This window comes from Alosa alosa, chromosome 13 (assembly GCF_017589495.1).
Source record: "Alosa alosa isolate M-15738 ecotype Scorff River chromosome 13, AALO_Geno_1.1, whole genome shotgun sequence".
Taxonomy (NCBI): Eukaryota; Metazoa; Chordata; class Actinopteri; order Clupeiformes; family Clupeidae; genus Alosa; species Alosa alosa.
Genome location: NC_063201.1, coordinates 24178714 through 24250479, shown reverse-complemented (window position 1 = coordinate 24250479; position 71766 = coordinate 24178714). Strand labels below are relative to the sequence as shown.

The window sequence follows — 71766 nt, the reverse complement described above, 5'->3', positions numbered from 1 at the left end:
TGCAGGCAGCTTACTGCACCGGGATTAGTGTGTGCTTCACCTCACTGTGTGTTCACTGTGTGCTGAGTGTGTTTCACTAATTCACAGATTGGGATAAATGCAGAGACCAAATTTCCCTCACAGGATCAAAAGAGTATATAAACTATACTATACTATACTATACTAAAGGCGCTTCACCCCTTTTAGGGGAAAACAAGCCAGAAAGACAGCTAGTAGTCACATGTTACATCTAGTTATTAGTTCACAGGACATTCAATCATTTTACTAACACAACGGTTATGAAGAAATATGTATATGTAACTGACTGATGTCGAAACTATGTACTTTACCAACCTAATTTGTTTCCAATACCGAGGACAAATGTAGCTCGTACCCAACACTTACCATAATCTCCAATGTAAAACGGTTAGCTTGCTAGCTAGCTAACTGTGTAACTTCAGTATACCATAGCCAATTATTTCACCTAGTTGTAGGAAATTAAGGTGTGACTTATGCTTAGTTGATGCTATGACATGTAAAGTTAAGCTTGCCGTACTTATACAGTCAGCAACAGACAGCTTTACTGCGACTAGCCTACATTCGTGACACTCCAATATGGTCACCTAAATCCCATGAACACACAGATGACTCACACTAACCTTACTTTGTGCGTTTTATTCACGTTTGTGTAAAGATTTAGTAAGTATAAGCCCTTTTCACTCCCCACTTCGATGCAGCTCCATAGGTTTACATTATATCCAGTCATCTTTCCCCTAAAAGGGAGCATGTACGTGCAACACATAAGTTACAACATTCCATCCGCAACTATGTGTAGCACTAACTCAACTATGCACTAACTTAATCTAGATTCTGTCAGAATTTCTATGGGTGGTTACGAACCAATCAAGTGGGCAGGACCATGAATATGAGAGTTCTATGTATCAATGACCACATATCCAGATTGTCTCAATTGTTCTGCCTTATCCTTTCATTGGCTATTGCATACAGCAGACACTACATAGATTTCAAACTTTCGAAACTCATTTTGACCTATTATTTCAACAGGAAAAATGGGATTTTAATGGCATGGGATCTTTAAAGGCCTATTCACACCAAAGATTTGCGATGAGATGAGCTGCAGCATTCTATAAATCAGCAACTTGCTGCAACATTCTAAAACCTTGCAACTGCGACTAGATATGGTGAATGCTTCGCGGCGGCTTGCAACGACATGCAACATCCAATTCACACTGCTGCAACTCCTTTCTGCAACTGTTTTGTCTCATTGCAAATCTTTGGTGTGAAAAGGACTCATTCTGACTGGTGTTTCGAAGGTATCGTTGTGTGACTACTATATTTTTGAATATTTTCTGTTACTGTATTGTTGCGTACCTTGCTATTACCTATTATTGGATTAAAGGACTTAATTTGCAACATTTTGGAAACCATCCTCCGCATTTCTTACAGTGGGCAACCTTTATACTTTCATCTTGAACCCTAGCCCTCTCCCCAAAGTGAAACGGGATACTCCTCACTAACCTTTACATTGCAAAGACTGCTCAGTGTTATTAAGCTTATTAAGATCACAAATTTAGTTGTATTGTTTTTAGTATACAGAGTCTTACCTAGCGCTTTCTTGTACAATCATTTTGACTTAAAGTCAAGCCTTATTAAATAAAGATTTTAAGAAATGTGCATAATGCACTGGCAGCTAGCCAAATTTGATTAAAACAATCCAGTTTGGCTGCCAGTGTGTTAAACACATTTCATTGAGGCACTTTATTCCTAATAGCAACCTGAGGACAACATGATGAGATTCTTAGCCTGAACAGAAAAAATGAGTTAATTCAGTGCAGTGTAAGACTGTATCAGGCTAATTCTGTGCAGTATAAGACTGTATCAGGTTACGTTGCTCAACAAGGATGATGTCACCATAGAGGTCGTCAGTGATATCATGTCAGTGTAAAAAATATGAGCTGTTTGCGTTCTGTTTGCCAACGAGACGCGCTACGTCTGTTAGCAATTGGCTACCGTTAGCTGTTGTAACTAATGTGACACAAATCCAACAGAAGTGCTAATAAACAGAGCATATACAGCTCACATTTACTGTTAATGGGCGCAGCCATCTTGGAAATTCAAACTCGTAGTACTCTGGATTGACTGAGCTGACGAGTCACAGTAGAACTTCAGAGAGCGTTCCCTGGGCGTTCCTTTTGCAACTTTGAACTGGTGAAAACAGCTCGGAAAATGACAAAAAGAATGCGACATAATTGTTAGTTAAAGGAACCGTATGTAAGAAATGTATTTCAATTATTCATAAAATGGCCCTGATATGTCACTAGACATTAAGAAATCATGTTCATTTCAAATACTTATATCACTGACAACAGTAGTCCGGCCAGGATATTGCCATTTAAAAAGTGAAGTTGCAGCCCTCAACTGATGTTGATGCTGTGTTTAGTCATGTCATGTTGCGTTTTGGCCTGATGCGCCACCCTCTACCTATCTACTAATCACGATGTCAGTAGTGTTTCAGCATGTGGGTTGGCAACCTTGAGTCAGGGGCCAGGGGTAGGAGATACACCGCTCTACAGTAATTTGAAAATGATTGCAGTACCAGTTTTAGCCACAATCTTACAAATGTTTTCTTTAACACACAAACAGACACACACACACAAACACACCTACTCCTACAGACACACACTCAGTGACATAAATATGTGTTGTGTCCCTTAGGACCTTGGACTGGCCCAGAACACGGCGACGAACACTAGGACTCCCGTTCCCATGGGGGCGCTGGCGCACCAGGTGTACCGCATGATGTGCGCGCGCGGCTACGCCGGCAAGGACTTCTCCTCCGTCTTCCAGTTCCTGCGCGAGGAGGACAGCCAGTAGGGGGCAGCAGAGGCCTTCACCGCCACTCTGTGCCTCTCGGGACGCATGCCCGACACACCACCACGCTGTCCTGAGACCGATACAGACACACACACAAACACACTCATTCACATACTCTCTCTCTCACACACACACACACACACACACACACACACACACACACACACACACACACACTCTGATTCACATACTCTCACACACACACGCCACATCAGCGATGCAGGTGTGGTCTGACTCGTATGCGTCAGGAGTCTCCATGGGCAACCGAGTGTGAATGCGGAACGTGTGAATGGGTGAGTGTGTGTGAGGTGGAGGCAGGGTGTGTGTGTGGGTAGCAGGTTTATTTGTTCCGTATTGATTGTTTATTTGTTTGGTTATTTGTCTTGGGGAATCATGTTACTTGTGTGGTCATGCCCTGTTCGCAGCACTCCTGGATCTGTGAGTTGTTTTGCTCTAGATGCACTCGGCTCCACTGCACTTAGAACCAACCACACACACACGCACACGCACACACACACACACACACACACACACACACACACCACAAACAGTGCCATCCTGTTCACTCTCCCTCCCCGGGAGGAGGAAGAGGAGGAGGATTGTTATTGCACCATCAAAGCCTTGGGACTGACTGTGGAGATGGGTCTTATACTCACTACACTTACACACACACACACACACACACACTACTCAGCGCGCTGGTCTGTTCCACACAATCACACACACTCACACTACTCGGCGTGTTGGTCTGATCCACACACACTAACACACATCTTTAGTTTTGTGTTTTGTTTATTTTTCTTGTTTTTGATTTATTTGTTTTTTTTTGTTTATTTTTTATTTTTCGTTTGATTTGTTTTTTTTTCTTGTTAGCAGTTAGGCTGACAGTGGTTAGCTCGGTAATTAACTGTCGTATATCCCTAATGAAGGGACTATCTTGCATTAAAGAGAGCTGAGAAACTCCCTCTGCTTCCTGTGCTCCATTATTGTGTTTTCATTTGTGTTTGGCTGACACGTTTATCCAAAGAATTTACACTACAGTTAAAACTCAGTCCAGTTATACATTCAGACTACAGTTAAAACAGTTAGATTTTCATTGAATCAGGGGTAATGTATAGAGACATTTATGATCTCTATGGCAACCTCATGTTACTCATGGACAGTTCAGCTGACGGATATCATCAGAGTCAGCAGAGCGTGACTGTTAGCCATCTTTCTCATTGGAATCAACAATATGATGCTAGCATGCTTTCCCTGAAAGTGGGGCGTGGTGCAGAGAAATGTCTCTGTATGCCGGTTGTGCGTATCGGTGTAACCTCTTCGGCATCACCTGTCCTATAATCAAGAGCCTCAGTGTGAAGACCCAGAAACAGATGCTCAAACACACAACACTGGAGAAATGAACAGCCAGCCTGAGGTGTTTTATATGGCTGGTCAGTATTTGAACATCCTCTCTCTGTCCTCTCCTCTCTTCTCCCCTCTCCTCTCCTCTCTGTCCTCTTCTCTCTTCTCCCCTCTCCTCTCCTCTCTGTCCCTCTCTTCTCCCCTCTCCTCTCCTCTCTGTCCTCTTCTCCCCTCTCCTCTCCTCTCTGTCCCCTCCCCCTCCCCCTCTCCTCTCCCCTCTGTCCCTCTCCCCCTCCTCCCTCTCTGTCCCTCTCCCTCTCCCCCCTCTCCCCCTCTCCCTCTGTCCCTCTCCCCTCTCCCTCCTCTCCTCTGTCCTCTTCTCCCCTCCTTTCTCCTCTCCACTCTCTGTCCTCTTCTCCTCTCCTTTCTCCTCTCCACTCTCTGTCCTCTTCTCCTCTCCCCTCTCCTCTCTTCTCCCCTCTCTTCTCCTCTCCTTTCTCCTCTCCACTCTGTCCTCTCTCCTTTCTCCTCTCTTCTCCTCTCCCCTCCACTCCTTGTCCTCTCTCCTCATGTTTTTCCTCTGTTGGAACAGGCAGCTCAGTCACTCCTCTTTCAGGGCTGTTCTGAACTGGGAGTCACGGCCATAAAAACTCTTGAATTTCGCTGTGTTAAAAGCCCACACTGGACATGTCCTCAAATAGCACTTCTGGCAGTGTCTGGACGAGCAGTCTAAGGACGCGCCAGATGACCGGCTGCCAGGGATTACGACAGTGAAGTCAGTCTGACCCAATAGGGGCCAATGCAGCTAATGCTAGAGTACGGAATCTCAGTGCAGCTAAGGCTAGGGTACAGCATCTCACAGTACAGCTAATGCGAGAGTACTGCATCTCACAGTGCAGCTAAGGCTAGAGTACTACATCTCACAGTGCAGCTAAGGCTAGAGTACTACATCTCACAGTGCAGCTAAGGCTAGGGTACAGCATCTCACAGTGCAGCTAAGGCTAGAGTACAGCATCTCACAGTGCAGCCACTGGTATTTGTGTGCAGGATTTTACAATGAAACACGAAGGCAGCTGAGCAGTCTGGGTTCATGTGAAAGCGGTCAGCACTCTGGACAGGGCAGCCACGGGCCAACTCGAGGGCCAGCTGTGAACGGGGTATAATGGACGTCTGGACAGACGACTGAGGAACAGCCATAAATAGCCTGCTCAAGAGGACGGTCAGCTGGTACCTGGTATCTATGGGTATAGCTACCCTTCAACAGCCATTCATGTTTACATTGCCAAATCGGGTGCAAATGCATACACTACATTGCCAAAAGTATTGGGTCACCTGCCTTGACTCGCATATGAACTTAAGCAGAGACTTTCTAATGTGGAGACACAACACTCAAAAAATACTCCATAGAAATGCATGGGGGCTAGTGTGTCACGCCAATATGGCCGTTGTCTACACATATCCTACCCCTTCCTCGGCAAAACGTTGACATGTGAATACATTGAGCCAATCATATGGTGTGTTGTGAAGACATCGTGCCAATCATGTGTTGTGATCTTGCCGCTGGAGCAAGATTGGTGTCATGAAGCCTTGCGCACGCACAGTTCGACCCAAAGACTGTGCCCGATGAGTGCCCATAAAACGTTGGTATATGGCCGCCGAGTGGAGGGACTTGCCTAAAAGGACTTTGACTTAAGTGACATCCATAGGGTTTAATATGATGTTGGTCCGCCCTTTGCAACTATAGCAGCTTCAGATCTTCTGGGAAGGCTTTCCACAAGGTTTAGGAGTGTGTTTATGACCATTTTTGACCATTCTTCCAGAAGCGCATTTGTGAGGTCACACTGATGGCTCTCAGTCTCGGCTCTAATTCATCCCAAAGGTGTTCTATAGGGTGGAGGTCAGGACTCTATGCAGGCCAGTCAAGTTCAAAATGTATGTCTCTACAGGAAACGAACAAGTAAGTTATTAGAACTGCTTACTATGGTTGAGCAAGAAGGAGAATGTCTTGGGCGAATGCTTCTATTGGTAGTTTTCATTTAGTGATGAAATATTTATGCCTATTTGTAATGAGAGTGAGGTTCGCCGTTTGTTGCCATGGACGACCTACATGAGCTGTTTAATACTCATCACATCAGAACCACAGAGCCACCTGCTCGTGTTAAAAACACTCTGTCTGCGGTGGCCAGTACGGATTAGATCCACGCTGACTACAGGAGTCAAATTGCTCTGTGTTTAACCATATGAAGTTAACAAGTGTATGTGGTTGTGTGTTTGTCTATGTCTGTGATCTCAACTGTTTCAACAGAGATGGCAGTTTCAATTTCAGGAGTTTCAATATTAACAGAGATGGCAGGACGAGATTGGAGCATAATTCTGATAAGCGTGATTACAATTATATGCCATGATTATTATTATTATAAGCGTGATTATATGCCATGAGGCAACAGACAATCCTGAGCATGCTCACTACGACCTCACTGTACTGAGCATGCTCATTGGGACCTCAATGTACTGAGCACACTCACTAGGACCTCACTGCACTGAGCACGCTCACTAGGACCTCACTGTACTGAGCACGCTCAGTAGGACCTCACTAGTCACTACTCAGAGAAGTATTTGTTTTAAAGATATGTTGGAGCTGTTTGCCTTTGTTCAAATAGGACAGTACTCTACTTTAAGGTCAAGGTCATTTATTTAGAATAGCACAACAGATATTGAGCCAAGTGCTTTACAATTAGATAAGTGATTTACAACTCAAAATAGTAGGCTACATAAGAAAAGCAATATTATTTTTATCATGAAAATGTTCTGATAGTCAGAGGTGTTTCTCTAGTCAGTCTGAAGAAGGGATAGCCATCCAAACCAACTGCTGCTGGTCGGTCATCATGAGGAAGGGATAGCCATCCAAACCAACTGCTGCTGGTCGGTCTTCATGATGGACTGCTGGTCTGTCTGTCTGCAGGTCTGTCTGCCAGTCAGTCTTTTAAAGGAGCAAGTAACCATGTGGTTGAGTGAGTGGGTTGGTGTGACAGAGGGAGTGTATTGTGTGTGTGAGCACATTACTATGGAGCCCAGGAGGTGTCATTGCAAGATATTTTTGTGTAACAAGAGAATGGGCTCATTTCCTAAATTGTGGTCTCATTGGATTGTGGCTTAATTTAGTAAATCATGCACACATTTTACCAAATCGTATGTACAATTTACTAACACATGTGCATGCTTTACTACATTGTGCACACATTTTACAAAGATTATTATAATATGTAATATAATTGACAGATAAGTTGCTTTGGATAGAAGTGTCTGCTAAATGAATGAATGTAAATGTAAAATGAGAGCACGATTTAGTAAAAAGAGCGCTCGTTCACTGGATATACGCAAACAAATATCTTGCAATGACACCTCCGGGGTTCAAGTCACTCATCTTGCACTGGATCATCTTCCTGAATCTCAATATTCTGATCTCAAGTCTGGCCAAATGAACTCAGCACAAGTCTGAGGCTACATTCATTGTTTTGCACTTTTATGATGTTATCACATCACCAGAGATGTTGGTTTTACCAAAAATGATACAAAATACGCAGTCATTTTCTTCATCCCAATAAAATACCAATTACAAAATATTATTTTGTATTTAAAATATGTATTTTAAATAAATACAATAAATGCATCATAAATACTGCCCATCCCTGCTCCTCACCCTACTGGGCATGCTCAAAAGAATGGCACTGCTGGTCTCCTGGTCAGAGGCGTCTGTGTGTGTGTGTGTGTGTGTGTATGTGTGTCTATGTGTGTGTGTCTTGTGACCAGTGCTCTAAGGTCCATTCCAGTCCAGCAGGGTCCCCAGCTGTGTGTCGTCCAGGACAATACAGCCCCCTGGAACCCCACCACCACATACACACACACACACACAAACCCTTGCATGCAGAAATAAACATACATAAAACACACACACACACAAACACACACACTTACTTTTAGGAGGTTAGAGACAGTGCTTCTGCTGTGTGTGTGTTTGTGTGTGTGTGTGTGTGTGTGTGCATACGTTTGTGTGTCAGTGTGCAAGCATGTGTACCTGTATGTGTGTGTGCCGTGTGTGTTTGAAGAGAAGCGAGTGGAAGGCGCCGCAGACTGGCGGGCGGTATGTTTCTGATCTCGTGCGCTGAGAGCCACGGAGAGGCCGGGATGGCAGAGGTCACATGATTAAAAGACTCGGCCATAAAAAGTCCATTAAGCTGCAGGACTAAGTGCAGTGTTGTTATCTATTTGGCAGCTTTAACAAACACAGACCCTCTCTGGCCCCGGCGCTGCTGTCTTTGCCATGGGAGCGACCGCGCTGGAGAGCTTCAGTCTGGGAGTCCGCGATGCGATCACATAACAGTCCCCATGAGACACGCACTCGTGGCATCTCCCCGCCACCGATCATAACAAAGAGTCCACCACGGAGACGGGGACAGCCATCTCACCGTTGCTCTCGGTGTTGTCTCAAGAGGTAAATATTACCGGGCAACGGCGCACGCGAGGAGGGCTGTGTGTCTGACCGTGTTGCGCGCGTTCCTCAGTGGAATGTTCTAAAGAGACGCTGCGCTCTGATTGGTCAACGCGCCAGACGCCAGGCGGCAGCAGTGGCGACGAGCTGTAGCTCTCCGCGTCACCGGGGATTCGGGAGCCTGCGCAAACATGCATCATAATTCACTTCTGGGTCACACAATTTCGCCGTGGGCAGAAAAGCATCAACACGCTTGTTTACTTAAGAATAAAGAATAATATTCTAATCAAAATGTTCTTTATTGTATGGGTTGCCATTTTAGTATGCCCTTAGACCAGCAGCTGTTGACCACATAATTTGGAACAGGAAAGCTATCGGGGAATATGAAGAAATAATGCTGTGTATTATAACCAGTTCTGAGTCTACTATCCAATGCTTCAATACCCAGAGATTATTAGGACAATGGAATTATGGACGACGACATTATTATTATTATTATTAATAATATTATTATTAGTAGTAGTATTATTATTAATTAATTATTATCTACTGCGACATGATCTAATAAGTCGGATTATTATTATAAGTTTTCGCTTATTCAATTGGGTGACGCGCCCCTAATCAATAGTTTCTGTTTCTGTAAGGGTTCTGTTGGCCAATACCAGCGGTTCCCAAACTTTTTCCCCCGCGGACCACCTTCTACATTCTGACTCGGCTCGCGTACCCCCACCATCCAACACATAAAAAAGTAACACATTCTATTGACGCATTCCAGGCATCGTTGTTTAATTAGCCGCCCTACATGATAACATAAATGGTCTATGAGCTCTCACGTTAAAAAAAAAAACAGTGTGGAGAACCACATTAGAATGGTTAGGTAGCATCTCACTGCAGACCACGCACTGTGGCTTTGGGCAGTCTGTCTCCCAATCCACGTGAAGCCTGGGACTATACTGTATGCCTCATCATACTTTTGTTTTCTTCGCGCAGTCTTTGTCTCGTTCTTTCTTTTATCCCCTGCGCTCCATCTCCACCTTCATCATTCTGCCCCCCATCCCATTCTCTCGTTACCTGTCTCCTGCTCTGTTTCTCTCGCTTCTCTTCTTCCATCGCTTTAATTAGTTCTTTTGGACAGTGTCCCTATTTTTAGCCAGTTTTCCATGTTTACGCAGCCTTCTACCTAGCCTATACTTCAACGAAACTAACGCGCCAGATATTCTGGCTGCCCGTAGGAAATCACGTGTATTGTGTGTAGCTTTTTTTTTTTTTTTTTTTTTTTTTTTTTAATGAAAACATAGCCTATTATAGAGTTTACAAATTATTTCCTTTAATTTCACGTTTCCATATCATTATAACCCGATTCGAAATTATGTATGTTATTAATTAATTAGAGTATTAATTAATGAATCATTTTTAACTCCTTTCCGAGATTGCCCTTTTCATCTCGCGTACCCCCTAGTGGCAGCTCCTGTACCACCAGGGGTACGCGTACCACAGTTTGAGAATCCCTGGCCTATACAATATTACAGTTACAGAAGTTTTAATGTTTATAATATAGCCTACAGTATCAACACGCTCTATATTTTCACTGCACTGGATTTAAAACAAAATGTGGGAGTGAGTCATTCGCTATGTCATCAGTATTCCTACCTTTTAACGTTTTGAAGTGTTTCCCCGGGACGTCCTTATCTAGGTACACGTTCTCTGAATATATGCTTTCAAAGACCTGGACCATTTTTAGCAATACCTTAATAGTTTTTACAGCATAGGCCGACATAATTTTCAGACACAAACAAACGTTTTAGAGCCAGAGAAAATGTTGAACAGAAAGAAAGTTGTGCTTTCTGGACGCGTGCCCTGACTGCGACATAAGATCAATGTGAGTTGCATTACATTTTTTAGCTTCATGATACATAATAAATGATATAAATTAGTCAAATAGTCCATTGGTTTAACTTTAATCCCTTGCTAAGTGTATGAGTGAAATAAACTAGAGCCGTCCTTGAGAACATGTTTGCATAATTTTTAGTTGACCTTCTTTCTAATAATGATCATCTGCTCTCCAATCTGTGCCATGTAAGTCACACACACATGCTCAAATAATCAATTAATGAAACATGAATTTTGTATCTTACTGAAGCCTATACTAAAAAGGGGTTTATCTTTGTGGAACTAAATATGGTTTAAGAAACACTTGTAGAATAGAAAGTATCTTCAGTATGGTATCGAGTGCCTTTCACATAAACGAACAGACACTGACTAGGAAACTCCTATACTGCGTGTCTGCTCTGATGATTACGCAGATGGTTTGCATTGTGCCCAGGTCTACATGTATTAATTTTGCATATGATTTTAGTCCTGAAACGTTGGTATTTTTCTGTTTTGTCTGTTTATATTGAAATATGATATTCAATTTAGTTTGATGGTGAACTGCATTATAGCTAGGCTACGTGAAAGCTATTTTCTATTTGAATGTGCCATGTCCAGATCTAGATTATGCAGTCTGTTTTGAACTATGCACGGTAGTCTCAGTGACAATACTGTCCGCACTGCTCAGCCAGTCCATCCATATTTCATATGATCATGTGAGATGTTTTCGGCGGGTGGGGCCGAGTCCCCGTATATTCTGTACCTGTAGTAGGAGTGTTTGACATGTCTTTTCCTGGTTTGAGGTCAGCATATTGCTTCCGCGATACATGTAGTGAATGACTATGACCTTGAGGTAAGTTGAGCTGAGTGTGTGTGTGGGTGTGGCCGCCATAAGGCCTGCGCCGCCCGCTTTATTGCGACTGGAGGTCGCGCAGCCGTTGCGACACAGACAAGAGCGCACGGACTTGACCGACCGTCTCTCGAGAAGCAAATAAATCGCAAAACTCACCAGACTGTCAATGTCAGCCTCTTTGCACAGGGCCCTACTCCCCCCGTCACCTGTGGAGCCTTCGCCTGCTGTGCAGCCTCGCGCACACATCATGCCATCCCGTGAACGGGCCCAGATAAAGCCTGTTTGGGCTTCCTATTTGCCAACAGAATTATCTCCTGTCATTTTGGGGGCTTTTCTGTATATTGTCCATGTTATAGAATAAACAATCATATTATGCCTTCATGATAAACGATAAGATATCATTGTGTCATTAGTGCTATTATTTTTGGTTTTGTATTATATTTGCATGGTAGGGCCTATCGTAAACTAGGCCTACATGATAATATGACATCAGTGGAGTGTCTGTTGAAGAGGCATCGGTGTGATCCCCTTCTGACCAAGCGAGCACGAGCTTGTTATTGGACTTTGGCTGCAGCGGCTGTCTATAAAAACTACAATATGATTGTGGTTATGCACTCATACACTTTTTTCGCTTTTAACGCTTTTTTCCCTCACGACCGCCAACATAATCACAAATGTCCCGTTATGGTGTCTCTCTCTCTCTCTCTCTCTCTCTCTCTCTCTGTGTGTGTCTGTGTGTGTGTGTGTGTGTGTGTGTGTGTGTGTGGCTGTAAGAAAAGCTAAGGGAATATTAGCCGAGGAAGTAGGCCTATCAAAAAATGGTCGATTCCGTTCCAAGTCCAATCCAAACTGTCACCCGCAGAACACACCCATTACACGCATGAAAAAAAACGAATATTATTTCACTTGATTTGATTATAAAATATTACTTGTCTTACATCAACAACTATCAACAGTGGCAACCATATATGATAGTCCTATTAACATCGAATGAAACAGCAGGAATATGGAATAATTCGTCAACTTGTTACGACGACAGATGACAACATCGTTCTGTTTGTTTAATCTAATCTACTTCTTTAGTCTAGAAACCTAGTTTGAAAATAATGAATTATTACATCTCTCAATATTCGTTATTGTTAAATATGTGTCGATTAGGCTGGAGATATTTCACAGCGTTGTAAATATTCGTTCCCCATTACTGAACCATGTTACTTGTATTCATGCACCATCGCAACTTTCATTTTAAATGTTATTATGCTACATTTCAAAGTGATATTGGACACAAACCATCCTTAATAGCCTAATGCTGTTTGTTGAGCAGGTGAGCAGTGCACCTCCATCAACCTGAATAAATTCCAAAACTGATGCGACTTAAATGTGGCAAATAAGCACAAACGTCCTGATTTTAAAGATGGTTTATATTATTAAAGTATCACCTGTCCATTCGTTCATTTCCCTGAGAATCCGTTACATTAAAATTGCATTTAAACTGGAATGCTGTTTATTTTGGCAGGACTTAGGGGCACTTTGAGCGCAAATTACAGAATTAGCCATCGAATATGATTAAATGTTTGAAGGACCTCATTACAATGTCGCAATCTCGAAGGAACGTCAAATTGCCGCATCCTAATTAGCATATTAATAAGAGAGAAACAAATCATGCCGAAAGAAAAACGTTTTTCAAAAGTAGAATTTCCCCAAATCCATGTCAATTTATAATTTAACAATAATAGATTTGTCGAATGTATATTTGCTCTAGATAGGTCCACGTCTACCTGAAGTAGACCATAAGCTATGGCGAGCGAGATAGGGGAGCAGAATAACCGAAAATCATACATTTGGCGACATTTTCTCAATTTTCGTTAGTTTCGTTTTAATGTTTATGTGGGTGGGTGTATCTTGGTGATGTTGAATACCATGTATATGATGGCCTCCATTTAAATGTTGAATTTTCATGGGTTTCATTTTCATGGGTTTTTAGATCACGCATAATCACCTCATGTTGAGGTTAAATTCAGTCAACCCGTTTCGAATATTATAAAAATATATTAACAGGAAAAATCGAAAAATAATTACTCTATGATTTTAGTGAATTAATGTAAGCTATGCGAGTGTGCGTGCTCTCAACATGCGGTGTGATCAAATTATGGCCTACACCAAGCGCATGCGTGCGCATAACTAAATAAGAGTTTGTGTGGATTGTGATTACGCTGTCGCGAGGACTAACCTACAGGCTGTCCATGAGCACGACGTCGTTAGGGTATTATCTCTTCCGTTTTACGTTTGTATTTTATCAGTCGACTACAGGGGCAGAAAGGTGTATGGACAAATATGAAAGATAGACTGATCTCTCACCACATTAAATTGACCAAGGACAAAGCGAACAGTTGGAAAGTCTGACCACAACGTGGATTCGTACTTTCCTAATGTGTCCTGTATGACCACAGGTGGGTCCCGGACGGACCACCGCGGCTGGGTCTCTAATCCTGACCGGTATTGTCGAGCTGGAGTCCTCGGCCTCCCACCGGACGGCCTCCACGCGGGCCTGGTGGCAGAGACTTGGTGGCGGGCCTGCAAAAACAGGCTAAATATATGCGCGCGACGGAAGCGTCTGTGCAGAGGGGTAATTAGTGCAAGCTCGTGCGCCAGGCCTGCTCTGTGAAGTGTTTCCGCCGCTGGGGAGGTTCTTCCTGAGACACGGCGGGGAGGCGAGTTGGCCGAGCCCCGGTGCGATTGCAGGGCATCATCCCCACAGCCGACCAAGCGCCTGGACGCTCTCTCGGGCTTGTAGTCACTCTAATCATCACCAACACACACATCCATGCGAGACCGCCATGTCCACTGACTTAAGCCTGCCACAGGTAGCCAAACTTCAGACTTGCCCCTTACCACCCACCCCATCCCACCCTGAACTTGAGTACATCTACAGACATTCTACTTCGGAGTTCAACCATAAGAATCAGAGGTAGCAGGGGTGTCTTCACCAAAGCCCTACGAGAGGAGAAACACCAGGGTCTGGGATGATTAGAGTTTTTAGCACACTGAATGGGGACCAAATGTGCTCTGAAATGTTTAGCCATTCTGTAGGCCTATAGCGGTAGGACAACTTGCATCAAACTAAAATATTTCATATTTAGGGATCCCAGAGAAGGAAAGCTGTTGATTTGCTATTAGCCTATGTACCACAATTCAATTTGTCTAAGAAATAGCGCCTTATAATTTTAAACAAGAAAACTGCGAAATTCCATACATGAACCATATTTGGTTGAGATAGTAAAACATTACAATGTTTTTTTTTTTTAAATTAGCCAGCGTAAAGCCCCACAAGAAATACTTGTTTACATACCACAACACATAGCACAACATCTGCAAACAGGAACTCCACATTTCAATTTTCCTAAGAGAATATCGTCGTCTAAGAGCATTTTCCGCAGACTTCTTTTCCCCTCCTCGGTCCCCCGCGAGCCCAGGCTGTCCCTGTCTTAATTATCAAGACAAAGGCATCTCACAGCTCGCGCTCCGTGCCGCCAGAGCCAGGCCGGATGTCAGCAACGCCTTCATTAAAGCGCTATAACCTGGGGAAAACAGCTCGCCGGCAAACACACACACACATCCACACCGGATACCCCCTCTGCTCGCGCGGCCCAAGCTGTCTCACCCCAATTACATCACTTCCACACCTCTGCGCCAGAGCCTGCTCGCCCCAAAATGCGCGAATGCGCGCACACCCGCCAAAAGCTCTGCCGGGGGAGGAAATATGAAAAATATGTGAAATATGAGAACATTAAATCTGAACCAAACCTGCTGCGTGCTCACCGCCGTGCGGCTTATGCGGTTGTGTCGGACGGAGGTGGTGTTGTTTCGCCAGCGGGGCGGGAGCAGGCTCGGGGACCAGACGGCCGGGTCATGAATGCCAGCGAGCTCTCTGGCTAGACGGTAACTTTCAACTTGACCTTGGCCTCTAACCGTCTCTAACCCGTATGTTAAGAAAACTGGCAAACTGTTGTCTTCTTCCTGCTCTGGAAAGCAAAAAACACCAAACACCACTTCAACAAGGGACCTAATGTGCTTTTAGATCAGATGAAAAATTATAATTTTTGCCACAATTATGTTCACTCCCAGATAGGAATAAAAAATAGTCTGAAAATAGTTTAACTAGAGGCAATAACTAGGCTACAACTGTAAAATCTAGGTGAAAATATGGAGCAAATTTAAACAGAAATATTCATAAAATAATACAAACTCTTGAGTAAGTAACACTTTTAAAGTTGGACTTGTCAGGCTGAAAAGTAAAACAAATATCCAATTTAAATTATCCAAATTATATGATAGACACATCTTTTTAGAAGTGGCTGAATCTTGCATGAGAAGATAAGGGAATTTGATTAAAAGTGGCAGACAGCATCTAAGCGCTTCTTATCCGCTTCTCCAGGACCACCACGAACTTCGGCTGGTGTGAATAATAGCTTATATAAGACTAATTTATATAATATATAGCACATTATTATAAAAAATTAGATTTTCCTAATTTAAATATAAATTATTTTTGTTAAAAGTTGCTTTGTGCTTCGTGTAAATGGTAGCCTATGATTTTAGTTTTGGCGTCTTTAATCACGTCACGTAGTCTATCTGTCTCGTTCAATCAAAGTTTGGGTGAAATTGTGTGCAGTTGTTTCAGTGAAATAACCCGCGTTGTGTGCATGGGAATATTTCAAAGCATCTGGTTTGACGTAGCCGACATGACTTGTGTTATCTGCACTTTAGACGGATATCGTCCTCTTTGCATGTCACGTGCCCCACTCTGTCCAATAATCGCCCGATCTTAATGTACACAGGCGCGTGAGTATCAGTAACTCTCCCAGATTCGGTATCTCTTTTTTCAGAGCTGGGCAATTTGGAAAAGAGCGAGTAGTCTCAATGTGGCGCGTGCTATGACAGCGTCTTTACTTCTCCCCTCGCGCTGGATCGAGCCGGTGATGTTTCTCTACGACAGCGGTGCGGACGAAATCAACAAAAACATGGAAGGCTTCGCGGGAGGCAATTTCGCCGCGAGTCAGTGCCGAAACCTGATGGCGCACGCACCGTCCCTGGCCCCGAGCAGCACCTACGCCTCCGACGTGCCCCCGTCTGGCATGAGCGAACCTGGAAAACAATGCAGCCCCTGTTCCGCGGCTCAGAGCTCCTCAAACGCCTCTCTACCATACGGTTACTTTGGCAGCGGCTACTACCCGTGCCGCATGTCCCACCACAGCGGCGTAAAGCCCTGCTCGCAGCCCGCATACGCGGACAAGTACATGGACACGTCCGTGTCTGGCGAGGACTTTCCGTCCAGACCAAAGGAGTTTGCCTTCTACCAGGGCTACTCGCCCGGTCCGTATCAGCCGGTACCGAGCTACCTGGACATGCCCGTGGTGCCCGCGTTGAGTGGCTCTACCGAACCTCGCCACGAACCACTGCTGCCCGTGGACAGCTACCAGCCGTGGGCGATCAGTAACGGCTGGAATAGCCAGGTGTATTGCGGGAAGGACCAAGCACAGTCGAACCACCTATGGAAGTCGGCCATTCAAGGTAGGCTGCAGTTGGGCATTTTCTGGATTCGTTCATACATTTTTACATTAGTTCATAGGTTCACCTGACATCCCCAAAGGTTGGCTATTATACACAGTAAACGAAATACGATATTTTAAATCACATATCTTAAATAATCCCTCACCAACTGTATTATCATGTAGCTATAGCCTAATGTGGGAGGGGAAATATGAATAAGAGGGAACATAAATAATATTCAGTATTTCGTTTCAGTTGACTTAATTATGTCTAACTAAACGAATATCGACTGTATAAATACAATAATTAGGCCTACAATGTTTTAAAATATTTTTTCTTTGCCCGCCTATTCATTTCGTTGAAGGCCTGCTTTTTGAGGCCGATTAAGGCCTGGCCTACTGCATTTCATCCTGAAATACTTACACAGTAAGACTCGGGCGGTCTTCGGCTCATATCTGGTGCACTGTTGGACTGTATTAATGTTAGTGATCCCGGTATTGTCCTGTCCGGGGTCGGTGAGAGGCTGATGTGCACTCTATCTTCCTCAGATGCGGGACCTGGCGGGGATGGGAACATACGCAGGGGCAGGAAGAAGCGCGTGCCCTACACCAAGGTGCAACTGCGGGAGCTCGAGCGTGAGTACGCCACAAACAAGTTCATCACGAAGGACAAGCGACGGAGGATATCGGCGCAGACCAACCTGACGGAGCGCCAGGTCACCATCTGGTTCCAGAACCGGCGAGTCAAGGAGAAGAAGGTGGTCAACAAGTTCAAGAGCAGCAGCTAACGCGGGCCTACAAGTCCGGCGTGCGGGAGAAAGGACTCCGAAACACACTGCTACGAATGGAAGGAGCTCTGTTGTAATTTATTTATCTTCAGTATCCTCTGCTCCGCTTGGGGAGGACTCGGTACTTACTGCGGATGGCACCTCTCCCTCTAAAGGGTCACCGAACTCAACTGCGAGGCGCGGACCTGGGGTACCCAGTGTAGAAAACGGACATTGGCCGTTAGAGAACTCTTGCCCGTAGCCCAGGTTTCGTCACGCGTTCTGGACTGTAAATATGGTTGTGCTGTATTCTCTAAGCTCCGGACCACCGTTCGCCCTGGATCCGGGCAGATACTGTCCGCTGCGGCCCAGACACAAGCAGGCAACGCCGGGGTTGTGCGCCGAACTCACTGGCTATCCATCAGGAGAGTCCCTTTATGGTTCTGAACTAAAAACAATGTGTATTTCTAAGTGCTGTATTTCTAAGTGCCTCTTCGTATAATTAAAACCCCATTGTGTAGTTTGTATGTCACCAGCTCGTGTTAAATTAGGCTGCTGGTCCTAGTCATGCAGTATCTGTCACGGTACCTTCTTTAGTTTTCTCTTCGCATCGTTTTGTACATAGGCCTAAAACAAAACAAAAATAACTGCCCATTAAGGTTATATTCCAGGAAACAAACTCCTGCCAAACAACAGAAAATAAATCTCTTTTCTTTCTGATCATATGCACATGTATGCTATTGTGTTGAATTAAAGTTTCTAATCTAATTGGAACTGTCCTAAATAAAAGAGGAAATAAGATTATGAGCTGTTTATATCTGTATTATTTTGATTAAAATAAAAAGAACGATTGTTTGTCTACTTAAGTTGTCTCACTGTAAAGAGAGATTTATGGCGCAAAGGCGAAACGAGTTAAAATGGAGAAGATGGGAACGGAGACTGGATTTCCCCCAATTAACTCAAGGCCTCTAGAGGTTAAACGCGAGCAATGTCGCCACCTTGTGGTTACTCGGCATGGGCGCAGTTTGAAGGTGTGTAAATGCAGTTTCAGGTTTCCTTCACACACACCTAAATTATTTTGTGATAACCATGTTAACATTCTCTACGTTACTCTAGTTTATTTTAAAAGGCCGTGTCCGGTAACTAGTCGCGTTTGGATCAGTTATCATAGGCTACTACAACCGCGACAACTAACATTTTTCAGCGCATCAGTAGCCTAGTCAGTCGCTGTTTGTATTTACTGTTTCCACACTAATATTCCACAACTGTTATTTTGTAAACTCATTTGATCTCTCAGAGAAAATGTTACATCGTAGCACTATGGCAACTGTAAATGAATGACAAAGTATAACATAGTGAGAATGACAGACTTTATCTCTCTCTCTCTCTCTCTGTGTGCGCGCGTGTGTGTGTGTGTGTGTGTGTGTGTGTGTGTGAATGAGTGAGTGAGAGAGCAAAGAAAATGTTTTACGCCATGAAATCGACTTTAAATTCAAGTTGAATTTATTTAGCATGGTATTCAACACAGATCAAGATACACAATTTGTTCTCAATCTATAGCGTTAAAAGTTATACAGTGTGTCAAACTTAAGTGTGAATTTAACTAAAAAAAATAAAGAAAAAAATATAAGAAAAGGAGAATATTGCGGGAAAGACTACACTTACAGTTTGTCCTTTCATGTAGGATAGAGTGAAGTTAACTGTAGTTGTAGTAGTCCTACAGCCTACATAATAGGCGACATATAATGTTAACCACATTTTAATTCTTACACTGGAAACTGAAAGACAGACTTAAGTTCAGTTCAACCCACTCGTTTTCGAAATGTTCAATTTGAACAGATCCGTCTCTTTCGCACTATATATATATTCTAGTTGTGGACAAATAACAAAGAAAAAACACAAGTAGTTTATTATTCAGTTACATTTGTAATTTACCGCATGTCACGTATTAGCCTATTACATAAACTAATGATCATTTAGAGTCTATGTTTAATCTGAGAATGATTATTGGATGGAAATGAGTATTTAAGAGGTTTTTTTCCTGAAGATTTCCCACGCATCTGATCATGTATAATAATATAGTAGTTTAAGCATTACCATCTGCGTTCAAGTTACTTCTCCTCAATATAAATCAATTCAATTGTTATCGGTTCCATAGTTCCTTGCACATAAACTCCCCTGTCATGTCAAATCAAAGGCTACTTTAAGGAATGGCGACTGGGCCCACCCTGCGAGTTATGCAAAACTAATCTGTCTAAATTGTAGAACTTTTCCTCTAAACTCAGGAACTCCTCCCCTCGCGCGGTCTCTTTGGTTTGCAGTGACCCACAATGTCGAGATAAAAATATGTCATGATTAGGATTAGATATTAAAATGATTCAACATTAAAATGGTAAACTGTCTGAGGTAATACATCATCCCCGGAAAAATGCAAACCACGGCTAAGGGGTGCACGTGATCCGGACTGGGTTTGAACTGTGAACGTGCACGCTCGGGAACGCGCTGCAGCTCTTTCTATCTACTGCCATCCAAAGGTGGCATGTGCAATAGCAGTTCTTTTAACAAAACACGAGGCTATGCAAAATCACCTCCCTTCATGAAAACAAATCACGAATAGGCTACAAGGAAACAGCTTATTTGTTTTTCTTTGGTTTTAAACAATACTGTTAGCTGCAAATAATTTCTACGGTTAGCCGAACATATTGGCTTCCATGCAGGATGCATGTCTCCTGTCATCACTGCTTATTAAATGCACAGATGTTTGCTTTACTGAGGTCTCCAGATAAGACGGGATGTGAGATATGCTTATCATAATATGGACTGTAGCCTATAGGCTACTTAGCCAATATTTCAATGTGATATATCAATATTGTTGTTCCTGGGATTAATAATTCTTATTGGCAATGTTCCTTCACCGCCTAAGACACGACCAAGGGCTTTGTCAGACATATAATTGCAATTGATTGTATTATTTTATAGTGGAAAGTAGCGAGTTGCCGCTATCATTATTGAGAAATAACGGCAGTTCTGCGGAGAAACAAAACCACGTCTGTCTTCTAATGACTGCCATCCGCGCAGAGGTGATGACGCAGCGCCACAGGCCCGTGCGAGGCTTTTTTATTTTCCGTCAGGATCTTATTCTTCTTATTCCACCCTCTGCTTCAAAACGCGCTGATTTAAGCCCCTCGGCGGAGAAAGTAAGAAACAAACGTCGACTGCTCCAAAATGTTTACATTTGGCTCGGCTTGGGCGAGGGCGAAGCAAGCTCATGGTCTCAGTCTTTGCATTTGCAGGGACCGTAAAGACAGGGCCACTCAGTAAAACCACAGTGCAGAGTACAAAACAGTTAGAGTCGACACATATTTAACATTTTGTTCTTTCGATTTCCTGTGTGCCAAATAGTGACTTTCATAAGAACGAAATTAACGAACAGCTTGGCCAGTGTGTGGTGATCTGCTGGTGTGGTGTCGGTTCTAAGGTGTCCTAGCGAGCCGTCTCTGGCTGTCTCACCTGTGGGGGGAAAAAAACTCATGATAGCATTTCCCAAACTGAACAAGCAAGTGCAAGGCAAAGTTGGGGTGAAAGTTCACTTAGCGCGAATGTTGACAGGCTGTTCCACCCCGTCCCCATGCAAGTGCTCCCACCAGCCTCTCAAAATGGTGATGGAACTTAACGCAACTGACTGTTAAAATCTCATGTAATTAGTCTGTTAAAGTGCTTTATTCACACCACAACTATGTATGGAACTCAGCGCAAACTGCTGATCCTTCCCTTTCTGTTCTGTCAAGGACACAAACAAACAAACACACACACACACACACACAAAGCTAATACATATGCACAAGGGAAATGTTTACTAAAAATAACGATTCTAATAAACACATATAGGCCTAAACCTTTTCAAATACAAACATTTTCATTTGGAGAGTTATACGTAGTCTATATAAAAAGTTAAGTCATGGGTTGTGAGAAGAAGAAATAAGAAATAAGAAATTAGGCAAAATATATCTTCAAGGTGCGTTCACTTGTTTTTTAATTGATCTTCACGTCTTTCCTGGCAAACATCGTTTTTCCCCCGCTTCTAGACTCATGATTTCTCTCCATGTTGATGTAGAATGTCGCTGTATTTTGAACACGGAGTTAGTCTTTTTGAGAGCGAAATGGAGATCTCCACTCCGCGTTTTCGCCGGTAAAACACCCTTAAATGATTATAATCATGCAGAATATTTTAATGCCAAAATTGAATAAAATGTAATCACTTATATTATATAACAGTATGTTATTTTCTTATTTTCATTTGGAGATTTAGTTGTAAAAATATTATGTTTGTTTATAGTTTTCAAAACGTTCATTATTTTATTTTCTTAAATAAAGGCTCATGCCGTTAGGTCTTTGTCAAACGAGCTGCATCATATTTTATAATTTAATTTGTACTAACTGACCCATATGAGTGGTTACTACACGTTAAGATATTTGGTGGAAAGCGATGCAGGCCGACTGCCCCAAGGCCATGGTCTCAGACCAAGGCGACCTCCGTTGTGTTGTGTTGGCCTACACCGAACAGACTGACTGTTTGGTCGTTTACATGAACACTTTTATAATTGAATAAATCACACCTGAAACACCAGGAAACTTTCCACTTCCCAAGTAATTAGAATTAACAAGTGGCGACGAAACGGCACGGCCGAGTAACTCCTAAAAAGGCGGAATGAGCTTGTAGCCGTGAACGTGACGGCTGGCTCTCACAGGAAAAAACACGTTTTTACTTAATTACTGAAATGAACAAGTATACAGGGCTGATGGCGAACAAAACTATTTAGTTAGACTTCTTCCGGAGCCCTTTTTTTCTGTGGCCATCCCCCGCGTGGTGCGCGTGACCCTAACCCTCCCCGAACTTGAAGTCTGGCTCGAGGAGCCGTCTGTGTGAGGGCGATAAGACGTAAAATAATTTCTGCATAGGCTATGTTAGAAAGTCAACTGGCATGTATAATAGTATTTATCATTTAACAGTGGGCCTAGCCTAACTACAGCGGAGCGAGGATAAAGGTAGACTTTTATTTAAACACATAAATATCTATTTTATATACCCGAACCAATCGTATAATCAACAGCTATAACTTGCATAGTGCCACGGTGGTTTAGGATTACTGTGGGTCTTACCTGATCTTGCGCTGTGAGTTCTATCTGTACCCGTTTAATTTGAGGTTACTCGTGGCTCGAGGTCTCATTGAAGTTCACGAATTCCAAGTAGGTGGCGTCTCAAGAGCGCGCCTCCGCACTCCCCACATGTCGGCCTCGACAATAGCTACAGCCGGCCACCGATAGCCCCATAAAAGCCCATATCTGTCCGGGGTTGTGCTGCGTCTCCGTCACCCCCCGCGCCCAGTGCAAACTTTAGAGCTTTAACAACATTTAGTCTACTACTGCTCCTCTGTTGCTCTAGAGACAAAGGCAGTCAGAGTTGTTTTTTGTCTCGTTTTTATTTAGGCCATTTGACTATTCCCCCAACCCACTTATCAGAAAACGTGTTTGGTGATTTCCACATGTGTACAGTACTGACATACTCTAGCTAATCATATCAACCAAACAAAACTATTTGTTTTTAATTCTTCACATCTAACTCTAATTTATTATCAGTGTCATTATATTGGTGTCAGGATTTGGCCCAAAAGACGCCTATTCATTTTGCTCTCTTGCTTTGGGTTGTCGTTAAAGATGATATTCTTAATGAAACTAAAGGAAGGGATCGTGGCCTGAAATTAATCGTAAATGAAGACAGAGTCGCACTGCGTCAGTTGAGTCATTTGGAAGGCTGAGGTGCAGCATGTTACTGTAATGCTGCGGGCCGCATCCCGACCGAGATGTAGGTTACAGAATATTCACCAAAGTTCCCCTGAAGGCTCGGAAACAGAAAAAAACAAGCTACTCCAAAGGAAAAGGGCCCAGAACCTAAACAAAATGAACAGCCAGTGAGAACATCCCAATTAAAGGACACCAGATATATAGATAGATAGATAGACAGATAATATATATATATATATATATATATATATAGAGATAGATAGATAGATAGATAGATAGATAGATAGATAAAATTATTTTTAAATCTACACGCCGTGAATTATTTAGACAAGGTGCAACTATTAGACTGGAAGGACGCAGCGTAAAATATAAAATGAGAGTTCAACGACACCGCCGGCGGTGGCGATGAACATGGTGGCTATGAGCGACATGGAGGTATAGCGGATCGTTTCGGGGACGCCGAGAATGCGCCTCTGGTGAGACGAAGGGTTATTTTCTGCCTAGACAACAGCTGAAAATCACAAGACGCTGAAACGTACACAGGCCCGTGTCCCAGAGAGGTTGCCCAAGGGCCCGAGCACCATGGGCCCGGTCGTCTCACTCAGGGGACACCACGCTGCTACTCCTCTGTCAAAAACGACAGAAACTGCACACACTCATAACTTACACACTCGTGCATCATTTAGATTCCCAAGGCCTCGCATCTCGGACGCGAGAGTAAATGCAGCGTTTGCTGGATATGCTGAAAGCGCTTCGCACCGTTCTGCATGGTGATGACTGTCTTATCGCTTATATCTATCATAATAACTACCCAATGGGACATAAATATATCATCAACACGTCACTCATGCAGATGCTGTTCAATTCACACACACACACACAAACACACACACACACACATGGCTCCCTCCACTTGAACAGAGGAATATGTCATTTTCTGCCCGTGGTCACGTGACCGCTCGCCCTGTGAGATGGATGGAGATGGATCTCCACGTCAGCTCGCGTCTGAAAATTTCAGCTGCGCGAATATGCTTCAAAGGCACAGCAGCAACAGCAGCAGCAGCCGCGCCGGAGCGCGTGTGTAGAGCCCGGCCAAGCCCCGAGCCATGATGGATTTTGACGAGCGGGTGCCCGTTGGGTCGAACATGTATCTACCCAGCTGCACGTACTACGTGTCCGGGACGGACTTCTCGAGCCTCCCGCCGTTCCTGCCCCAGACCCCGTCGTCCTGCCCCATGACATACTCGTACTCGTCCCCCAGTCTCCCGCAGGTCCAGTCCGTAAGGGAGGTCTCCTTCAGGGAATATGGCATTGACACAGCCAGCAAATGGCACCACCGGGGAAATCTGTCCCACTGTTGCAGCGCGGACGACGTGGTGCACCGGGACTGTCTATCGAGCCCCGGGACGCTGGGGGAAATGTTTGCAAAAAACAACTCGGTTGTCTATCATTCCGCGCCCAGCCACACGTCCAATCTATACGGCGGCGTGGGCAGGAACGGAGTCCTACCGCAGGCGTTTGACCAGTTCTTCGAGACCGCATACGGCAGCACAGAGAGTGTGTCAACGGAGCAGCCGGTGGACAGGACCGCCAGCAAACCACCGCCTGCACCGGAGTCCGGCTCGGACACGTGCCGGGAAACGGGGGAGAAAGAGCGGCGCGAGGAGAACAGCAGCCCTGAATCCTCTTCCGGCAACAATGAGGAGAAATACAGCGGCGGCAGTACGTATACCCGCACGGCCCAGCTCTGCGAAAGTTTGCAATCTTCTGCGCCGCTGTTAAAGGTTTTATATGCTGTTTTATAAGCGCATAAGGTTTATGGAGGGCCCGTAGATCTAGCCCAACAAAACTTTGTTATAAACGCAAGATCACGTGCTTGAGATTGAAATTGGCCGTGAAACACAGTCTGTTTCCCCTTTTAAAGTTTAAGTCTACTTTAGAAAATATTTGAACTGTTTCATAGACGTTTATTTTGGACCTTGGGTAATTAATAGACAAATAATATTACACCAAAATGAGTTAGTGGAGCGTTTAATAAGCATTACTGTGCTCTTTAATTATTAGGCTGCTACAATAGTCGCAGTATAGGTGTATAATTATACAAGTCAGTGTGTTGCCTCCGTGTACACTATACGGATCTGTAGAGGTTATATTTCCTGTCCTTTGCGTGTTCTGTATAAAGCTGGCGGTAACTCGCCGAATTCATTCTGATTTACATCCAAGGCCATCGGTCTTCCTTCGGCCTGCCAGTTCCCTCGCGCTGGTCTAGTTCTGTTCTGTCGGATTACACCGGCCTCTGAGACCGAGGAACGTCGTGTGCGATTTCACAGCAATATCACTAGAATATGCAGCAACAATGTAAAGCAGTCCGCTCAATGTCCGTGTGTGTGTGTGTGTATGTGTGTATTTGTGTGTTTAGAGAGAGGTCCAGATTGTTAGTGTTTGTAGATGTGTTTCTGGATAGCTGATTGCAGGTATGTTTTTGTGTGTGTGTGTGTGTGTGTGTGTGCGTCTCAGGTGGCCAGAGGACACGGAAAAAGAGATGTCCATACACAAAGTACCAGATCCGGGAGCTGGAGAGAGAGTTCTTCTTCAGCGTGTACATAAACAAGGAGAAGCGCCTTCAGCTCTCCCGGATGCTAAACCTCACCGACAGGCAGGTCAAGATTTGGTTTCAAAACCGGCGGATGAAGGAGAAGAAGCTGAACCGGGACCGGCTGCAGTACTACAGCGCGAACCCACTGCTGTGAGCCACGAGCTGTGAGCGCGAGAGGCCCGCGCTGGGACAGCAGAGACGCGATGGTTAATTTCAAGTTCGCGGCTGTGGGCGACATTCCGCCCTTCGGACTCCAAACTGCAACTGGAATCAGAATTTCTCTTCACAGCTCAGTTGTGATGCCCCTTCGTGCTCTGAACTAAAGAAAAAAAACATTATTTGCAATGTGTCGTGTTCCACGGCAGGGCGCCCCCACTTGCGGGTCATTGTGTGATTATTATGGCCATGATAATTACAATGGATATTATTATTATTATTATTATTATTATTATTATACATAATTACAGTGTATGTCCATTTGCGCTCATGGGTACATTTGTAGCAATAATATCTACTAATGTCTAACGGTGTGGCCCAATGCACTGTATGGCTCTGTATGTATCTTAAACATGTCAAGCACCCAACGGGAGGTTCGTTGTCAGGGAATTGGGGACTTTTTAATCTATCAATATTGTACTTCCTTTTCAACGATTATTTTGTTTGTACTTTTGCGCACGCACAATTAGAAAATATTATGAAAGTTACTCAGTAGACTTTATATTTATTATCTGTCTATATGTCTATCTATCCATCTATTCCATGTTATTCTTAATTTTTCGCCTCGGTCGTGTAATGTCGCGTCTACATCTTGTGTTAGGTTTAAGTCACGTCTTTAAAAAGAGTTTCAGGTGTTCGCGCTGTTTTTAATTAAAAGGCCTGGAGTGTGAAAGTCAAACTTGGCGGATATTTGAAAAGTGCAGAACCCCGCCATCTTGTCCTCTTCAGAAAGAAAGAAAAAGAGAGATATACCCAGGTTATGGGTTTTAGACAAATTGGCCTGTTGCGGATTTGAGTGTGTCTGTATCAGTTAGACACATTCATATAATTACAATAAATCCTGGTGTCATTGCAGCAGATTTCCTGCCTGCGTCTAATGGTGTGGGCTATTAGCAGGCTTGGTATCAAATGTTTGATGTATATTGCTATACGCAGTTTCTAGGAACATAAATTGAATCACGGATCAAATATCTGTCACGATCGGGGGTGTCGATTACGGAACTCCTTCCTAAACGCGAGACCATGGATGTCTCAATGAATCAAAAAATACTATTAACCCAAGCGGCAACCACCAGGTCATTTTAATGTTGGCGAGCACTAACACTACACAAACGAGACTCTCCCCTTTATTTGTTAATATTTAAATGAACAATGTAGGTTGTCTTGCCACAAGTAAAATTGAGTCTATAGTGTACCAATGCTGGGGACTAGTTTCTTTCCAATAGTAGGCCTAGTGTATAAATTGTGTCCTGCTTGTTTGTTTCGTCTGTAGATATACTTTCGTCACATTGTCTTTGGTAGGAGAAATATAAACAATGGCAATAGAAAGAGAGAACCGGGAGAGATATACACAAAGGCGATAGAGGGAATTAGGGAAGCACTACACAGAATGTGTAGGATTATTAGAAACTGTAAACAGTATGTATTAGGGAAGCACTACACACAGAATGTGCAGGACTGTTAGAAACTGTAAACAGTATGAATTAGGGAATTAGGGAAGCACTAGGCCTACACACAGAATGTGCAGGACTATTAGAAACTGTAAACAGTATGAATTAGGGAAGCACTACACACAGAATGTGTATGACTATTAGAAACTGCAAACAGTATGAAGGACGAAACAGAAATAACGGTGGAAAAAATATAGTGTTTAATACCTTCTACTGAACAATGGGCTAAACACTGCATTCTCATTGTGTACATTAAAACACACAGTGTGAAATTAAATTTAACATGGACTTAAATAGTGCTTAGATGTCATTGAGGCCCAATCTATAAAGTGGTTAATGTTAGCTATCCTACTGCACAAGTGGTAAAGAAAAACATGGAAATATTATACAAAATGGTGTTATTATTCGAGCTGTCACTATTTAGTGCACTTCAAGGTCTTATTAACCACAAATGATTAATTATAGATTATTTACACTGTGAAAAATCAAATGCATATCACATGACTAACAGCGGAACTCATGTGGGCACCTGAAGATGCTGTGCTCACTAAGTCTGGATCAAAAGAAGTCACTGTGATTTTAATATTCCATTCTTACTATGAGCCTTCACACTATAATTATATTTCCATGAGCATTTTGTCTGGTTTCTGGTTTACTTTTGTTTGGTTGCACAAAACCTGCATATTGCACCTTTAGATGGAAAAAGTTGGGGGTTGTGTACGAAATTCTACGAATATTCTGGAATATGCTTAATGGCATCCGCGAGAGCAATAAGACAGCCTAATGGCACACAGTTGTCTAATAACAGCTCACACTTTGGACAACCGGAGCTGCGCTCGGCCGCTCTGCCTCGCGCATCCTTTGAGGCTCTCTGGAATTTCGACCTAATTACGGCACATCCCCCCTCGGTTGCTTTAGCAACTTGGCCATAAAAGGCGGTCCAGACTGGAGCATTTGTACAATTGGAGTGCAGCGCAATAAACTGTCTGAGACCAAGGTTATTAACTGTGACTAAGGGGCAACAAACAGCGGCTAAAACCATTGAAAGCTGGTGTTCACGGGCTTTTCCGGGATCATTTGTCTCTGCGTCCCACCACGGCACCACGCTGGAGTCCCTGGCTCAACTCGCTTCACTGAGCCGAGGGTGAGCCGCTAGGGGGCGCTGCCCAGATCAATGTCATGGCCGATCATTTGAACACAACCGTACGGACGCTGAAGAGAACGCTAGCGTGAGAGACTTTCTCGAGCTCAGGTAAATCCACATGCTGTGCGCGCTGTATTTGATAAGAGAATGCTTATGATAGTGTGTCACAGAGAAATGCTTCTGTCTATGTCTGTCTAGTTTAACACAACAGGAAGTGGGACCAATTAAAGGAGGGTTGAGGTGAACCCTACTTACTAAAATTGCCTACCATGCGCAAATGGTCAACATAAAGGGTAAATGTAGTTTTGTTACGGAAACAACACTATAACAACACGAAGTTCGCGGCAGTGGTCAGAGACTATCGCTATATATTGCCCTTCTTGTGTGTGGCCCAAGAGCAGAATATTTTTAATTGAGAGCGCAGTGAAGAAGACACACGGCCTACGGCTCAGAAACGCCTAAACTGTAACGGTGCTGCGAGATTTTACTCAAACTAAACTAGACTTGGATGTCGCTTGTCACAACCCTTTCACTTTGACCAACATCTAGTCACCGTTTTGCTCTTTTAGTGTGGTTAATACATTCAGGTAACTTCATGTTGTTGGATTATCTGATTTAAGCTTTCTCCGTCTCTATAAATATTGTGTCTTACTTGGAGAAGTATTAAAGGATAAAACGGAAACGGGCCCGCGAGGCACATACGAGCCAAAACCGACTTGTGGGGAAAAGGAGACACTGGATTTCCGAGGCCGCCCTGTGCTTTCGAGCAAACGAACCTCCGCAGGATATCATAAAATGCCACATTATTTGACACGAGAGAGGGGGCATATAACCGGTACTCGATAAAAGGCAGGTTAAGCACACGAGCGCCCGTATAACGGCACATATTTTACGTCGTGAGTTTATTTGTTGGACCGCTGTTACATGATCCTAATGTTGAGTTTAACCCAAGATGGATTGTTCTCCACATGCAAACTATTTTGAATTAGGGATTTGTAGCGAGGCCATTTGAAAACAAACATTCAGAAACTGGGTTGTATTTTTTCTTGACTTTTAAAAAGCATGATGTTATTCAAAATTAGGAATTAAAATGTCTCGGTGAACTCTGGAACCCGTGTAAAAATCAAACGTGAACGTGAGGAGGCCATGACCAAATACTTTAAATGGAGAATATGGTCTATCTAAAATGTATTTGATTGTGTTTCATTTTCTTAAGGAGAAGAGCCACCACATTGACAGAAAGTTGAAACCGCAGTTAGTATTCATTTAACTGGTGATTGAAGAGATTTAATATCCCAAATACTGTAAAATCCCGGCCTGCACCTCAGACGCTATTTCATCTCAACGGCGTATTCATGGCAACCATCCACACCAGGCATTTTCTGTATCTTTAAAACATGGGGGAAGATTGAACACATGCCCTTGAATTGTATTTGAGAGCTCAAATATATTATATTAACCAAGTAGGTTATTGTTTACCTCACAGCGAAGCAATTAGACTACTGCCCTGAATCACATTTTGTCGATATAAATTCTCTACGTTGGGCGCACCATAGCTTTCATTACTGGCACATATTTGGGGATTTAAGAATTCTGTTGAATTTGTTGTATGATATTGAAACACAAACGCATGTCCAGCATTTGTGCCCCTTGATGTGTGTTTGGGAGAATACGTCCGAGAGCCCGTGTGTGTCCAGAGTTAGTGTTTATGACAACGATCATCATAAAAAGAAATGCGCTCAGTGTCACATTCCGCGTATACAAGCCCATAATTTCGGACTTAACAGATAGGATGTAATACACATTTGACTCTTTTTTTAAGCCCCACGTCCAGAAAAGGACACCGCACTTTGTCCCTACGTACAGGCGATGGGAGGAGTCTCTCCCCTTGTTGCGATTTAATTGGCTGTTAGCTAGCGCCGAGTTGTATGGTTATCGGTAATTATATTCAGCATGTTTTGTACAAGAAATGTCAGCCAGACAGGGATCCTTCCTCCGTCAAAATATACCACAAAGATGTCATGCTCGGATAACCCGGCTGGAAATTCGTTTCTGGTGGACTCCCTAATCAACGGACGGATCGAGGGCAGCGGCTCGTGCTACCCGAGCGCTGGCTTATATTTGCCCCCTGGTTCCGAGTATTCCTACGGACTACCTAACTGTGGCTATTTCCCTGGATTTAAACGCAGCGAGGGTCAGTCTCAGACTGTGGTCCCATCATCGAGCCCTTATCCGCAGGGCATGGACGCATGGCTGGGGGCGTCTCGGTCGTGTCGCGTGGAACAGACCATCAGCCAACCTGCCCGCACCTTCTCCCCGAGTATTAAGGAAGAGAGCTCGTACTGTTTGTACGAACCGGAGAAGTGTCCCAAAGACTCACTGACCGAGGAGGTGTACTCGCGCGGAACGCCAGACTCGTGTCCAGTGAACAGCAGCGGCACCGTTCCCGTACCCGGTTACTTCCGCTTGTCTCAGACATACACGACCTCAAAATGTTTCTCTGAGCTTCAGTCCAATTCCCCTCACTTTCCTCCACCACGCGCAGCCTGCTTCGACACCTCACCGTCGGCCTCGCCTGCACCAGAGACAGTCAGGCGAGAGAGCGACGCACCCCCTACATGCGCACCTTGCACACCAGCGCGAGACAAGGAGACGCAGGACTATTCCGCCGGTGCCTCGTCGTCGCCCGAGCCCGCGGACAGCCTCGCAAACAGCTCTGCAAAGCCGAAGAAAGGTAACATTGTGTTTTTCTCGACATTTTGTGTTGATTGTAGTGGATCGATTTTTAAGGCGTGACCACAAAGTGGGAGCGCTGTGTAGCAATGCATCCTATCTGAGATGGGAAACGGAAACGCTGTGTTTAGTGATTTTAACGGTGCTCGTATAGGCTACTCACGTCACTCCGGTACGCGCGCCCGATCAGAGGCAGGCTTTGATAGTTTGACAGCGTTAGAATGAGCGGCAATTCCCTTTACTGTTTTTATTATTACATGACGAGGTGTTGCGCGTCCAATCCAAAGCACGTGCATTGCACACGAATGTGGCCTTTCCGGTATCTTTGTGATTCTGCGAGATGCTCACCATTCACCTTCTTTATCACGTTATAGCCCATCACACACACAGGAATACTGACCGACAACATTAAATGCAAGCCGATCAGTCTCTTAATTGCGATTAAATGGAAGCCGAGTAGTCCAATCGGCACTATTTCAGCTGCAGACAGTGAGGTGGCAATAAAACTACAACTTCCGTTCAACTACTGGACCGTGATGTCAGTATGTCCGCATAAACTCAGCACTACTCAGCGCGAGGGGAAAATGTTTTTTAGAAAATAAACATGAGTTTGTGTCAGTATGTGTGCAACACAGAGGTGGACACAGATCGGTAGACTGTGTGTGTGTGTGACAGCAGTCATTCCACGCAGAGACAGTGTAGAGTAAGAGGCTATCGCCATTCTTCATGACACCGGTTGCCCTCTCTCCTCTTTCAGGAAGGACAAGCAAACCTCGGATCTTAACCCTACCGCTTCGTAAAATAATTATATAACATATTTGCATGACTTATTTACAGGTCATGTAAATCTATGCTATATACTACATATATCCATACCTGCACATAATGTCAAAGAATGGAAACGAAATAATGCGTGCCAAATTTGACTTTGAGCTCTAAAATTTGACTTTGAACTGTAAATTGGTGACAAATTGCCATGATTATATTATGGTGTACTTGTTTACCAAATTGCCATGGCTCTATTATGTCTTACTTGCTTATCAAATTGCCATGGCTCTATTATTGTTAGGCCTAGTGAATGCACCTGATTGAAATTGGCTTGTGGATTAACCATTTAAATCACAAACATTAACCCACTAAAACAATAAGAAGAATACGAATAATAATAGTATTAATAATAAGATTATTATTTTTATTATTATTATTATTATTATTATTGATCTTATTTTTATTGTTGTTATGTTTTGTTATTATAGAGTTGTATTATTACAAACAATAATAGTGACCATAAACGTTCATTATAATAATAATAATAATAATAATAATAATAATAATAATAATACATTTATTCACTTAGAGACTAGAGGAGCTAGAGCAGCATAGCAGAGAAGACAGCAGACAGATTATTATTATTATTATTATTATTACTTAACTTGCAACTAAAATGACATTGAATTGAGTAAGTAAATAAAATGTACTTTTTGACAAAAAAAACAAACAGGAAGACCTTGCATTTTTAGTATTAAGTGTTACTTGTGCAAATGCGTGTGCATTTATGTGTGTGTGTGTGTGTGTGTGTGTGTGTGTGTGTGTGTGTGTGAGAGAGAAAGAGAAAGAGAAAGAGAGAGAGAGATAGAGAGAGAGAGAGAGAAATATTCACCCTAGTGCTATCTTCCTGACCCTCTCCATAGGTGAGTCGCGGAGTGATGGCACGGCCAGCTGGCTAACGGCGAAGAGCGGCCGGAAAAAGCGCTGCCCGTACACCAAGCACCAGACGCTCGAGCTGGAGAAGGAGTTCCTGTTTAACATGTACCTGACCCGCGAGCGGCGCCTGGAGATCAGCCGCAGCGTGCACCTCACAGACAGACAGGTGAAAATCTGGTTCCAGAACCGCCGGATGAAGCTCAAGAAGATGAGTCGCGAGAACAGGATTCGAGAGCTTTCGGCCAATTACGGGTTTTCCTGAGTCCCTTCCTGGCCCTCCGCGCGTGCCCAGTTTTATCATGTCTAACTGTGCAGGAGAATATTGCTAATTTATTGTCGTGTACTGTTGACGTTTTTATCTGTTTATATGTCAGTATTATTCCACGTTTTTGTTGTGAATATTTGTCCTCATTATTTATAAAGTTTCCAGGAAACCTTGAGTAAGGCTATGTCTACGGGCAGAACTGACAGCGGTGGACACGTTTTCCACTATTAGAGGGTTCACCTGGGCTATGTGGGACGAGGTTTACTATTGTACATAGCATCGGCATCTTTGCATGGTCAAGTCAAGTGGCTGTTATGACTCGCTGTTATGGACATGTTTTTCTCACGACTCTAGCTTAATTGCCTGAAACATGATTAAAGGTCGGATGAAAAGTCTGCATATTTTGCTCTGTGGGGGACTGTTCTGTTTTAAAATGGGCGCAACCCCATGATTGTTGAACCTGCAGATATTCAGTAGCGATTATCACTGGTGGGTTCGCCGTTTCGGTGGTCCCACATTATTTTAATACTGGCCCCGAGAGTATATACTGTGAACGGATGATGTGTCGAGAAAACAAATAAACTCATGAACTCATGGACACACACTCTACAGCGTCACCGACTCATTCTCGGGGTTGCATTCTGTGTCTTACTAGAGGAAAAGGGTGTTGTGTGGTTTGTTCAGGCCCTTCACTGTATGTACCGGTGGTAGTGATCTCTCTCTCTCTCTCCGGACAAGAACACACAGGGCCTGTTTCGCGTTTAAGGTGCATTTTTACAAGGTAAACTAATTTACGCGCCCATAGTATTGTTGGCTTGTCTTTTCAGGAAAAAATGTAGGAATTGTATGTTTAGTTTGGAACTGAATTAAATCTCAACTTGTTGTAATTGACAATGCATTCAATGCATTCAAGATTCCATGCAATCAGGGTTAAGATGACATTATTTATTGCACCAAAAGAAATGAGTATGTTTGAGAAGTGTCGTTTTAAAGGCTGTTGCGTGATTTAGGTAGTTTCATGTTGTTGGGCTTTTAATTTTAACTCCACAACACGAAACTGTCTTAATTGCCTCAGCGCGAGCCTGCGAAACAGCCAAACCAGCGAGGATCCGAGATTTCCCGGACATTTAGGACTCCATAAACAACCCGTGTGTACATCCACCCGGTGGCTTCAGATGACACACCACGGCGACTCAACCTCAGCACTGCCCACGGGCTCTTTGCATACAGAGGTCTGTCCACTGTAGCCCAAACATGCCTCCAGTCCAGCCCATATGCTGGCCAGACCACGCACGGACAGACGCGCAGGCCTTTCTGCTGACTGCGGTCATTTTCAAAGAAAACACAGGAAGAACCGATGAGCTTGGGAATCTCTCTGAGAGTGAACAGAGCAACAAGGCCTCGGTTACGATCAATTCACAGCCGTCACGACCACACCCCCCGCGCGCCGGATGCGTCTGCCGCGCGCTCCAGAGGCACAAAGGGGCTTTATTGGCGATATTGGGTCCAGACAGAGGGTTGTAACCGACAGAGGGAAACAACCAAATAACCCCCCGATAAAAGTGGACGGTTATGGCACCCAATCAGCCCGGCCTTCCGCGAGACAAGGTTAAAAAAGAATGGAAGCGCTCGAGGGCCCCGCAGAGCACGAAAGGCGGGGGGCAGCTCGGCCCAGCCAGCAACTATGCGCAGGCATGCAGCGCGGGCACGGACGCAGTGTTGCTTTATTCAGAAATGCTCTCCGAAATCTCAGATCTCAGCGACCTATTGACCTATTGGACTGTTATCACTTGCATGGAGCTGTTCCATCGTTTGAATGTACGTAGTGTAATGACTGCTCACCCACATTTCTATAAAACTTTATTGTCATTAAAAATATTAAATAAAACACATCTTCATAAAATGCTCATACTAATTCATCATCCTTTTGAGTAATATTTAACTTCTGCTAACATTATAAAATATCTGTTAAATCATGTTAAGCATTTATTAACTAAATCATTAGCATTGCTGGGTCAAAAAAGTATGTAATGGTTTCTGGGCTATTTTAGCAGTCTGTGTAGTATAAGGCTGGAGTGGCTGTTTCAAACCTCCATAAAATACTATAGGCCTACTGTATAAACTCCAACATTGTGCTTTAATATTACATACTATAGGTCTACTGTATAACCTCTAACATTGTGCTTTAATATTAAATTGCTGGAGAGGGCATTAACATGTTGAAGAATTAAAATCGGGTCAATTTCAACTGCGAGTTTTTGGGTTAAGAATGCAGAAGATAAAGCAGTAGCGTTAAACTCTGTTCCTAATATTGTAGAAATCTGTGCTCATTGGCCTACCTTAGTTGCAAGCTACTCCCCCAAAATGTAAAAATGATCTGGTTTTATTTGGAAGTTAGTGGGCAATGTCATATTTACACAGGTTTGATATCTTCAACCGCTCACTAAAATTCATAGCAATTATTATTATTATTATTATAATTATTATTATTATTATTATTATTATATAAGCCGACCCCTGTACTTCACAGCTGTGTAGCCTATTTGTATAATATATCTTCTTTCTGTCTATACACGTAAACTGTAGGGAAATGCAAACATTATGGAATATTTTACGTGTAGTGTAAGAATTTTACGAATTTATGAATTGCCATTTTATACCACATGTCAATCATTCATCTACATGAGGCGGCCTAATAACAATGTATAGGCTACTCATGTCATGTCTAAACCATTTTAACAATCAAATAGCTCCCACAAGCTGTGTTTAAGATCCAGCAATCAAAGCGACGTTGACATCTGATTGCATAAACCTAACAGTATGTATAAAACGACATCCTCCGTCATAAAAGCGTATGGCTTTGCTATTAAAAGATGACTTGTAAAATGGTGGCCATTTGCAGTGGTGCACCAGGCTTCCACTGCCCCGCATTGTTCTGCCTCATTGTCACGTGACCGTGGCGTCCAATCCCGTCCCAGTCTTCATTCAACTTATTAGAGGTCCGTAGTTCACAGTGAAGTCAAGGAGTTACTTGATTTCTGCGGATTCCGCCTTTGTGTGCGTTTTACAGTGGGTGTGTACGCCCGGTTGCGGCGGATTTTAGATGCTTTGTGATGTCGACATTAGGGACACTGAGTTACTACGCTGATACGCACATTACGCACGAGACTGATGATCATTTGGCATCCAGATATTCCTCGGGAGCTGCTTTGCACCAGACGAGAGAGCTCGCGCTTCCCGAGTATGGCGACCAGGAACAGTGCCCCTTTCAGACCAAATCTGCCATTTTCGGGGCACCGTGGAGTTCAGTTGCTGATCCAGCGCTCCGCGCCTCCTCGAGCGCGTATCATCCCTACGCACACCAGCCATGCCCGACGGGGGAAGGCGACGGAATGGCTCTGCGCGCCTGGACCCTGGAACCGGTATCTGCACCGCTGTCATACTCGGGATTGGCCACGAACGTGCATCACGAGATTAAACCGGAGCCTCTGTCGGGTGGCAACGGCTGCACCACTCTGGAACCACCGACGCTGGTCGCGGACATCGACGAAGACAGTTGTATAGCAGAGCAAGAGACGCAGCGCAACACCGCGTCCGGTTTTCCCCAGAGCAACGCCGAGAAAAGTGCCACTGCAGCTGACGAGAAGCCAGATGTCGAGCCAAGTAAGTCCCACGCGCACTCGAGGGATCCAATAGTGATGTAGCAACAAATATCACTGACATTTAGGTTCCTAGAAATATAATCTGTAAGAAAAATAAAGAAATATAATTTGTAATGAAATAGAAATTATGACTGAACGGATGGGATGGATTGAGAGGAGGCCGCGGACGGTTGTTTATGAAATCCACAGGCCGAAGTAGCGGCGTCACGCTGCGCGAGGCTTAACTAGATGTGTGTAGCGACAACATAAAACAGCACAAGTCTTATTTCGCTGCAAGTATTTGCCGCATATTCGATTTTAAGTGTCCATGAACCCCCAGTCAAAGAGGTTATCTAAAACTACAATTAGTCACTAATTAAACATGTAATGTATTCGTTGAGTAAAATATTACTTTAAAACAAATATCTAACCAAAATCGTTTTCGTTTTAAACGCATTCAGTAAATATAAGTGTACAATATATTACAAGCATATCACAAGGAAAGATATTTGTAGTATATTATAGAGAAAGTTATTCTATTATTGTATTACAGAGAAATGATTAAAAAATGTCGGTCTTGATTTTGGAGGGTGATTAGGAGGCCCCTGTGGGCCTATAGGCTGCTGGTTGACCTACCATTTAGGCTTACCAGACTCGAATAGGAAAAAATGAAATGGTGCATGTTAATATAATAATAATAATAATAATAATAATAATAATAATAATAATAATCGTTTTGCAGTTGCTGTGCCTTAATATAAAATACTGTGAGCTGAGCGCATGGCTAAAATAACTATTTCCTCCTGCTCTTGCAGATAACCCCGCGTCCAACTGGCTCCATGCGAGCTCGACCCGGAAAAAGCGCTGCCCGTACTCCAAGCACCAGACGCTCGAGCTGGAGAAGGAGTTCCTCTTTAACATGTACCTCTCCCGTGACCGCAGGTACGAGGTGGCGCGGGTGCTCAACCTCACTGAGAGGCAGGTGAAAATCTGGTTCCAAAACCGCCGAATGAAGATGAAGAAGTGTAATAAAGAACGACCTAAACACCACTGAGCCAATGGAGAGCAGATGGACAGACAGACAGACAGACAGAGTGAGAGAGACAGAGAGAGCGAGAGCCGTTTGGGACTGTGGACAGCTTAGCTCTTACCGAAATGTCGAGTTCTCCCGCACCGTGAAATGTACGGTGGTGTTAAGGTCTAAGGTCCTATAGGCCGGGCTAACGTTTCCTGGGCCACGGGGGTCATTGATTGGTGTGTTGGTGTTTTTGCGCACAGGCTTTCTGTGGATATCCGTTACGTGATCTCTGGTAGCTGCTGTTTTTATAGCGTTTAATGTTTGTCTTTTCCGTTTCCCATCAGCCAATGACTTGGTTGAGTATTTCCGTTCTTGTGTTCAGGGAGTGTAGCGACATGGTCTCTATTTAATGCTGTTTACTGCATGTTCGTTTGCCCTTATTGTCTTTTCTGTGTAGTTTTGTGATTTGGTGTTATGTGTTGACTACCTATGTTTTCTAACTACCTACTTGCATCAAAAGTCTCGAAGAAATGTTGAGGACTGACTTTGTGAGTTTGAATTTACATGTTTTTGTATTGAGGCAGAACTTCAATTCTGTGAGATTTTTTAAAGCGTATAGCACTGGACACATAGAAAGTACCTCATTGAATTAATGTTATTTTGACTTAAGGCAAAGGTCAGTTATTGGAAAAAAAGAAAACGAAATAAAATGATCACTGTAAATAAAGCGACGACTTGCAATCCTCTTTTTCCAATGAACAGAAATACAGTCATTTAATTAAATGTTGCAATAATTTTGGGTACAAATGGATACATTTGGGATTAATTAAAACGTGTCTAGGAAAACAAATTAGAGGTAATTTCATGCTTTTTCGCTTCATGACTATCGATAAATGATAATAAAAAATGAATAGCCCAGCAGAATAATTAATCCAGGTCTTCCGCAATCCTCCCTCCACCCTCGTCCTGTTTTCCACTTGTGATGAAAATCTAAATCACAATCATTTCGAGTCGCAGAACCTTGCAGACGGTTTCGTTCCGAAAGATTAAATGAAAGATTCGTTTAGTTGAAACAAATGTTTTCATCGTGTAGAAGTTTGATCTTGCGGTGCCTTCGCAATGTCATTTAATTATGTGTAGTGTCGGTAGGCTTAGTTGCCAAATAGTAATTTCTCAACCACAGTAGATGGTTGCGAAGATATGCGAAGGCTCTGAAACGGTAGAGCGTACTATATGGGGCGGGAAGACGATATTGGTAGCCGTGCTGCAATAAAGCCCGATCACGGCTCTAACTGTTTATAGGGTGCAAAGCGCGCGAATGCGGACGCGGTGCCGCGTTTTGGACGCCCCGCCTGAGTATCAATATATCAATATAATAACCCAGTTCCACAGCCAGCCGCCGCAATTACAGATACGGTGGTGTGCCGCAAACACAGGCCGGGAAAGCTTATTAGAACCCAGCAAAAGATAGCTCTCTGCTACCCACTAGTTCTCTCTCTCTCTCTTTCTCTCACACACACACACACACACACACACACACACACACACACACAAAGAGAGTGAGGAGAAAAAAGAAGCCCGGCTGTGGCTTGTTTTGTTGAGGTCTGACGCAAATGGGTTAGCCTTCAAAGGCTAGAGCCCAGACGGTTCCATAAACCACGCGCTGTCTCACTGTCTGGTTTCTCTACGTTAATGACTTTATTACCGTCCAACTACAATTAGAAAGTCCTGTTGCGGAGCATCCTTTTGACGCTTTGCTGTTTTCAAAAGGCCAAGGAAAGAAGGAGTTCAATGGTGTCTGTTTTTAGACAGTGAATTCTAGATTCTACGTGTCCTTGTATAGTCAACACTTTGATTTAATTTTGATTTTGAAATTCAAACGCCACAAAAGAGTTTTTCTTGATATATAGTGGATTCTGTACAAATTAAGCATGTATTTACATCTAGAATTTCCTTAATTACGTGAGTACACCCTATAACCAGAAGGTGGCGACACCGTTCCGTGTGAAAATACTCCCTATGATTAAGACGCCTGAGAAGACTGGATGATGGGATTGGGTTTTGTATTACTGGAGACGCCTGGTTTGGTCTGGGCGTGTGACGGTTTTCTCTAGTCCAGATATCACTACAATTCCATAACCGATGTAACACTATAACATTGTTTTATCACGTCTGGTCAGAAGCGACAGATGAAAGTTACCAGAATTCCCGAAATCTCAGCAGTCAGCGGCCTCTGGTCCCCCTCGGGCTCCTCGGCCTGTGTTGTGAAGTCGGTCTCAGACGCCAGTGAAGGGAAGCTCATTTGGTATTCATCAACCCGCGGAGATAAACGACTGAAACCTTGACCTGTCCATTCTTCAGAGGCCAGCACGGCCATAAATATGCGAGAGCTACATTTCACTTCTCCTGCTGCAGAGCTTTACGAGTCTTCCAGCGCTGCCATTGGCTCCGTGCGGTCATGTGCGCTCAGGCTGTGGTCTATAACCCCTTTCATTAAAATGCCTGCAGCACACGAGGGTTGTGCCCGGAGCTTTAGTTCCACTTCACATCTCCCAACTGCTCTTACTTCAACTCGGCTCCATCTCTGGCATGTCTTCCTCGAGCTGAAAGCCGGGCCCCAATCGCGCCGGCGCAAAACCATGCAGGTGTCTTGTGTTGCTTCCATGGCTGTAGTTCGGAGCATCCTACCCCCTCGTTCGTCACAAGAGCTCTTCACTTCACCGGTAAGACGCACCCCTCAGACTTTCTGCGTCGTTGACCTGGCAGTTTTCCGTCTTTCACCGTTTTTAGATTTGTTGTGGTTCTTAACGTGACATCACACCCGCTAGCTTACAGGCTTCCGTTCTACCTTCTCTGAAGTGCTCTTCTGGTGTTAGTTTTTCTCAGTCGCTTTGGTGCTTTGTCACATCACTATTAACATTTGCACAGCAGTCAGTGCATTTCTCAAAACAATTAGTGCAAACTGCAAAACCTAATGGATAACCTGCAAAAGCATGTCACTTGCTCAAAATGGATTGTCCATTTCTCAAAAGCAAGTAGGCTATTCATGTCAATGAAACGGCCAGCGTCATCAAAATGAGAAGTCTTGACACCATCGTTTATGAACAAGATAGTCAAATGGCTTTGTCATGTTTTCATTGTGACAGTGTAGCCTATTCTCGCAATGTTTTCCAATGCAAAATGTCGGTGACACTACCTGAACATGCTCAAGACAGCACTATATACTACTTGTACAGCCATTTGAAAACTAGGCCAAATGCAATGTAATGTAACTAGTTACACATTGCTGTAGTTAGGGGAGTAAGTGAGTACAAGACACTGAATTCGTACGTTTCACATTTTTACTGTATGTGCTCTTTTACTGTATGTGCAATTCTACAGCATTGTGACAGAATTTGATAACAATTTTGTATGTAATGACTCAAGCAATGAAATGAAGACTATAAGTTTTATTGGGAACGACTATTCAGCATCCATAAGTATAGTTAATTTTGACTAACATGACATAAGCAAATGATAATGTTATAAAACAGCAGATTGTATGAAAAGCAACTGATACATGTCCAAACGCAGGATGGAAGGAGGAAGGAGAAATTGCTACTATGATGTGCACAAATGACTAAATGTTGTGGAGGTTGAACTAACAGTTTTGTTCAGACAATGCACCAAGCCAGACTTCACATGCCACTAAATCACAACAGCTAAATCTGCTAGGCTAACCTGTGAGTTTAAGATCTGTAAGTTTTAGTATGCTACTCTAGATGAATCTATGAGTTGAGAATGCTAGACTAGATAGCTAGTCTAGAGTTTTGTTTGAGGTCAATGTGTAGTGCATTGTGGTCCAATGGGTTCTGTTGTGAGCATTGTCATGATGGATGTCTCTCTTGATGTAAGACCACACCTTCATTCATTCATTCATTCATTCATTCATTCTCACTCATTCAACCTTTATTTATTCTCGGAGGTTCATTGGGGGTAGTCCTCATTTTCAGTGAAGCCAAGATTACAGTAACAAAGAAAGTACAGGCTTAAGCCTATAAATAAAACAAAATAATAAAATAATAATAATGAATTAACATTTACAACTTGACAGGAAGGTTTGTGATTACAGATCTGAATTGATTATAAGAAAGTAGAGAGTTCATTTTTATATTACATTGAAGATTATTCCAGGAAGTAGGGACACCATAACAAAAGGCCGACTTTCCCAACTCAGAATGGATACAAGGAATTTTGAGCATCAAACAGTCATTTGATCTGGTCTGATAGGGACCAGAATTCCAGAAAACATGCATGTTTAAAATATAACCTGGTAATTTCCCAACAATACATTTGTAAAGAAACAGATACCAATGATTATGTCTCCTCTCTGTCAAAGATGACCAACCCACTTTACCATAGAGGACACCATGATGATTACATCATGACACATCATCACAGTCATGCGTCCTTTTTCTCTGTACTTGCGTTCCCATGGACTTGTGGAATGCCATCATCAGTCACAGTCTACAATACTGCTTTCATTTAAAGGTTTCACCAGCCAAGTTCAGGTCACATGTTCATGCCTCCTGTTTACTCCTTCCTTCCCTCGTCCACTCCCTAAGGAGGCATCAGCAGTGGTCTCGTGGACCTGGGAGGTCAACTATCCCAGGATGCATTTCACACAGAGTACACATTTACTTCAGGTTATTTTGCACTCAACTTCTCTCTCAGCAAACATAAACGACTTTCACCCTAACTTCAAACTCCCATAATTAGTTGACATTGTGCAATGTTTTATTAATATGTACAGTATATACCAATGTGTTGGATGTATGGGCTCACTGAGCAGAGATTAATTATGGTATTAATGAGCAGAGATGGATTAATGGCAGGATTTGGATTATAGTATTAATGGCAGGATTTGGATTATGATATTAATGGCAGGATTGGTTGGTGTGTTGTTATGAATCACTGAGTTTTCATTAGGTCAGTCCTTCACATCTACGCAGGGACCAGGTCCTCTTCCACAGTCCACCTGTGCTACCATGTTTTGCATGGAAGCCCAGAGTGGACAAAGTAGAACACTGTCTCTAGAGACGGTCTTGAAGGGTACGTGGCTGGTTGTAATTGTGCAACCTCACCACTAGATGCCCTCAAAAGCTACACACTCCATCTTTAAAGGAAAACAAACATAGGACATTTGGTGCAACACATTATGTGTTATTTTATTGTAAAATTCAGTGAAAAATGCAGGATAAACTCAAGCTGAGCTGTGAATGCAGAATTATGAACTGCATCCTCTTGTCCAGTTCGTACATATAGAGCCATATTCTACTGCTCTACATACTATTCATCCTGCACATACACTTATTCTTACTACTCTTATAATGTTACTGTTTCTGCACTGCAATGGTACTGTTACCACACTGCGCATAGCTGTACATACTGTACATATCTATATGGTTCATACTGAATATCCATATTTACTTTTTTTCTTGTAATATATTATGTTAATACACTGCATATGATTCTTACTCTTATAATGTTACTGCTATACATTGCACATATCTGTACATGTTGTTCATACATTGTTCATACTACATAGCCATATTTATTCTGCTCTTATAAGGTAACTGCTATTACACCTTCTGTAAACCGCCTTCTGTAAACCAACTGTATACTACTGTCTACACTGCACTATTTTATATACTACAGTGCTTTCTTGCACTTCTGGTTAGACGCAAACTGTATTTCGTGGTCTCTGTACTTGTACTCTGCACAATGACAAAAAAAGTTGAATCTAATCTCATCTAATCTAAAACTTGAGGTACTCCGTACTGATAAACTGCCCCATCCTCTTCTGTAGTTCTTATTTGAGGAAACACCTCTTGCCCGTCAGACAGAGCTGCAGGGAGCTAGTCAGACCAGCAGTGTGACCCTGAGTGCAGAGTGACCCAGACCCAGAGCGCAGAGTGACCCAGACCCAGAGCGCAGAGTGACCCAGAGCGCAGAGTGACCCAGAGCGCAGAGCACAGAGCTGGTTCTATTTGTGTCGCCGGGCCTGGTTGCCATGCGACTCCCTCTTTTAAGCTGTGTGTGAGTGTTTGGATGTGTGCTGTCCCACGGAGCATGTGTTTGGACCAGGCGCCGTGATATGGACCAGGGAGGAACATGAATGATTGATTAACACTGGAATATGTTTAGGGGAGCCCTGGAACGTGAATGATTGATTAACAGTGGAATGTGTTTAGGGGAGCCCTGGAACGTGAAGGGTTGATTAACACTGGAATATGTTTAGGGGAGCCCTGGAACAATATTGGGGAGCCCTGGAACATAAATGACTGATTGACTGTGGAATGTGATTTGGGGAGCCCTGCAACATGAATGGTTGATTAACAGCGGAATGTGATTTGGGGAGCCCTGGAACATGAATGGTTGATTAACAGCGGAATGTGTTTTATAGGTGTGGGATGGTGTTGTTGATCATTTTCAGCAGGCAGGGAATGCTCCGCGGGGCATCTGACGGGCAAGGTCAGTTTTTCCGATCATCAGCGATTCCCCAGTATAGCTCTGATGGTCTCTGAGGCAGCTTCACAGCTTACCTCATCTCTCTAGTTGCGTGTGTGTTACCTGTTAGGGTGAGAGCGCCTAAGGTGTGTGTGTGTTTGTGTGTGTGTGATGAATTTGATCATGAACAAATGTTTCAGGATGTATTATGATTGAATACTATCTGACAGAGACTCAACACCTCAAAGCACTTGTGAACACTGCTTTGTCACTAGTGCCTCTCTGGTGGGACCAACCATTCCGCCGCCAAAGTAAAGCAGCTAATAGAGAGTCTGTAGCGTGCCGCTGCCAAATTAAAGCAGCCAATAGAGAGTCTGCAGCGTGCCGCCACCAAATTAAAGCAGCCAATAGAGAGTCTGTAGCGTGCCGCTGCCAAATTAAAGCAGCCAATAGAGAGTCTGCAGCGTGCCGCTGGTCACTGTGATGCCCGCTATGAAGCCTCAATGGAGCCTCTCTGCTCATCCACCAATCAGAGCTGCAGAGACCTGATCTCACTCCACCCCAACACCACCGCTTCCTGTGCTGGGGTCCCAGGAGCAGTAATACCTGCAGAAGCCATCGGGGGCAGCGGTGAGCTGTGCAGCGCTATCCTCAATGAAATCCAGCAGACATCTCCCCAGTAGAGCTTTCAGGGTGCATCTCACTTCTCTTTCTGTTCTCCCTCCCTTCCTCCCTCCCTTCCTCCCTCCCTTCCTCCTGTCCTAGCCCCTCCTTCTAATTCATTTTGTGAAGGAAACAAGGAAGGAATGTAAGGAGGATGGAGGAGTCAAGGCGAGATCTATATGAGAAATGAGATGTCCCGCATCACTTTTAAGAGACGTCAATTACTGATGATGCGGCAAAGCATCACTTAGAATTTAGACTAGAATAAACAGACCATTGTTACACACATATTGCAGAGAATATAAACTTCTACCAAAGCCTACAAATATCATATGAACATGGAGTATCTGTTGACCCTGATAATGAAGTAATGCATGATAGCTCTAGAGACATGAAAGAATACTTATTTAAATACAACGCATGAACAAAACAGGCATCATTTTTTGTTTAAGTGTGCATGGTAGTTCATGATAATTTCAGAATATAAAGATCTTTTCTTGGTCTATCTACTCATTTATTGTCGCTAATAAATCGCTACGAACTTGTTTGAAACTGAAAGTTGACAGACGTGGGAGGGAACTTTTCTCCTTGGTAGTTTGGACCAATGATCGCACAATTTCGACTGAAAACGCTTCAGCATAGGATGCTCTCGTGTTTCCTCGCGCATTGACCCTCTCTCCTCTCTCCTCTCCTCTCCTCCCTCCTCTCTCTTCTCTCCTCGGTCTCACCTCCTCTGGTTACAATTAGACAAATGAGATGTCCTCGATGACGCCGAACTTTGTAAGGATGCTGAACTCTCTCCCTCCTCTCCCCCCTCCACCCTCAGCTACATAACATCCTGGACATTGGACCCACAATGGCCGCCTGCACTACTCCACCTGCACACTTGAACACTTGCACACTTGTACACTTTACAACTTGGTGTTGTTGTCCTGAAAACACAACACTTCTGCTGCTCTTACATAACTTGCACCACTATGCCACTTTCTTTATTACTTAGGTCAAACAGTATTTTATAGTATTTTACAGTATTTGCACTAGTATTTTATTGACTGTCTATGCACAATTTGGACAAAATTTTGCTGCTCTTATTTTTCATTATTATATGTGCCCTCTTATTTACTTATTTACTTACTTTTTTGTTTACTTGAATGTTATGTTTGTTCATGGACTTAAAATTGGTCAAATATGTCTTGTCTTCACCGTGGGATAGTGAGAAACGTAATTTCGATCTCTTTGTATGTCTGGAACATGTGAAGAAATTGACAATAAAGCTGACTTTGACTTTGACTTTGACTTTGACTTTGAACGATTTCCAGGGCACGAGCTGGAGGACAGAGGACCGACAAGAGAGGTGGCATGAAAAGAGATGTTTGATGTCTTTAGGAAGTGCGTCAAACACGTTATACAGGAAGTGTGTTTCTGTCCAGTCCATAATACAGCTGGGAATCTTTTTTTTTGTACTGTCTACGGGACTCATTCGGCATCAACCTTTTTTTATTATTATTAGTAATTTGTATTTATTTACTCATTTGAAATAATCGATTGCGCCTGACTGGAAACGCGACTTGCCAGTGTCAGCTGGGAGGAGCTAAAAACGCCCCGGACACACCAGCTGACATGACGCACGGGAAATGATGATGAAATAAATGACTATGATGTTGTTTTATTAAATTATTGTTGAGATACATTGAGTAGGTCAGCATTATAGCACATCAATTTAGTATTTTTTAGTATAAGAGTTGGCTGTACATGTGTGTCATCAGTCTACCCTACAGCATAACATAACAGAAGATCAAATCGTCTTCAGTACCTCTGTTGCAGAAATCACATACAAGAAGGCATCCTTTTGATTTTTGTACATTTTTGCACATTCCAACATAAGGAAGCAGCATGGGAAGCTTGTAGTTTTTGGCTTCATTTTCTAACTCCCTCTCCAAGCCTGCAGTACAGCTGCTCCCAATAGGGTCTGGTGTCCCTTTGTTATGATGCACTTTCTCTCCTCTCCAAGCCTGCAGCAAAGATAATTAATGCGTAGCAAGATGGGTCGTCCTAGTTCATGTCTATAAGGGCAAAGTGTAGTTCAGAGACGGGCTCTGGTTCAGTTCCCGCCTGCACAGGGGCGTGTCACTGAAGTATGACTGGCGTTTGACCGCCTCGGTTCCACGCCAGACAGAAGCCGGAGTACAAAACAAACTTGGTGTACACCTTCATTAATGTTGATTTTCTCCTGACTGGAGGGTCATACTGTCACGACATTCTCCTAAAATGGGGAGGAGGGTTTGGAGATCATGATACCGTGTCCGAAATGTGGATCCATTGCTCAGAAAAATAAGGCTTTGACAAATTCTGGGAAATTCTTGGATTCTGCCATAGACCTCAATGTTAAAAAGGGAGCCCTATCACTGCATAAATGAGGGATAGTGGCCCCCCCTCGTGCGGGGCGTGTACTACTGCTACCCTATTTGGATACATTTCCGGGGACAGGAAATATCCTCTCAGGAAGTATCTTCGTAATCAACCATCTTTGCCTGCAGTACAGCTGTTCCCAATAGGGTCTGGTGTCCCTTTGTTATGACGCACTTCCTGTGACTACGTTGTTCTTCTCTGAAAGACTTAACTCCCTCTCCGTCGCCCTCGCCTGGGCCAAGTAAGGCAGGAAACACACACTCAGCACACACACACTCACACATACCGATGCTACATTTACACCAGAAACACACCACTGCTACAAACATACTCACACTGCTCATATTACAGTCACGCTGCAAACTGCAAACATGAGGCGACAAACACACACACACACATGCACACACATCAGCGCAAACAGGGCCAGAGAACTAGAGGTGACTTGTGAGGAACTGTGCTGAGAGTTGATTTGCACACTGGAAGGGAGGGGAGTTAACACTGGAACCATGTCTAACTCACGCCCAGGTCATTTGAGTACAGTTGATCAAGTTTGATTTGTTTTTAGGTGTGTGTGCGGTTTGGACATAAATATGTTGATGTGTAGTGGGTGAACGTCTGTAATGGAGTATAGTGTATGTGTTTGTGGTGTATGATGGTGTAGTAGTGTGTGTGTGTGTGTGTGTGTGTGTATGACTGTAAAGGTCACTCAATGGTGTATGTGTGTGTGTGTGTAATAACTGTGTGATGACTTTGTCGCAGGGGTTCTTTCTTATCTGTGTAAAGGCGTAGTGCGTGTATGTGGGGTGTGTGTCTGTGTGTCTGTGTGTGTGTGTGTGTGTGTGTCTGGGGACAGGGTGACTTTGTCACTAGGGTTCTGTTAGGCAGGCAGGTGGGTCCCAGCAGGAACTGATGCCCTTGCAGTCTGGGACCTTTAGAATACAGCACAGCATAGTGCAGGGCACTAGTGAGGGTATTGGGCACTAGTGAGGGTATGGGGCACTAGTGAGAGTATGGGGCACTAATGAGGGTATGGGGCACTAGTGAGGGCATGGGGGCACTAGTGAGAGTATGGGGCATTAGTGAGGGTATGGGGGCACTAGTGAGGGCATGGGGCACTAATGAGGGTATGGGGGCACTAGTTAGGGTATGGGGCACTAGTGAGGGTATGGGGCACTAGTGGGAGTATGGGGGCACTAGTGAGGGTATGGGCCACACAACACAATGAAAAATATTTTTGGCCATATTAATGCCCCTTGGCATCAATATTACCCTATTTAACGCTTACACGGTACCCAGTTAGTTAAAACCAACTAAAAGCGCCATGATCCTACCTGATCAACTGCTTTATACAGGACGTTTTTCAACCAACAGAGAACACGTTCTTGAACCGGTTCCGTTCAGAATCCCTTGAATCTTTAATGAACCAGCATTTCCACCAGTTTAGAACCGAACCATTGATGTGTCATCAACAGGGTGCTGCATAAAGAAAAGGTAATGAGATGCAAAAGCAGGAAGATGATATGACAGTTTGCTAACGGCAAAAATTAGCTGTGTAAAATGCTAGTTAATGTCTGCAGTGTAGTGTTAACCAGCTGTGTAAAATGCTAGTTAATGTCTGCAGTGTAGTGTTAATGTCTGCAGTGTAGAGCTAGTTGTCTAGTTTTGTGTACTCATGGCAACAGTTGATGAGGAGGGAAAACTCCAGCTTTTAGCCTTCTCCCCTCTGAATGGTAGAATGACACACCCACTCGGGGTCGCAGGGAAAAAAAACTATATTTTGGTTCCAGCTCTAAACGAAAGTGCCACGATCCAAACTGTTTTTTGTTTGGCTGAAATGCTCCAAATGATTCAAATGTTGGTTCGTCAACGGGAACAGAACCGGTTCCCTGTCGGTGGAAAATCGCTAACAGTGCAATATCAAGCATTTTGGACTTCCTTCTCCGTATTATGTCAGTGTACCATGAGTTTGAAGCCAATATTTTAAGGTAATAGAACTGCATTGGGTTGATTTTAAGTTGTTATTTTAAGGTAATAGACCTGCATTAGGTTGATTTAAGCCCACTTTCTGTGACTCTCAATAATTTCGGTGGTTAGTTGTACCACTTGACACGTTCAGTTGTGACTTTTTGAGTTCATCTCTGATGCAGTATTCAGGCTATGAGATGTAACAGGCAGGTCAGCATAGTTGGTCTGTTGACTGTTTGCAGGTTATAGCATGTCTCGTAGGCAGAAAAAGCTGTTGCTCTCAAACACTGTCCACTTAATCAACAGAGTCAGTGCACTGATCAAGGGATAGATTAAATTGACAGATATGGAAGGTTTGCAAAGTCATGCTCCTTTTAACGAGTATTTTTAGTATTTTCAAAATACAAAAATATAGCATTTTATTTTGATTCACTTAAAATTAGGGTATTTGATATTTTATTTTAAAATACATTTTGATGTATTTTGTCCCTGTACACAGATACACACACACATTTCATTCACAGCCACTGTCCCACCACACACACACACTCACTAAACACATACTGTACACACCATCAAATAAACAAAACACGCTTAACACAGAAACACCATAACACCCTCTCAACACACATTAGTACTCAGTGTGTCGACAGATCACTCACAACTGCCAGCATAAGTGACACACTTCCAAACATGGAAACATTCACACACACACGCGCACACACACATCCACACACACACACACACACACATCCATATCCACACACACACCTTTTTTTTGAAGGCTGAGTTAGTTGACAGCAGGTGATTCCACTGACCTCATAACAGGCTAAATGCATTTAATTTCTCTCTGAAAGCCACATATTCAAACCACACACACTTAGACCAAACATCCCCCCCACACACACACACATTTAGATAATGTACTATAAGCACACACACACACACACACACACGTTTAGATAATGTACTATAAGCACACACTCACATTTAGATAATGTATAAGCACACACACACATTTAGATAATGTACTATAAGCACACACCAGCCCCCCTCCATAAAGTTCTCTCCCTTTCCCTCTCTCCCTCCCTCTCTCTCCCTCTCTCCCTTTCTCTCTTCCTCTCACCCCCTCTCTTTCTCTCTCTCCCTCCCTCCTCTTCCCTCGCCCCTCTCTCTCTCTCTCCTTCTCTCTCCCTCTCTCCTTCTCTCTCTCTCCTTCCTCTCTCTCTCTCTCTCTCTCTCTCTCTCTCTCTCTCTCTCTCTCTCTCTCTCTCTCTCTCTCTCTCTCTCCTCCTGCACTCCATAGGAATTCCGTGGTCGAGGCCCAGAGCTCATGTTCTGGAGACTTCCGGGAGCTGGGGAACCCAAAGCTGCACGGTGACCTTTGACCCTAATCCATCACTCTGCAGGTCAGGCTAGCAGGCTGGCGTGACCGAGCCGTCAGGGCCGGACAGGGAGCCCCCCTCACACACTCACTCATACACACACACACACACACACACACACACACACACAGGTACACATGCACACACACACAAGCAAATACGCACAAACTCACACACATACACACGCACGCGTACGCGCACACAAACTTCTGCTCTGATCTTAACCCTTATTCGAGTGCTACAGAGCCTCCTGATGGTGCTACAGGTTCTCCTGACGGGTCTGGGAAGCAGAGTTGGCACCAGCAGGTCTCTCTTAGCCTTTTTCCACCGACAAAAACTGGTTCCGAACGTGGCACTTTGGTTCGGAGCTGGAACCAAAAAAGGGTGGGAGTGTCATCGTCCCGTTCAGAGGGAGGAGGCTAAAAGCAGAGTTTTCCCTCCATAGAAACAAAACTAGTCAACTAGCACTACGCTTCATACACTCCATATAAACAAAACTAGCCCACTAGCACTACGCTTTATACGCTGCATACACTGCTCATTTCTGTTGTGCTGTTTTTTACAGAACAGCTGTCATATAATCCTCCTGTTTATGGCTCTAATTAACTTTTGTTTTGCATGCAACACCTATTGTTGATGACGCATCCTTGGTGCTGTTCTAAACTGGTGGAAATGCGGCCTGGTTCACTAGACAGCACCAAGGTTCAAAACGTCAGAACGCGTTCTCTTTTGGTCGAAAAACATCCTCATATGCTCAGCTGGGATGTCCCACAGGCCTGTGAGTGTGAGTGTGAGTGAGTGTGAGTGTGTGTCTGTGTGTGTGGAGAGCTGTGGCCAGCTGTATAGAGGCTCTGCGTGGGTGGTGGTATTTGCATGTGTTACTGCTTGTCAGAAGCTCCAACAGTGGGAATCCTGCCTCTCTCTGGGGTCAGCTGAGACTCTCCTCTCCCCTCCGATCCCCTTCTCACCTCTCCTTGGTCTGCTTTGGTATGGTTCCACAGCAGAGAAGTGCGCAGCTAGTACAGAAAATGGCTTTCTCAAATATAGCCTTGAGTCAGCTGGTGGCCTTTCTGGGGAAAGTAATTCAAAACCAAATAAAATATGCTTTCAATTTGCTTTAATATTCAGTTTTAAAGGTCAGTTATTTTATGACTAAGCATGAAGAAGTCAAGTGAATCAGACGGGCTGCTGTGTCCAGATCCTCCAGTGGAGACGGAAGAGAAGCGGATCTGCAGACCGGCCGAGTTTTGTCCTTCCCTCTCGCAGCCTCGGCTTGCACAGACTCGAAAGAGTCCTGCGTTTACTGTTTGTTTTTGTGCCCTCCGTTCTGGTCAAACAACAGCATTTGCTAATATGTGGTTATGACTTGAAATCGACGCCGTCGCCACACAAAGCATTTGCATCACCTTCCAAGCCCTACGCCGTCGACAGACGTGCACCTCCTCAAAACACGCTAAAGCGAACGTCACAACCTGGCAGCAATATGTATGATTCAGTTCAATATGCTCTATGGCACGGAAACAACGCAGCAGTTCCCTTAGTGCGAGTGAGCTTGGGCAATATGTTTACGTGTGTGTGTGTGTGTGTGTGTGTGAGAGAGAGAGAGAGAGAGAGAGAGAGAGAGAGAGAAGAGAGAGAGAGAGACTCATCCATCACGGACAACAGTGCCAGTAGAGCACCCGCCACCTCCGGTCATATAAATAAACACCCTCGAGCGCACTAAGCTCACAAATTCACACACAACCGCGGTCTGCCCCGTGACCCTAGTAGCAGCTATTAAACCTCGCGCCCCGAGCTGCCCTTTCATCGGACGGAAGGTTTCTACACGCGCCTCCGTTCTCGGCCCCTCCGTTAAAGGAATGCCTTCTCATTTTGGACTGTAAATGCTGGTCTTTTGGGAACTATCCGCGTTCTCGTACTCCTCAAACGCTCAGGAGAGCGTTAAATAATAGCTTATGTATATAAAAAATGTTTTTCATAATCAGTCAAATTACAAATTGTTATGTAAATTTAGTTCGAATTTTAGAAGCATTTTGTTCAAGTGTAATAGTAAAAGTTCGATTTTCTTCAGTTATGAAAGGTCTTATACATTTTGGAATAATAATAATTGTAGGCCTAATGATATTAGTAATTAGATAGTAATTATATCTATTAGATAGTAATTATTATCTACTGCTACAAGGCCTACTTCTACTACTAGTAGTTATTATTATTATTATTAGTAGTAGTAGTATTATCATGTAGCCGTAGAAATCAAGTCTTAATATGTATAGGCTACAATAGTCTGTCAAGCTGAGATCGCAGTTCATTCTCAGCCGAGATCTCGAGCGCCGTGATTTATTCCAGAACAGCCGGTCAGCGGGCCACGCGGGCGTTCGAGCTCTCTGCGCGCCAGACACATCATGCACACTGACAAGAATCCATGGGCTCGGACGTCAGATGACCACTTTTATTTACATCAAATAAAGTCCACATTTTAGTGCTCGGCGCAAGACAGCGCTGCGGGAGAAAACGAGCTGGGAATAGCCAGCCGTCATCGCACTAATAATCACCCGGTTTCTCAGGAGTAGCCACGCTGGCCCTTTTCCCCAGAAAGGTCTCTGCTAATTTATCTGTGAACAAAAATACATTCATGTTTTATAACGTTTATATAAATAACAAAATAATCAAAATCGAAAGAAAATTAAAAAGATAAAATAGCCTACAGTTAGGCGTCGGTTGTTGTTCCGTATACTTTGATGTTTTATGATGTGTAAAATCAGTTAATAAAGAATTAAGCCTTTGTGCTAGTCCTTTACAAGTAATCTTTCGAAAAAAGTGTTTTATGGGCTATATGTTTCGATAATAATTAAACCAAATTTCGACAGCATGCGTAGCCTAGGCCTACCACATTATTTTAATATTTACAAATAATGTTTCAAGTTCATAATCGAATATTGCACTACCATTAATATTGTTTATGAATTTAGCAGTTAGGCCTAAATAGTTTCTGTTACGTTCACCCCTCGCTAAATACATGATTAAAAATGAAAATGAATAACTTCTCTCGCACACCCTTCTGAGAGACAGTCTAGTACTCACATCTTGTCTGCCATTCCGCTGTTTTTATTCATTCAAAAGGTGTGTCCGCGCGCCATTGTGTCTCCTGCTACAGTTCACGGTTCACTTTTATCGCGCGCGCATGATACAGAATCTCAGATCTCTGTCGAGAAAATAGGCTTTAACACCGAATTACAGACTGTGGAACTGTGGAATTGAACACAGTGGAAAGTCATGTTTCTAACCGTGAGAAAATAGCGGTTTGGTTTAGAAAAATAAGGGGGCTGAGTGGGAAGATTTGAAGAATGCCGACACCCACGCTCCTCTCCATACAAAGGCTCCAGTGTGGCCCGAAAACATTCGTTCTTTTCCCTTAGAACCGTTCATCCTACTCATGCCGAAAGCTTTTCTTCGATAAGAATAATCTTTTCCACAAGAGAAAATACTTCCTAAATGTGGCAAAACGAAGGAAAACACTGGCGTTGGCCACCCTCCCACCTTCCCAACATCGAAATCTGACATAGTCCATTTCCGGTTATTGGTCGTTAAAAATCAAACGGGTGCAGAAGAATAGTAAACATTGTTGTACGGTGGTGGTGTGTGCTTGGGCCTGTCCAGGGCGAGTATGAGACGGGAGAGCGTTAGATGCTTTAAATGTGTTCTTGGGGCAGTAAGCTGTCACGGCCTCTGGCGAGGAAGATTGATCGCGTGCAGGCTTCCAGGGCTCTTTGTTTGGAATATAAGCAATAAAGTGCTCGCGGCCTACTCACTCTCCGAGCAGAGCAGGACTACTGCACATAACAAGGGCAACGCCACTTGATTGAAAATGTTTTTTAAGCGGATACATTTATCACAGCCCAGCACAAGGAGCTTAGCGCTCAGACGTACAGTAGGCTCCAGTGTGTATGTGCGTATGTGTGTTTGTCAGTGTGCCGCAGAACAGGAGCTGCAGTGGGACAAGAACAGTGACTACAGAAGCACATTCCCCTAACCTCCACGCGGGCTCCTCGAGCAGAACGCAGCTGAACCACTGCGCGTCTCAACACCTCACCTGAGCTTCTGAGGCTCAATCGATTTCCATTCATCAGGAGAGGGAATAGATGACATCATCACATGAACGATGCGGGACATCAGGCAAAGGTTTCACAGTGTAGCAGAGGCTTAACAAGTAGAGAATAGCATACTTCGTTACTGTTCCTTTTCTATAGGCTAGTCATGATTATTGGAAAATAACTTCATGGAATATTGATTATGATGTGGACTTCGTGCTGGATATTCTTCCACAATCACAGAAGTTTGGGCAGTGGTTTTGAGGGCTACCCATGATGTGTATTACTCTGCGGCTTCCATTTTGAACATCCAATGTTATTAGTACGAATTCCTCACCCGCCAGAAAACACACACACACACACACACACACACACACATATTCTTCAACATATTCTTCAACGGATGTTCTTGGGCGCGCGTTCACGCATGTGGCTTTGTGTTGGAGTGTGTAAAAGCACGAGACTGCCAAGCATCTGTGTGCGCGCGGGGGAGTGGCGCGCATGCATGTAACGAGATGAGAACGCGCACGAATCCGCGGGCACACTTTTGTTGGGAGGAATTATTCCACAAACTCTACATATTAGAATGGGTACGTTTGATAATAGCGCGAGACAGGCCCGCGTGTTGACATGATTTGTGATGTGACAGGCAGCGGTGGGATGCGACGCGCGAGGTGAGCGCGCGGTGCGCACACTGTCACAGGCCAACAGCTTCTGAAATATACTACTTAAGATCTACGGGGCAGTGGGACAAACTGACCATAAATGTGTAAATAAAGCAGCCCTACCCCGAGCGCGAGGCGTTCCCCTCAGACTCTTTCGATCAATCACACAGACACTGGCTTCTTTTGATTAAACCCCAAATTGTCATTGGACGGGGCTAATCATGTGACAAGCAGTACGGTCCAATTTCAACCTTGTCTCCATGAAAGCAATAGTTTCATGGCATCGCGGTCCCCATACGGCCGTAATCAGTAAAATAGTTTAAAAAAAAACGGCCACGATATTTCATTATTTTTTTCTGGGCCACAGATTTACGAACGCTGAATTTGTCGAACGTGGTGGAGATGAATTGCGAATTCGAGCGAGAGACGGGTTTTATCAATAGTCAGCCGTCGCTCGCCGAGTGCCTGACGTCTTTTCCCCCTGTCGGTGATGCATTTCAAAGTTCATCAATCAAGAATTCGACGCTTTCCCACTCGACACTGATTCCTCCTCCATTCGAGCAGACCATCCCAAGTCTAAACCCGGGCAGTCACCCCCGCCACAGCCGGCCCAAGCAGAGCCTGGTCGGTACCTGTCCACTGCCCGCCGCCTCACTACCCCCCGAGTACCCCTGGATGAAGGAGAAGAAAGCCTCCAAGAAGAACCAGGCAACTTCCACGGCGACAGCACACGACACGGGAGCCATTTATTTTTCTCCTCAAGGTAGTGCACTAAAATATGTGTTTCATTTCATGTCATGGTAATGTGGCTTAAAATGTTGCATTTGTATCCTGTGCTGCGCGTGTGCATTAAAATAGTATCAACCTGTAGGATGAGCCTGACATTTCTGTAGCCATATCATTTTCTATTATTTTCCATTCGTGCACCGTTTTAACGGTCAGTGTTTGTTTGATTTGTTGTGTAAAAGTTTTGTGCCGGGCCACCTATGTCCTGGAAGGCGTTTAAACCCCCCTCATGATGTGCGCCGCTCGTGGAGCAGTGCATGAATTTTAATATTTGACAGTAATGAAGAGTGATCGATTGCTGTTACTCAAGTCGGCAGCTGGCGCGTCCATTAATCTTCCTCCGGTCAGGTCCTCTTCCTCTTGACCATCCCTGCGCTCTGGCACTGAGCTGCTGGGCACAAATTATAAGAGTACCATGGCTGGATTCCCACAAACAATTTATGCCCCCCGGAGAACCGCCATATATTTGATGTGTTTGTGAGGCTTGGCCGCAAACAGTAAAAATCACTGTCTGTAATTAGCTTGCCTTATCAATAACGCGCGTGTGTGCTGAACCCTCCGCAGGATCGCCCGAGCTCTCGGACGGCGGCAGCGGGACGACCCGGCGGCTGAGGACCGCGTACACGAACACTCAGCTCCTGGAACTGGAGAAGGAGTTCCACTTCAACAAGTACCTTTGCAGACCCCGGCGCGTGGAGATCGCCGCGCTGCTGGACCTGACTGAGCGGCAGGTGAAAGTCTGGTTTCAGAACCGGCGGATGAAACATAAGCGGCAGACCCAGTGCAAGGAGAACCATCACGGCGAGGGGAAATGTAAGGGCCAGGAGGACAGCGATCAGGGCGACGGAAAGTCATTCTATGAGCAGGCGGGGAACAATGTGAGCGGAGCTCTTTTGGAGAGAGAGACATACCAGTTCCAGCAGAATACCATAACTTCACAACAGTCACAGAGCGGGCACAATGGCGAGATCCAGAGCGCTACTGTTCCTGCTCTAAGCAGTAATGAGAAAAATCCGAAACATTTCCCCAGCCCGTCACCCCCCGGCTCGGCCCTCGCCGCAACAATGGCGGTGGACTGCGCAGCTGGTCGGGACAATGGCGCTTCCCCGGCCCTGGACATTTCTTTGCAGGACTTTCACGTTTTCACCTCGGAGTCCTGCCTCCATCTCTCGGATTCCGTGTCCCCAGGTCTGTCAGATTCGGTTGATAGCCCAGTAGGCATCTCATCTGAGGGATTTGATTTCTTCTCAGAGACACTCACTACCATCGATCTGCACCACTTGAGCTACTGACCGAACACTCAGCACAAGTTAAGTCCAGAACTGTGTCCACTCCTCTCTAAAATCAGTGTCTCACACTTTCGGCGCGATTCCCTCTTTAATCATGATGTAATTGATTAGTCCATTAACCTAAAGAGGTAAGTTTGCTAATAACGGAATTAAGAATTCTATGTTTACAAGTTCGGCAATGCAGGAAACAAATAAATATTTTCTCATTTTATTTTTGTATCCCTTTCAGGTAACTTCATATTTTCTTAGAATAAATTTGTACTTGTAACTATAGAGAATGTCAGTGTTGTGCATTTATTTCACATTTTCTTAGTGAGGATACATTTTTATTTAAACGAAGTTATTTACTGGACAATCAAAATACCCACAGAGGGCGAAATACACAAATAAATAGGTTTGTTTCTGAAGAAGGGAAAATATTGCAATTTATAAAAATTAAATGTGAAGGTTTCATGCAACAAGTGACTTTAATTCGATTATAATTAGGCCAACTAGTTTGCATAATGTTGAAGGGCCTTTGGAGCCTAAAGGAAGAGTGTGTGTGTTTCATCGCAGCAGTAACCTGCGTTTATGGGCTCATTAAAGCCGAGCCGCTCTGTACTTAAAAACAATATCAAAATATTAGGCTACTTAATGGAAGGACCTCTAAAAAGTCTCTAAAAAATCTACAAACAAAAAAAAGAAATGTCCAGCTATGTCTGCATTACTACAGCATCATCAACACATATGTTGCTATTATGCAAAAAAAATACAACGGAGTAATTTTAGGGTTTATTTCAAATTGAAGATTTTCGCGTGGGAGCCGGCCGGAGCTGTGACGGAATGCGTAAATCAGGCTAAGTTTTATGAATGACTTTTCGCCATTAAGGAGATTGATTTCTCTCGCGTCGACTGCACAAATAAAAACACGGCGGCTCGTGTACCGGCCGGCCCTGGGAGCTCGCCCTGTAAGCCAGTGCCGTTTTGGAGTTTAGCAATTACATTTTATTGCCTATTAAACCTTCGACAAGAGGCTGCGTGCCGAGGGGGTGTAGCGCGTAATTCAGTCTGATTTTGTCAGAGAATATTTATTTGATTTTGTTTCATTTCAGTTTAGCCTACCTCTTTTTTTATTTTTCCAAACGATCTGAATGCTTGGCATAGGGAATACAATAATCCACAAGTAGCCTAACTTCTGAAATAAATTAATGAGTATTATGTTAAAGTTGAATTATTTGGAGTCCAAATAAATGTTTTTGCTGGTGGTAGGTAGGTTTACTATTATCATATACATGTTACAACTTGTGCAAGTAACTTATGCAAGCTATGACAAGGAGTTTGGTCACACGCAGAACCCAAATAGTTTATTATGTATTTATTTGTTTGTATTTATGCCTTTATTAGTTTATTAATTGTGAGTATGTTTTCTGATTTCCACCCAGACCATGGGAGTCAGTAGTGAAATGGCTGTGAGACACCACTCTTGCTCAGTCAGGTCGGCCTGTTTCAGGCCTACAGGCCACGTCCGCTACTCTGGGACGAGTCTATATAGTCTATAGCTTGGACTGCGTCCCTGGATTTGATGTCTTCATCGTAACATTTACTCTTAAAAGTACTTTTCAGAGGGCATGCACGGGTTGATGTGGGGGTGGGTGGCGACTTTATCAATGTGATATCTGAAGGGATGCCAGTCCCAACACGGTGGTGTTGTTTAGTCCACTAATCAGACGCGCCATTTCTGAGCTCTCCGCATATGGAGGAGGTGCGTATGGCTACCCGCGCGCTATGCGGGCCAGCTATAACTGGTCTCTTCTCTCCTCACTTTCGTAACTTGGCGCTGTCTCGCTCTAATTACATAGAACTGGCGTGATTAACAACAGAAATGACAATCTGGCGAAGGACGGACCATGACGTCATCCTCACCCCTCTTCTCATACGTCCTATATATGAACTTCTCTCCCTCAGCGGAATGGCTTTTGTTCGGGCCCACTTTTAGCCCAGCCTACCAACTGCAGGAGTTGAATCAATCTACAGTGCACCTGTTAGTATGCCATAGGCTACAATGTTGATTATTCACAGAGACTTAAAATTTTGTCATGAAATATTATTTTTAATACTAAGATGGTAGGGTCCGTTATATGTCTATTCCAAATCCTGGCCGGACATGGTTAGTTTGGTCTCGCGTATTCAGTGAAGGGGGTGGTCTTCCGCGCAGTCAATCTGTGCCGTCCCGTGCCTTTATTCTATTGATCTGCTCACTCGGAGCCGCCCCCCCCCCTCTCTGTCTCTCTCTCTCTCTCTCTCTCACACACACACACACACACACACACACACACACACACACACACACACACACAACTGAAAGAGGGAGACAGGAGGAAAGCATTGCGTTTTCAACAGCCAAGCCTCCATTCTGCGACCAGGAAGCTACGTCACCCGCACGAGCTGCTGAAAGTCAACAGTGAGCTTCAACACGAGAGGAAATTCTTAATGAACTGCCTGACGTGACTGGATTCTCAACAGCTGCTGGCCGGTGGTCGGTACACTAAGTAGCTTAAGATGCGTATTGCAAATGTAATGTAAAACAATAGGCTTACAGGACTTTGCTATTTATCAGATCTGACAATAAACAGTGACTTTAATCGAAAATGGAACTGTCTCCAATGATTAGGGTTATGCGTCAAGATGGCATATATAATGTTTTTTTAAAACTAAGAGTTGGAACTTGATGTTCCAGGTTGGAACTAGCGCATTCCCTGAAGCGTGAACTCAGTGACAGGCTACCGGTGGAGTGTGCGTCCTTTGTGGCCCTATTCTAGGCCAGTCTGAAATGTCCCTAGCCTCACGCCTGTCCGTTAATCTACCTTTAGTTTACGAGGTTATGCTACCTTTTTTGAATAGCTAGGCTACATTAGGCCTACACACTGGCCTGTTATCTAAACCCACATCGCTGACCGGAGGTCACGAGCTACAAAGGAATGATCAGAGTACCGTCTCTCGGATCACATGGACGTTTTCACACAACCGTCTGTTGTCCCGCAGCAGTCCTGGTGCATTCTGGTTTGTTAATGTTAAGAGCCTTCCGCTAACAGCCAGGCTGCGGCTTAGCGACACGACATGACTGCAATTACAGATCGAGACCCTGTTTATGAATCACATAAAGACATTTTTTTTCAGAGTTACTAATCTTAAACATCTGTGTAACCTACCAACCCACCCCCGATCTCTAGAGAGAACTGCATGACGGCCATTGCCAGAATCAGCTGTCCTCTTCGCTCTCACACACTGATCATGTTTTTGGCAGTCTTGCGAATGGTTAAATCATTCTTATTTCCTCCGCGGTGACATCAGCGAGTGGGACCAAGCTCGTGCCTCCGGTGAGTCCCGCGGCCAAGCGGATGACCGCAACAGCAGCCCCTCCCGCCAAGAAGAAGGCCTCACCAAGCGTGTCATCTTTTAATGAGAAATAAACAAATAAACATATTTAAGAAATAAAGAAAACGAAACTGCAACTGTGTGAATGTATTCCACCTGACTCCAATGGCATCTGTGTGGTGGTGGGAAGCACTGCTGCAGCTCAAATGTGCTGTGTGACCGATGCGCTCTGTGTGCTGGAGGCCCTAAGCTGCATGAGCTGCATGGCACTCTGAAGGGAGGAGAGCAGCTTTGGGCCAGAGCTGGGAAGATGTAAGGCAGCCTCTCCGCATAGAAGGCACACACACACACACACAGACCGTAATCTCTTTTACTCCCTCTCTTGCTCTGACTATCACTGATAAAGTCTCTCACAGCTTTGGATTTGCTCTTGTTGCCACATGCCCAAACCCCCCCCCCCCCCCCCCCCCCCCCCCCCCACACACACACACACACACTCACAGAAAAAGAAAGATACAGCTGAGTACAAGTACCAGGTGAGAGGAGTTGGTTTATGGTTAGCACTGATATATCCATTCTGTGGAAAGACACACACATACATACACACACACACACACACACACACACACACACACACACACACACACACACACACACACACACACTCTTGAAGAAACATTTAAACACACATAAACTAACAGTGCAGGAATGCTGAATACATTCCCTCTATATGCCTCATCTAAATGAACATCTCTCTCTCTCTCTTACACACAAAAACTCTCTCCGTCTCTCTTTCTCTCTGTCACACACACACACACACACACAAAGACTCTCTCTCTCTCACACACACACACACACACACACACACACACACACACTCACACACACTCTTTTCTTGGCTGTGGACTATTAGCCTCACTTCCACCTACAGCAGGACGCAATCCCTTGTGTGTTACCATGGAAACACTGCAGTAAAAGTCCTTGCTGTCCCCTTCGTCAGACTGGAGCAGGTGGGCGGCTGACATATGTTAGCTGCTCTCTCCCTCACACACACACATTGAAAATATCTCTGTCTCTCTTACTCATACTCACTCACCCCCCCACACACACACACAATTCAAATCTAACACAATTCCCTCACACATACACAAACTCTGTTTCTTCTCTGGTGCTGCCCCGCCAGACACACACATACAAAGTCTAATCACCTCACAAACACAAGCTGTGATAGGTGGCAGGCATATGGCAGCTCTCTGACACACACACGTGCACGCATGTGCGAGAAGTGAGGTAAGATGGGAGAAAATATGTATTAACTGCTTTGTGCTTTGCTTTTTACAGCAAGAGCTAACTCACACACACACACACACACACACACACACACACACAGCTGAAGAAGTGGTGCATACCAAAAAAAGCATTCATTCATTCATTCATTCATTCATTCATTCATTCATTCATTCAATTCTAATGTGCTTCATCCAGAGGACAAATGGTTCAATTGGATTGAAAAAACATTGAAAATGAATATGAACATCCACACAAACAAAAATGTTGACAAATACACATTTATATACATAAATAGTTCAGTCCTTCATTTATTAGAGGGACTGAAATGGATGCTTAGGTTACTAGCGATATTTATAAGTACATTTGACAAAATAGATATATGTCCTCCAGGATTAATAGATTATCTTTCTCTCTCTCTCTCTCTCTCTCTCTCTATCTATCAACCACACATGTGTAATTAGATGTTTTGAGTGAATAAAATTAAAAAAGCAGAAACAGAAGAAGCTGTGTATTTATTTCACTGGAGACACACACACACACACACACTGACACACACACACACACACCGACGCACATGGACACAGACACACTGACATGCACTCACACACACACACACACACACACCCGCTCACACTAACACGCACGAAAGCACACACACACACACACACACACACACTCTCACACAGACACACACACACACCCTCTCACACTGACGTGTGCACATACACACACACACACACACACACACACACACACACACACACACACACACACACACACACACACACACACACACACTGACACACACACACACACCGACGCACATGGACACAGACACACTGACATGCACTCACACACACACACACACACACACCCGCTCACACTAACACGCACGAGCACACACACACACACACACACACACTCTCACACAGACACACACACACACCCTCTCACACTGACGTGTGCACACACACACACACACACACACACACACACACACACACACACACACACACACACACACACACACACACACACACACACACACACACACACACACACACACACACACACACACACACACACACACACACACACACACACACACACACACACACACACACACACACACACACACACACACACACACACACGGGGGCAGCCATAGCCTACTGGTTAGCACTTCGGACCTGTAACCGGAGGGTTGCCGGTTCGAACCCTGACCAGTAGGCACGGCTGAAGTGCCCTTGAGCAAGGCACCTAACCCCTCACTGCTCCCTCGAGCTTTTTGTTGATGCAGGCAGCTCACTGCGTTGGGATTAGTGTGTGCTTCACCTCACTGTGTGTACACTGTGTGCTGTGTGTGTTTCACTAATTCACGGATTGGGATAAATGCAGAGACCAAATTTCCCTCACGGGATCAAAAGAGTATATATACTTATACTATACTTATACATATACGCAAACACACACCATACAAATACACATGTTGACACACACTTCCCAGTAAATAAGCACACACACACACACACATCCCAGCATTTGGGCTTATTTACAGTTTCAGTGTCATAACTGTCAGGGCTCTTTTTTATCTTTAGCCCTGTGGACAGCAGGTGTGTGTGAATCCCATCTGACATTAAGCCTGTCACACACATACACACACACCGCAGATACTAAGCCTTTCCCAAACAACCCTTGAGCCTCAGGTTGCAGCCCTACAGGCTAAGCCTTTAAACGCTCAGGTCACCCATGTTAACTGTACAGCTACATACCTCACACACACACACACACACACACACACACACACACACACACCTATCTGCTTCCATATCACAGCGTTACAGCCGGGCTACATCGGGCTGCAACTGAAGCGCACACTCGCGGAGCATATGCGGCAACAATTAGCTTCCACTATAATCACTGGAACGGGCTATGCCAGAGTGCTGCGTGCGTTAGGAAAAGGGACACCGGTCGTCCTGCCAATGGAACACTTCAGTTGCACCCTGCTCTTACTCAAAGCCACACACATTCCCACGAGTGCAGACATGCACACACTAATCCATGTATATTTCACAAACACACATGTATGTAGACTTGTGTGACAATGTGTGTGTGTGTGTGTGTGTGTGTGTGTGTGTGTGTCTGAATAGGTGTGCATGAGCATATTAGTTTGTGTGTGTGTGTCTGAATAGGGGTGCGTGAGCACATTAGTGTGTGTGTGTGCACGTGTGTGAGTGTGTGAGTGTGTGTGGGCACATTCCACTGTTGACAGGAGTCCAACGTTGAAGAGGATGGAGATCTCCCTCTCTCACACACACACACACACTCGTGCACACACACACAGAGACACACTCACACACACACACTCACACACACACAAACACACTCATACTCAGACCATGGCGAAAGCTTGGAGTCTCCACATCCTGAAGTCAAAGGTGACGGGGGCGTGTGACCTCTGCCCAGAGAGGACTCCATCACTGCCAGGTCATCTCAGGGTCACACAGAGATCACCTTCAACACACATACACACACAGCATATGTGTATGTGTGTGAGAGAGAGAGAGAAACAGTGAGTGAGTGTGTGTGTGAGGGTATGGTGTGTACGGTGAAGAGTGTGTGTGGGTGTGTGTATAAGAGAGAAAGAGAGAGCATGGTGTGTGTATGAGAGTATAAGGTGCGTGAGGCAGAGGGAGGCATGGCAACCCTGATGTGGTGTGTGTGTGTCTGAGAGTGAAAGAGAGTGTGTGTGGAACAGAGGGAGGCATGCACTACCCTGATGTGGTGTGTGTGTGTGTGTCTGAGAGTGAAAGAGAGTGTGTGTGGAACAGAGGGAGGCATGCACAACCCTGATGTGGTGTGTGAGGGTTTACACGACTCGTGCTGTGTTTATGAGTGTATGTTTGAGAGTGTGTTTATGAGTATATGTTTGAGAGTGTGTTTGTGAGTATATGTTTGAGAGTGTGTGTGTGAGTGTATATTTGAGAGTGTGTTTATGAGTGTGTGTTTGAGAGTGTGTTTATGAGTGTATGTTTGAAAGGTGTTTATGAGTGTATGTTTGAGAGTGTGTTTGTGAGTGTATGTTCATCTGTACCTCTTTCCGTGATCATCTGTACCTCTTTCAGTCTGTGGTAGTGTGTTTGTGAAAATTTGTGTGTGAGTGTGTGTGAGAGAGAGAGACAGCAACTCTGTGTGTGAGTGTGTGTGTACTGTTAATCACCACTATGTGGATACTGTTTTTAGAATTGATTTAGATTAAGTGTTAGTTAGTATAATTTGTATTTTAGTATATTTAGCATATTCTTTATCTTCTACTGTCCTTATTGCTTAGTTGTATTTTTATATTATATACTTTAATTACTCTTTCTGCTGTTAAAGAATGTGTTTGTGTTGTCTGTATGCTGCTGAGACCTTGAATTTCCCCTGGGGATCAATAAAGTATCTATCTATCTATCTATCTATCTGTAAGTGCGTGAGAAACACAGAGAGTTTGTGTGTGTGTGTGTGTTTGTGTGTGTGTGAGTGTGTGTGAGACAGCAACTCTGTGTGTAAGTGCGTGAGAAACAGAGAGTTTGTGTGTGTATGTGTTTTTGTGTGTGTGTGTGTGTGTGAGAGAGAGAAAGAGAGTGTGTGTGAGACAGCAACTATGTGTGACTCCTGTCTAGGTGATGTATAGGGGTTGATTCTCCTCTTCTCTTATCTCTGCAAGACCATTAGACCACTCTCAGGTGTGTGTCTATGTGTGTGTGTGTGTGTGTCCTCTTTACTCGTCTCCATATGTCTCTCATCAGCACACTCTCATGTCATGTGTGACAAAGGTGTGTGTGTGTGTGAGTGCTGTGAGTGTGTGTGTTTGAGTGCTGTGAGTGTGTGAGTGTGTGTGTGAGTATAAGGGCCCTATCATGACAGCTAAAAGCGCATCGTTACTCGTCAAAAGCTTATTCAAATTTAGTAGGATGTCTCCAGTCCACATTGGGAGGGTTTTCGTTATCAAACATCGAGCGCATGGCGCAACAAGGTGTTCCTAGGTTTTTTAATCAGTCATGCATGTGTTTGAGGCGTAACATCATTTAAACCAATGAGAATGACATCTGTCTTTCCCTTTAACGGCGCAAAGCGCGATGTCAAATAAATGCATCGGTATTTTGATTCAATGGCGCATTTGAAGGAGGCTGCTTGCGAGACCGTATAAACCATGCTTTACTAAAACCTAGCACAGCCTTCACGCATTTGCACTCCTCTATTATTTGAACTCATTGGCAAAGTGAAACTAACTTCACCATGGTGTCAGTCAACGACAAGACAGTTATATGCAGTTACTTTCACTGTTGACTGACAATGGGTAACCATCGAAAACATGGAAAACAGCTGGAAAAAGCAACACTTACCCTAATATTGCTCAAATGACTGAATAAAACAACATTTATCCTGCAGAGGAGAGGAGTTGCTTATATCTCGTGACAGTGCGTCTTCAGCTGTGCTCCATACGTGTCTCTCGCCTCTCCTCTAATCACTTTTAACCGTCATTACCAATTTGCAAATGATAGTGAATAACTACTCATCATGAGATGTACAGTATTTCGTAATATCTTTATTCAAATTATGTTTCCCATTGTAATCATGCAAGTTGCATGGATGTGCGCTGGTGTGCTTTCATGAATGATAGAAGGATGGTGCGTGCACCCGCCAATATGGCTGTTGACAATGCGCTCTTCAAATAGCATATAAACAACTCGCCATTGACTTCTGACCAGGTGTACAATAGCGATTTTTAGACAATGCGCTAAGCCACTCCCTAAGTTGTTAATTGCCACACCCCTGGGCGCATTGTTTAAAAAATAAATGTGCAAAATAAGGTATTAAAGTTTGCGCCGGGTGGAAAACGACACACACACACATAGAGGGAGAGCAGCTTCACAGAAGAGAACTTCTGACGGCAAATTTGAGGAAAAGTTGGTAAACCACCCTTCTTACCTAATTTGAGGGTGCTGATTCTGAATATTTTGTTTACCAAGCTCAATTCTGAGTTCTAAGCCGCATAATCAGCATTTTAACATAAAATAGTTTTTTTTTTGTTGCCTATTTTTCCCTAAATTCGGTTGATTTCAAAAGTAATCACTAAAACCAAATAAAAGTGTTCTCTAAATACATGTTTAAGCATTAAAGAAGTCATACCATAGTTTATTAACGTATATCATGGGAACATGATAACAGTTAACATGTAATAAACTCGAAAATTCTAATCAAAACACAACCATATTTGTATTGCTAACATAGTGAGTCATGTGGTGTTTAATGCATTTTATCACAATAACAAGTTGCACAGACAACCTTCAACTCAGAATATAATATGAACTTAGATAGCGGGAATAAGCCTAATGCAGAACTGCATCTACCGTCAGCAACAACCGACAAGTAAAAAACATTTTAATTCTGGTAACACTGGATTTGGTATGTGTGCTTGCCTCCATACTAGAGCTTGATAATGTGCTCTTCTAATATGCCATTGTTGGTGGTAGAGCCTCCGATCCTCGACATCTAGAAAACAGAGTGGCTCTGGCATAGTGTTGTCAAGATACCAAAATTATGACTTCGATACAATACCTGCCATAAATATATTGATACTCGATAGTGAAACGATCTCCAAATCCTAAAATATCTGGAAAAGAAAGGATGCAGGCCTCCTCCAAGTGTATTGAGTCATTTGTGTTGAAATTTGTGTGCAAATTTGGTCAATTCTGGGTTTTAAACTTCTAAACTTCCTACATAATTATTATTTTTGTAGTCAGTAAAATAGTAGTTTGTGTGTGATTAAGTCCTTAATTGTTTGTTATAGCTCATTTATATTTTGTGGTGTTTTGGCAATAAATTACCTTTAAATAGCAAAAGTAGGCTAGATCAAGGTCAGTGTTCAAATGACTGCATGCAAATCACTTAATGCTATGCAGAAGAGCCTAATCTTTAGGCCATCTGATGTAGGCTACCCTAGGCCTTCCTGTGTTTATGGGATTTCTTTTGACAGTTGCAAAGGGAAAAAAGTGTAGTTTAATTACTACAGTACGTTTCAACCACTCAGGTCTTAATCAGATAGGCCTACACCATTATCTGTTGCAATATCTGTGTGCATTCCTACATTAGGTCTATTTCTTTGATAGTTAACATAATTTGCTACCACATAAGAAATACCAAATAACAATACAAAAGTTTCTTACAAACTTCCCTGCATACTTCTTAAATGTGCTGCAGTCAGATGGGTGTCCTAAAGACATAACTAGATCTTGAGCATCTATTACCAGTGTTGAATGAGCAGTTTTTGCAGTGATCACTACTGGACATTCCACATTGCTAGACAGCACTTAAGTGAGGATGACTTATTTCCACTTCACAAATAACCATCGCTATCTGCAATAGCTACAGTACAGGGACAATAATCAGTTCATAGCTGAGGATTTGTCCTAGGTCCACTTCCCTTTCAGCATCATATGCAGTAATGATACGCTGGAGAATATTTCTTTTTGTTGCACTATAAAGGATATCTTGTCATGTTTTGCAAATAATGCAATCTCCATAGCACTCTTCAGCACTCCTCAAACATGCACACTCTTCCATTTTTCTGCATGGCTGGAATTTGAATAATAGGAAAGAGCAGCAGTGAGATGTTTTAACAAGGCAAGCACAGTCGACAACTGTTCATAATAGTTAGTGACAAAATACTTTCTACAGAAAAATGAGCTGTCACCTACTATTCTATCAATTTATGATCAAGGAATCTACTTTGTTTCTAAACGTCATACTGAATTTGAGCTATTATTTCAATTTATATTTTCATTTTATCTTATTTTCATTTGCTACTTGAGGGTCATTGGGGTAATTCCTGTCCTGTCCTACAACATATCTGATGCATAAAGAGTATATTAATGCCTTATTTTTTGCAGTTCCTATGATATCTGATGGCAAAACCAAAAAGTATGTGAATTATGCTAATTAGCAAGCTTAAAACTGAAAATTGAGCTTGGTAAACAAAATATTTGAATTCAGCACCCTCAAATTGTGTGAAATAGCCCATTTACTGACTTTTCCTCAAATTTGCCAACAGGACTTTTTCTGAACGTTTGTTAGCTATCTGCTCTCCCTCTAACAGACACAAGCTCAGTTTTTCAATGTTCTTGAGTGCCATCCTCTTTTTCCTCTCTTATCCACACACACTCATTTACTCTCCCCCTTTCTCTCTCTATCTCTCTCTCCCTTCCTCTATCTCTCTGTCTCTATCCCTCCCTCTCTCTCTCTCTCTCTCTCACACACACACACACACTAACACACACAGGTTTGTGCTAGCCTGGCCTTGCCTTCCAACCTTGCCTTCCGCTCGATTTTCATCTCCCTCCACGACTCCGTCTGGGATTCCGGCCATTGGCCTCGCTCGCAACGGAGAATTCGACTCTGAGCCAATCAGCGAGCAGGAGGCGGGAGTTATGAGAGACGACGTCGAGATTCTGCGCTGTGTTTGAATTGTAGTCCTTCAGGAGTTGGCAATGGCATAAGTTAATGAAGCAATTCAGTCCGTGCTGGCTACGCTTCCAAACATTCAGGAATTGAAGTCCAAACAAAAGGAGTGTTTAACACATTTTATTTCGGGCAAAGATGTGGCCCTACTCCCGGGATTTGGGAAACGTTTGATTTGTATCGCGCAGTAGCCTCGATATTAAATTACAGCATGTGCGGCAGACCCGGTATGAATGAAGCGGCGTGTTTTCAATGATCACATATAACTTTGACAATTGTGATGATATTGTAGCGCCAAGGCTATTTGCCCCCGTGTTGGGCTTTCCCCTGTGTTCCCCTGTGTCTTCTGTTTTCCCGGCGTGTGTGTGTGTGTGTGCGCGAGTGTTTGTGTCTCCCTCTCCCTCCTGTGTCATAGAATGTGTCAATTAGTTCTGATGTGTTTTGATTGGGGGGAGGTGTCCGGGAGGGAATATTTAGGGGTTCAGATAGGTTAGCGATTGATAAGGGGAGGGAATAGAATAGGGCAGTGGTTTTCAAAGCCATAGTATTGTCGATGGGTTTAATAACACATAAAGGGGGTCCTTGACCAGAACCTAGTGGTATTTGGGGGGCCTTGTCATGGAAAAGTTTGGGAACCCCTGGAATAAGGGGTTCTAAGATGTCTAGTAAGATTAGTCAGAGTAGAAGTGGATTACGTGCGAGTGAGTTGTGTTGCGTTGTGTTGTTGGCCGATGAGTGTGAATGACGAGTGATTGAGATCGTGATTTATCAGTTATCAGTTTTTTGTTTTGTAGTGGACACCTCCTGTTGCCCGTGCACTAGCCTGTACATCTATAGGAAATAAACTACCGGAGTTTTGGAACAATATATCAGCCTCCCCGTCTCCTAACTTCTCATCGGCGTTACAATATGTTATCTTCAACCTTTACTGTTGAATAGTAATCTGCTATTTGCTATTCTTCCTCTAACTCTTACATTTGTATGTCAAAGCTGGCATCGGTCATTTACATCCATCTTGTTCACTCTGGTGGGGAATGGTTGTTGTAGGCTATACAGCGCACGCAATTTCTGAGCGTTGTAGTGTAGCTTACTTCACGATCGAGCTGGCGCATAACATACGTCACAGCCAAACGTTAGCGATTGGGTGAAATCAGATCCAATCGTTTCAAACTTCTACAGAGTCCATAGCCTGGCGGGCCATCCTATATCATTGGAATGTATAGTCTGGAATCGAACCATTCACCTCGCTTAATCCAAAGGCGGGCAGAGAATTGTCTTTCAAACTGCCTAGGCATGCAATAGGCCCACGCTTACGACCATATCCATTATCCGATCGGCAAAGCGGCAAATACATCCTTCTTGAAATAAATGACTTAAGTGCATTGTGTTGCTCAACTTTCAAAGAAAAGCACAAGTCCAACTCCTCCAAAGTTGGCGCCAGCGCCGATTCAAACAACCGCTCTTAAGTTAAGCCATAGCCACCTTCCTTGTTGTTCACCGTCGCGAGGACTGTCGTTATTCTGTTAAGCCCGCCTTAAGACTCGCTAACAAAATAGAGCGCTGTG

General features: G+C 43.8%; 6 protein-coding genes across 7 annotated transcripts in view; all 6 read left to right on the top strand.

Moving 5' to 3' along the window:
- The window catches only part of hibadhb (3-hydroxyisobutyrate dehydrogenase b), a 48428-nt gene extending 44591 nt beyond the window's left edge, over positions 1 to 3837 (top strand). Inside the window, exon 8 of the mRNA XM_048260251.1 lies at positions 2716 to 3837. Within this exon, the coding sequence (XP_048116208.1) occupies positions 2716 to 2874 (159 nt within the window). The 3' untranslated portion in view covers positions 2875 to 3837. The remainder of the gene's footprint in view (positions 1 to 2715) is intronic.
- Positions 3838 to 16311: 12474 nt separating this feature from the next.
- hoxa13b (homeobox A13b) lies at positions 16312 to 18549 on the top strand. The gene is made up of 2 exons (XM_048260250.1): positions 16312 to 17000; positions 17528 to 18549. Exons 1-2 carry the CDS (start codon positions 16364 to 16366, stop codon positions 17764 to 17766), a joined length of 876 nt encoding a protein of 291 aa, XP_048116207.1. The 5' UTR covers positions 16312 to 16363; the 3' UTR covers positions 17767 to 18549.
- A 5879-nt stretch (positions 18550 to 24428) lies between these two features.
- Positions 24429 to 26511, top strand: hoxa11b (homeobox A11b). Its single transcript, XM_048260249.1, has 2 exons — positions 24429 to 25269; positions 26065 to 26511. Exons 1-2 carry the CDS (start codon positions 24654 to 24656, stop codon positions 26295 to 26297), a joined length of 849 nt encoding a protein of 282 aa, XP_048116206.1. The 5' UTR covers positions 24429 to 24653; the 3' UTR covers positions 26298 to 26511.
- Positions 26512 to 30924: 4413 nt separating this feature from the next.
- Positions 30925 to 34260, top strand: hoxa10b (homeobox A10b). Its single transcript, XM_048260048.1, has 2 exons — positions 30925 to 31688; positions 33379 to 34260. The coding sequence occupies exons 1-2, from the start codon at positions 30971 to 30973 to the stop codon at positions 33651 to 33653; spliced, it is 993 nt and encodes a 330-aa protein (XP_048116005.1). The 5' UTR covers positions 30925 to 30970; the 3' UTR covers positions 33654 to 34260.
- Positions 34261 to 36348: 2088 nt separating this feature from the next.
- Positions 36349 to 51613, top strand: hoxa9b (homeobox A9b). 2 transcript variants are annotated; one of them, XM_048260926.1, is made up of 2 exons: positions 36349 to 37319; positions 51148 to 51613. In XM_048260926.1, exons 1-2 carry the CDS (start codon positions 36770 to 36772, stop codon positions 51258 to 51260), a joined length of 663 nt encoding a protein of 220 aa, XP_048116883.1. In that variant the 5' UTR covers positions 36349 to 36769; the 3' UTR covers positions 51261 to 51613. The 2 variants fall into 2 exon arrangements, with proteins under 2 accessions (XP_048116883.1, XP_048116882.1); XM_048260925.1 differs by lacking the exon at positions 51148 to 51613 and adding an exon at positions 38113 to 39042 and having other exon boundaries at positions 36356 to 37319.
- A 3178-nt stretch (positions 51614 to 54791) lies between these two features.
- On the top strand, positions 54792 to 61811 carry hoxa2b (homeobox A2b). The gene is made up of 2 exons (XM_048260924.1): positions 54792 to 56742; positions 57330 to 61811. Exons 1-2 carry the CDS (start codon positions 56382 to 56384, stop codon positions 58055 to 58057), a joined length of 1089 nt encoding a protein of 362 aa, XP_048116881.1. The 5' UTR covers positions 54792 to 56381; the 3' UTR covers positions 58058 to 61811.
- Positions 61812 to 71766: the final 9955 nt, after the last annotated feature.

What these genes read in the sequence shown, in the direction of transcription:
- hoxa13b (XM_048260250.1), top strand. Translation starts at nt 16,364, where the DNA reads ATGACAGCGTCTTTACTTCTCCCCTCGCGCTGGATCGAGCCGGTGATG. An exon ending in ATGGAAGTCGGCCATTCAAG is followed by an intron (nt 17,001 to 17,527) that starts GTAGGCTGCAGT and finishes TATCTTCCTCAG; the next exon opens with ATGCGGGACCTGGCGGGGAT.
- hoxa11b (XM_048260249.1), top strand. Translation starts at nt 24,654, where the DNA reads ATGATGGATTTTGACGAGCGGGTGCCCGTTGGGTCGAACATGTATCTA. An exon ending in GGAGAAATACAGCGGCGGCA is followed by an intron (nt 25,270 to 26,064) that starts GTACGTATACCC and finishes TGTGCGTCTCAG; the next exon opens with GTGGCCAGAGGACACGGAAA.
- hoxa10b (XM_048260048.1), top strand. Translation starts at nt 30,971, where the DNA reads ATGTCATGCTCGGATAACCCGGCTGGAAATTCGTTTCTGGTGGACTCC. An exon ending in CTCTGCAAAGCCGAAGAAAG is followed by an intron (nt 31,689 to 33,378) that starts GTAACATTGTGT and finishes CCCTCTCCATAG; the next exon opens with GTGAGTCGCGGAGTGATGGC.
- hoxa9b (XM_048260925.1), top strand. Translation starts at nt 36,770, where the DNA reads ATGTCGACATTAGGGACACTGAGTTACTACGCTGATACGCACATTACG. An exon ending in GAAGCCAGATGTCGAGCCAA is followed by an intron (nt 37,320 to 38,112) that starts GTAAGTCCCACG and finishes CTGCTCTTGCAG; the next exon opens with ATAACCCCGCGTCCAACTGG.
- hoxa2b (XM_048260924.1), top strand. Translation starts at nt 56,382, where the DNA reads ATGAATTGCGAATTCGAGCGAGAGACGGGTTTTATCAATAGTCAGCCG. An exon ending in CATTTATTTTTCTCCTCAAG is followed by an intron (nt 56,743 to 57,329) that starts GTAGTGCACTAA and finishes AACCCTCCGCAG; the next exon opens with GATCGCCCGAGCTCTCGGAC.